We start from the raw sequence: 71,747 nt of genomic DNA on the forward strand, positions 1-71,747 counted from the left end.
TGAGAAAAACGGAACTGCTCATCACCGTCTCCCCACCCCTTCCCTCATGCCTGGCTCTTTTAACACAGTGGATAAGAATGGGGTCTCTCATGTCAGGATGTAAGTTTGAGGCTTAACTGCCACTGACTAGCCGGGCTAGTTGTCTCCTCCTTGAACTCTGACTCTACAAGATCTATGCAAGGATTCAGGGAGACCATGGATATAAAGCGCACGGCACGGGGCAGCTCATAATCTAGAATCATCACCGTCATTATTCTCTTTCCAAGGACTGTTCTCCATCAGGAAATGTGCACGGGTTCCCTGGATAATCAACGGGAGACACAATGGGGAAGCCACCCCCACTGCCCACCAACACACACACACACACCGTGCATCTTTAAAAAACATAGGATGCTCTCCAAAGCCACACGGAACCCACGATGCGCCGTGGCACTTGCTACATCCTATCGGCCAAAGGCCCGGCTTTTCTTCCCGGGAGATGCTATCCTACTTCCCATAGTAGCGGGCCTCCCTGCGACCACAGTGACGTTGTGGGTTTGAGACAGCCGCCCGGGAACAGGGGTCCTGCTTTCCAGGTTGGGGTCTGCCACTGCCTTGCCATGTGACCTTGGGCCCATCACTCACGCCCCCTGGTTTTGGTTTCCTCTTCCATCCAATGGGACTATTGATGACCGGGTGATTTCTAACAGTCCTTCCCTCTCAAGGGTCCATGCAATGGTATATGCCAGCACTCAAGATCTGCCTGCCGCACCCTCATGGTGGAGGGGAGGAACTGCATGAACACGGCTGGCCCATACGGGTGGTCCCAGCTTGGGGGAGGAGGTTGCTGGCACTTGGGGGTAAGGAAAGAGGGCTGACTCTGGAAGCAAACCTCCATAGCTTATTACTGGTGCTGCTTGCTGCTCTTTTCCAGCTGCAGGACCTTGGGCTGATCCCTCTGAGCCACCGGTAGAACAAGGAGAATGGCATTTCCCTAGGTGACTGTGAGGATTCTGTAAAATGAATGAGATGCTGCAGATAAAGCCTGGCACCAGGTACACAGCCAGTTCGATAGATCGGCTTTTCCTGCCTCTCCCCCTTGCACTGAGCTTCCTCGTCTTCCTTGCCACTCATGAAATGGAAATGGTCCCAACAGACCGGGTTTCAGGCCGGCTCCATCGCTTCTTACCTCCCTGTCACTTGACTTCAGTTTCCCTCATCTGTAAAATGGGCACAGCAATCCCTTTCCTCGAGGATTGATGTGAAGGCGTTGTATGACTGATAGCCTGTTCTCTTAATCCCATCAGCATTAACCTGTTCATCACCATCCATTATGTTTTATAGCACTTATGTCCACATCCACCAGTCGACTAAACCCTAAAGCCTCCACAGGAGTCAGGGGCTGAGTCTGCCAGTCTCTTGATTCCACCCCACCCCTGTTCTTTTCCTGGCTCATCTTTGCCGCCCCAGGGTAGAGCACAGCACCTGGCCCTGGGAAGCCTTCTCTTCATCCTACACCCAGAGCCAGAGGATGTCCGTGCCAAAGAAAAGGACAGCAGGTACCAGGGTACCACCCAGGAGATGCGGTGCATCATTCTCCCCCCAAGAAGCACCTTATTCTGTGGGAGCCGCACAGAACTAGCCCCCGCTGTGGGGTTCAAGGCTGTAGGGCTGAGAATGAACGTATGTGTATGTGCATTCACTACCACAGTCCATTGGTAAAGCCCTTCTGGAAAACACAGAACCTTGCACCTAAGCCTCAGCAATGTCAACTCTTGTTCAAGGACCCTACTTTTAAGCATTTGTACTAAAAAAATCCACAAATGTGTAACATCAGAACACTCGCTGTCGTGAGAAGTGGGAAATAACCCAAATGTTTCTCCAGCCACGTGGTTAGCATTCAGCAAGTCAGAACAGTGAACAGACTGCTACATCGCCATTGAAGACACAGGCTTTTGAACTCTTCAGAGATAAGAGAAATGACCATCATCACGGTAAGTCAAAAAGGAGTAAGTCTGTTTTATACGTTCCTGAGATCTTCCAGCACATGTCCTTTCTCCAGAGTCTGAACAAAACCGTAAAAGAGAATTCAAAATAAGGTCTCAAAATTGGCCTAACAAAATTTTTGGTGATCATTTTGGTGTTTGAGTAAGTTTTTGTATCTTTACATCTTTTTGCGTTTTTATGCTGATGATGAAACTCTCAACGAGGACAGCACACCACCCAACCCTGTTTTGGGAGCCAAGGCATCCAAAACTCAGGGATCAGGTTACCTGCCCTGGAAAGAAGCTATCTGATCAGATAACCTGTGCTAAGCTTCCCTCCCCCGCCCCATCAGCTAGCAGCTTATCTGGAATGCATCTTAGAAAGACTGAGGACCCTGTTGGACTCAAAGAAGCCACCCCCAAAAAAATTGTATAAAAAGATTTATTGAAATTTATCAATGACAAACAGACATAAAACTCAAAAGTTTGGCTCTTCTGAGGGGGAGGAGAGAAACCGGTGCAGATGTTCTTTTATACAGATGAAACACGGGCTAGGAAATCACATGTCACTTCTAAAGCAATCCAGAAGAGGGACATGAAAGCAAACCTGTACATTCACCAGGAATTTGCAGTCATTTCAGATTTCCACTAGGTAAGAAAATACAATTTTGCGTTAGTTTTTCCGTGCTCGGGTGTATGAAAAAAAAAACCCAGCCGACATGCAGCAGCGCCTCCTGTGCTCAGGTCTGTAAAAATGGTCTAAGCACAGAAGTACACGTGGAGGAATTCTCTTGTCATTTTCATAAAACAAAGCGTTCTAATATTTTACAGAACAAGATAGGACAGGTTTTTTTTTTGTTGTTTTGTTTTTTTAAATCTTTTAAAGAGGTTGACGTTTGAGGGTTTGCTTCTTCTCTTTTAATTAGAATTAACCAACTCCATTTTACTCCTAACTCCTAAGCCTGCTGATTTCAGCTCTCTGCCTCCTAACTCTGAAGAGTGACCTCAGAGTCTTCTTCCGAGAGCAAAGCCCACCACCATCTGTGAAGGAGGAAAGAAATGAGAGACGGGGAATGTCCCCCAGCCAGTGCCAAAATACGCCTTTCGGTTGCTATTTACAAACCAGGGCGTTGGATGCCTCTAGAAGGCCCAAGAAATGCAGGAAATCATGGGAACCCGAACAAGAGGTAAGATGCCGGCTGGTGCTCAGCCCCTCCCGGGCTTTTGAGAAACCAAAAACGGAGGCCAGCCATGACCTTCCAACCCATTCCAGAGACTTGGGAAATACCAGGAAGTGTGAGAGCCCTCCAAACCGTCCTCTTTGAGAGTAAGGAACAAATGCTCACTCGGTGTGTACTCAGCTATTGCATTTATAGGGACAAAACCAGACACAAAGAAAAAGTAGGGGAAAAAAATAAAGAGTGGCAGTAAAAATAGTATTTTATTCCACCCCCTCCCGCCCTCCCTCCCCCCCAACAACCCCCAGTACACTTTTCCCCTCTCGTTCCCACAGCAACGTTACAATCAGAAAAAAATAAGTTTCGGGGGGCAGGATTTCGGGGGGGTGGTAATGGGTAAAAACAGTCAAATCACAATAGGAATTTTTCAAAATAGGTTATTCCACTTAGTCGTCATCTTCTCCCTCATCTTCAGGTTCTCGTTTTCGCTTCTGACCCCTTTCTTCTTCTGGAAGAGGAAGGAAAAGGCATTTAGGTTAAAACATTGATCCTGCCTCTTACTCAACCCACCTGCCGGGAAACCAGGGGACCACGCATCTGGGAAGCTTTGCCGCCCCTGGCAAATCTGAGACGGGGAATCTGCCAAGATAGGGAGGCCCCAGGAGCCTCAGGCGGGCGGGTTCTACCCTTGGTTTGGTCCCCTGTGCCTTTGCAGTCTACTCTGCCAAATGAGGGGGCCAGGCCGCTACCCGCCGAGAGTAAAAAGGCTGCCATACCACCAACTTCTTCTTCGTCTTCTTCATCATCTACTTCCCCGTCGTTATAACCCTCTTCATCCTCCTAGGAGAGAAGATGGACAGCGGACATTAGGGGTGCCTCCGGCCCAGGGACATGCTGAGGAAGGCACTTCCCTAGACCGTGGGAGCAAAAAAGTGGAGGCTGCCCTGCCTCTCAGAGCCCCACAAGAACCTGTCACCTCAGGATGGATCCAGAGCAGAGGTCCCTTTGCCTCAAGGAGCCCATCAAGAATCTGACAAAGCCCGGAACCCCTTCTCCAGAAAATACCCGCACCACACACAGGAGCTGCAAACCCAGGCTCAGAATTTCTGACCCCGAGTCCCTGTAACTCAGGCACGCCTTCCTGCGTGTGTGCTCTCCGGAGAAAAAGCTCCCCACGCCAACTCGGTCCTGCAAAGCCAGCCAGCTTTTCGTTTGGCTTCAGAACAGTTCTGCCTTCGAGGGAAGACCCCAGTTTTAGCAAATCCAGATTCCGTGGGCAAGCTCAACCTCGCCCTACCCAGCCCGTCTACCACTCTGCACACGTGGATCCATTGGAGGGGAGGGCAAAGGCCCCCTAAGGATAGCATTCCCAGATCCTTCAGAGTCAGCAAGGTGTGCAGACTCATTCTCAACACAGGACCACCGCCTTATGCTGTTCCACAGTCCCCCGCTAGTCGAATGTCTGCAGGTCAAACACCATTCCTAAAGCATCAGGCAACCCGTTGTTTAAAAAGAACTTGGTGGGGGCGCCTGGGTGGCTCAGTGGGTTAAAGCCTCTGCCTTCAGCTCAGGTCATGATCGCAGGGTCCTGTGATCGAGCCCCACATCGGGCTCTCTGCTCGGTGGGGAGCCTGCTTCCCCCCCCACCACCTCTCTGCCTACTTGTGATCTCTGTCAAATAAATAAATAAAATAAAATCTTTTTTTTTTTTTAAGATTTTCTTTATTTATTTGACAGAGAGAGATCACAAGTAGGCAGAGAGGCAGGCAGAGAGAGAAGGGGAAGCAGGCTCCCCCCCAAGCAGAGAGCCCGATGTGAGGCTTGATCCCAGGACCCTGAGATCATGACCTGAGCCGAAGGCAGAGGCTTTAACCCACTGAGTCACCCAGGTGCCCAATAAAATAAAATCTTTAAAAAAAAAAAAGAACTTGGTGATAGACTTTTTGTCAAGGGAATTATCCTTTTATAATGTCACCAAATAGTTCTTTCATCAGTCTGTTTGCTAAGACTTTTTTTTTTTTTTTTTGGTCTGTGTATAAGCTCTCCTTCGCTAGAAACTGGGACTCTGCAGATGGTCAATGAGATTACCAAAAAACAAAACAAAACAAAAAAACACACCAAAAACAACAAAAACAAAACACAACAAAAAAAACCCCAACACCCCACCCCTCAAAGAAACCCCTGCACACTGTGTCTCCTGTGACAGGAAGTGCAAGATGAGAAATCCATTAGCCAACCAGACCTACTGCCCTGTCCTGGGGGGACCTGTTTCTCTAAGTCTTTATTTTTTTAAAAAAAAGTGCAATATTCTTTAGAACTGAGCCTAGTGGCCCACACTTAGGGAGAAGGGAAACTCAGCAGCTGAACAAGACAGGAACCAGGCTGATCACAGTGGCTTTTTTCTGTTTGCCTTGACTGGACTCTCCCAAGCGTGGGGGTGGGTGGAGATCCAGCCCAAGCGGGTCTGTGTGTGGCAGGCAGGTGTCTGCACTCTTAATAGATAGAGACAGCAAATCAGGGTGGGGGGGGGGTGGAGGGCTGGGAGAGAGGCATGTAACTTGTTTGTGCTCTTGTCACTTTAAGCCTCTCGAGGTCTAACCTTTGTAATTAGCAGAGCTGACTTAGAATTCCAAACAAGTCATGAACATGATCTGCTAGAGGGAGACTCCAAGCATCCAAACACAAGATCTAGCACACAGAACCGAGAATCCTGAAGGGTGTAAAGGCCTAAAGCAGTAAGTGGTCAAACACTGTTCTCGAGTTATTACTTACAAATTATTATATCCTCTTAAGAATTCACTGAGTCGATCCCTATTAACAACCCAGATGCAAAACAATACCTATCTGACAGATGAGGAAAGAGTCTCAGAAAGGTTAAGGAACGTATCCAGGGACACACAGCCAGCAAGTGGCAGAGCTGGGCTCACCCCCCCGACCCCCCAGACTGGGCTGTATTAACTCTCACAGACATGCATAGGTCTTGTTAAGAAACTGGGGGCGAGTCAGGGTGTCAGCATAACAGCATTATTTCCACATGCGCCAGGGACCCTGGTCACTGTCATTTGGCACCCAGCAGTGTCTTACCCTACTTCTGGCTCAAGGTAGTCTTTGGTTTTCCCTAGCAGACTCTAAGCACTGAGTAAATACCTGAATTAATATACAACTGCGAAGAGGCAGTAAGTCAGCTGGACCCTCGGAGATGGCGCCCCTGCCCAGCCCCTTACCTCCTCTTCTCCACTCACGTCCTCCTCTTCTCCTTCCTCCTCCTCCTCTTCATCCTCCTCATCCTCCACTACCTGAGCATCTTCATCATACTCTTCCTCTGTGTGGCAGAAACGGGGACAGGGGAACTGGGGGTGAGCTGGTTTCCCTCACAGCACAAACCCAGGCTCGTGGGCCCTGCACAGGCGGGACGGTCCTCGGTGGGGCCCAGGACCCTCTCACACCCACCGGCGCCCACAGCAGGGATGCTCCAATATGACTCAACACATCCGGAAGTAATCCAAAAGACAAGCTCTCCTCCCAGGTTTTACAAAAGCAGAGATCCCTTGTGGAGACTGAGACCACAGAGAACTTGCTGGATCAAAGGACCAAGTCACAGGGCTTATAGAAGCCAAGATGCTGATTCACTTGGAAAGACCATCTACCAAACTCCTGGCTTTAAAGGTGAAAATCTGAGTCCTTGAGGGGAGAAGTGACTTGTTCAAGGTCACTCATCAAGTTAGCCATGGAGGTGGGCCTAGAAACCTGGGCCCTTCCCACTCACTGTGTGAGTATCTTGCAAAACACTCCAACCTAACAAGGAAAAACAAAAAATCTTGTGTGTGAATTATGGGCCAAATGTCTCCTTTCTCATGGTTACTGTGGCCATGAAGCCCTCCAGGGAGGCTGCACTGTGTTAGCACATGCGAAGGGGACAGCGGGAGGTGGCCCTCTCTTTTCTTCCTTCCTTCCTCCCTGTAGGCCCTGCTGGCTCACACTCACCCTCACCTCACTACCAGGGTGCTCAGCACGCCCCTGGCAAGCCTCCTCCACCTCCCAGCCCCCCCCTTACCCCCATGCACCGGCACCCTGCAGGTCCTGTGTCCTACAGCCACCAGGGGGCTCCACACCCTCTCCAGCTCCTGCTCTCCTCTCCACTAGGGAGACCTAGATGAATGGGACCCTCAGGACACACCCCATCTTCCCCACTACTGGGGGGTGGGAACTGAGCCCAGGGGCATACTATAGGATCTCATTCCAGGGGCCTCTGGAAAAAGAAGAAAAACCTGAGGGGAGGGTTCAGTGTTAGATGCTTCTCAAGTCGTTACGATGCCATCAGGTAGCCTCAGGATGCTTCTCTGCGGTTCTGTACCCGGTGAGCAAGATCAGGGACCGTGGTTAACAAAGCACCCCCCCTTCCCTCCACAGCTGTGGAAAGGAGACCACCAGCCTGCCCCTGTCCACCCCCCCAGCACCCACCGTCCTCATCCTCCTCATCGTCATCCAGGCCCTCCACATAGCCCTCGGCGTCCGAGTCGGGGGCCTCCTTGTCGTCCCGGTCGTAGCCATCGAGATACGTGAGCTGCGGGAGGAGCTTGAACACGTTTTCTCGGTAGTCGTTCAGGTTGGTTACCTCACAATTGAAAAGGTCTAAGCTCTTGAGGTTTTCTAACTTTTTCTACAAGCAGAAAGATGAAGTTCAACAGTGAGTGATCTGTGGCAGGACGGGAGGGGAGGGGGCAAACAACCCAGGGAAACAGCTGGAGAAAATGGCTTTGCTCTGCCCAGCCTAGTCACTGGTGGTTGGACCTCGGTTCCCGCCACTGGAAGGCCCCGCCTAGGGCCTGTGAAGCCTCATCCAATGGCAACAAAGTCTGCAAGTACGGCTTTGGCCCCATCAGTGACTGGCTTCAAATTAAGCTGGGGCTCCCCCTGGGGCTCCAGCCAAGAGCTTTGCTGCTGTCCCCGTGACTGGGGAGCCAGAGGGAAACGGGAAAGGTGGCACAAACTAACGAGGTCTATTAGTAATGATGGTGAGGACGATGGCCATCAACACAGCATACCAGGTAGCAGTGATTCAGTTTATCCTCACAGCCCTGATAAGGCAGAAGTGATTACTAGTCCAGCAGCTCTCAAGATATGAGGAGTGAGAAGTCATTCTCAGCAGGTCAAGGGCAGGGAGGGCGTGGTCTGGGCCGGGGGTGGGGGGGGGTTGGGGACGACACACGACCCCAGCATCCTCTCATCCCACAGAGGGGAGCACAGCGCATCACTCCCACTGGTCACCAAGGAGAAGCTACAGAAACGCACGTGGTCTGTGCAGGGAGAATAGGGTGTGTTTTTGTGTGTGCGCGTCTGTGTGTGCCTAGGTCTGACCTTTAATGGTAACCGAATCACAATGATTTATATACACACACACTTGGTCTCCATACCTGTCTCCCCAAACACACATATACAGAACTTCAAAGATTTTCCTATGAAATCATTAAATCAGGGCTTCCAAGTAGATCAAAATAGTTTTGCTTTGCTCTAGGAGGTCGGCGGAAGACCTGAAAAGAAGGGCTATGGGAAGCGTATCTCTTAGCGGCCTCCATGCCACTGACGGGAATAGTCTGAGCTTAACGAAGAAGGACCAGCTTCTGCCATGCTGGCCCATCAAGCTGCCCCTCGAGCGTCCAGAGTGTGAGGGGTGCTCTGTGCACAAGAACCTACAAACCCAAACTGAGCGATGCCCCAACTTCTCCTAATACGGCAAAGCTGGCAAAACAGCCTCACGACCTCGCCCTATTCTGAGGTGTGTGGCTTGCGGGACGGTTCCTATGTGTATGTTTACAGCAAATGTGCTCATCTGATGCAACATTATTTCTGTTTCAAGAACGCTGTTAATCAATGACACAGCTGAAATCAGGGGAACACAATCCTTCAGACGCAGTAACGCAGACACTGTTGTTCTGACCCAGCCTTGCCCCTTCCTGGCAAGTAAATCCATGAAGAGTGAGGCGGGTTCAGCTGTATGAAGATGAGGCCCCGGTCACCATCACACCGAGGACTGGAGACCCAGGGTCAGTCACCCTCCTCTGTGCCCCTCAAGAGAGTAAGGCCGGCATTGAGGCTTTCATCCTATACCATCCGTGCCATCCAGGGCGCCGTCCCACCATTCGAAGGTACCAGCCTCAGGCCAGCCATTGGAGGAGAAAACAAGTGGCCAACTCCAGGGGCAGCAGAATTCCCGATGGTTCCTCCCTCCCCAACGAGGGACGAGGACTCATGCTCTAAGAAATGACAGCTTGGGTTTCCAAAGCTGAGCAGAAGCTGTACGAAGGAAAGCACCGAGGCGAGAGTCAGAACCCACCCTTGCCCCCCGACCGCCACTCAGGCTGTGTGACCTGGCTCAAGCCACTGAGTGTCTCCAGGCTTCCGTTTCTCTACGGACCAAGCAGAAATGAGCTCCAACTCTACCTTGTGGCCCGTGACAAGAGTCAAATGAAGTAAGATACATGGGGCGAGGCGGGGGAACGACAGAAAAACAACACTCTACAAAGGTAAAAGTAGTAGTCCCTGATACCAATCCCTCCCACCTCCCACCCTGTGGAGGGGAAGGACCCAAATGACTCACCAGTGGCTCTATTGTGCTGAGGTCTTTAATTTTGTTGCCACTTAAATTTAGATGCGTGAGGTTCGGACACTTTTCTGCCAATACTTCCAGGCCCCCTGAGATTCTGTTATCGCTTAGTTCAAGCTAAACAGGGCAGGGAGGGGAAAGGAGGAAAGAGCTGGTAAAATGAAGGCCAAGGGCCCAGAGCGCTCCGCCCCCCGCAGACAGGTGAGGGGCAAGTCAGCACACTCGCCCGGCTCCCCGCTCCGTTCCGCTCCGCTCCCCAAGCACAGAGTAACGACCCCCTCCTCCCTGCCCACACACACTCCTACACCCTATTTACCTTCTTAAGTTTGTTTAACTTTGGTAAGTTTGCGACTGAGGTGAGGCCTACGTTGATTGTACTTAAGAACTCCAGTTCCTCGAATTCATCTGTGAGGCCTTCAATTTTGCCTTCGATCGACCGGCAGTTGTCCAGGACAAGCTCTTTCACCTGCAAAGGGAAGGCCAGAGGGAATGGAGGGGCGGACTCGGGGCTGGGGTCAGGCCTCCTCAGGAGGACGGGGAGACAGGTGCTTCAGTGTGATGTGTTGGTGGCACCCACCTGCCTCTCCAGGAGCAGGCCACCGCCAACACCCACCCCGGGCTCCCCACCCCTACCTGAACCGAGGGCAGGGAGGGCTGTGGGGGGGGACATACTCCGGAAAGGAGCTTGGTCTGGACCACAGTGACACACTCAGTAATCCCTGGTGGTCTCGTTCCAACCCCACTGCCACACTCCTCCCAAACTCCCGTTAAAAATCAGCCACCACAGTCTCCAGCTTCCCGTCAGCACCAGCCACTCGCATGGCCCCATGGCCTCAGCCTGTCCACCTCCCCAGGCCAGCTACCTTCCTTCCCATCCTCAGGCCCCACCTTCCTCCACCTCTGTGCGCCTGTGACCCTCTGCGTGCGGATGGGTCCCCAGACACACGCGGCCGCTCACTCCCACCAGCTTGCCCGCCAGAGCCCGCCCACGAGGTCTGGTGCTTGTCACCATGGTCACCGGCACGGCCTGGCCCAGGGTAGGGGCAGCAGACTCTATTCCGCAGACCAGCCACAGGACTTCCTGTAATGATGGACGCCTCCTGCTCTGCCCATGAAAGGAGTCACTGGCCACTGCAACATGGCTGGGGAGAACGAAGGACCGAGTTTTCCATTTTCCTTAATTTAAGTGTAAAAAGATACTATTTACAGTTACCACATTAGGTAGAGCCTCGCTAGGCCCTGCTCTTCACAGGGCCCGGAGAGTAGACGTGAAACCCCCCAAAGTGACAGGCTGAGGTCATCAAAGAACAGAAGTCGGTCTTTGGGAAGCACCTCTGTGACCCTATGCCTTCTTTAGAACTCCCTGGAGGCGATGTTGCCAGGGTAGTTATGTTTTCCTCGTTTCTATTCTTACCCAAATTTGGGTCCAAATCCTTTCTAGGCATGTAAAAGTCCGATAAAAAGCCATGTCTCGGGGCGCCTGGGTGGCTCAGTGGGTTAAAGCCTCTGCCTTCGGCTCAGGTCATGATCTCAGGGTCCTGGGATGGAGCCCCGCATCAGGTTCTCTGCTCAGCAGGGAGCCTGCTTCCCCCTCTCTCTGCCTGCCTCTCTGCCTGTCAAATAAATAAATAAAAATCTTACAAAAAAAAAAAAAAAAAAAAGCCATGTCTCACTGGGTTGCTAAAAGGCAGATGTGGCTGAAGGTGATTCTAGGCTCCAGGACAGATGGGAGGGAGACAAGCTGAAAAGAGTGATCCAGTCCGGGGCCTGAATGACCCCGGGGAGTCAGCAAGGGAGGCCAGGGTGTCCTGCCCTCCAGGCAGAGGTCTGTGGTTACCCACTCCTGTCCTGCAGTCCAGCTGCTCCCTGGCCACGCAGGGCCGGCAGGCCCCGTAACGGTGACTCCTCCTGGCTGCACCCAGTGTTCGACACCTGCCTGCTCGCTAGAGCCTCAGGGAAACCTGCATCCAGGTGGCTGGTATGCTGCCGGCCTGGGACGTCCACCCACATGTTACTTGTCTCGGATGGGTCACATGGCATCAGACAGTACAGTCTAGTTCTTCTCAATAGCAGTTCCATATGGCCCAAAGGGTCATGCCAGCCCCTCAGAGCCTTTTTTTCTCCTGGATAAGCGGACCAATTTGCTTAGACCTTCCTGCTGGGCCCGGGACGACCCGCTTGCCACAGTCCCCAGAGGGAAGCTTGGGGGAATAGAGTCCGCAGTGGGCTTGCCATGCTTCTTCTCAGCCCACCTCTGCCCCGCCTTCCGCCTCCTTGGTGCAGAGAGGTGGTAGGCTCAGCCCAGGACAGCAGCACAGTTTGCCAGGAGGGGCTGAAGCCAGGCGCAGAAGCTCCTTCCCAGAGCTGACCCATTCTGGGCCCAGGAACTGGCCGCCAAGGCCCGCCTTTCCCTTGGATTTGGGATGGGAGAAATTAAGTCCTTTTCCACTCCCTCAGTCCCCAGGAGAGGCCAGATGTCCAGGTCAAGCCACCTTCTCAAGGTCACTGGCGAGAGCGGCTGGGAATAAATCCTATGAGGCCTTCTACCCCAGGGCAGGAAATCAGTGTAGAGCCAGGAAGCCTGCCCTTAGGGGAGCAGGGCCAACGGAGGGAGAGCCACCGTGCTGGGGGAGGGAAGGCCCCCCACCTCTGCGGTACTGGAGCCACAGGGCCCACAGTCTTCAGAAGGCGCTGCGGATTCTTGAAGCTCCACCAGAGAAAGACAAATATGAGAAGGGATTCCAGCCCAGCCTCAAAGATTTCAGACGTGTGGTTTTTTCCAGACGGGTCAAGGGCTTCTCCTCTTAACAGCCATAAGCCAAGGAAAAGAAGGTCTTAGAGATTGGGGGAGGTGGTGCTGGGAATCGGGGGAATTCTTCCCTGGAAGCTGCCTGGGAATTCTACAGACAGACCCAGGGTCCCAGTCCCAACTTCCACCACCACGACCAACGGTGGAGACATTCCTCTCGAGGACAATACATAAGCTGCTACCACCAATGTTTTTATTCCTAGTAACAATCAGATCTTTCCTGAGCCCTCAACAGGTACCCTCAATGCGCTTCGCCTGCACCAGCTCACCTATTCCTCACCACCGCTCTCTGGGGGGAGTCTCCCGTCTCACCCCAGAACCACTGACCCTTAAGTCCCAGGAATGGACAGCACCACGCTGGTCAGTGCTGGCTCCTGATGGTTTCTCAGACCTTCCCAATTGTGAGGTGCAAGTTCTCTCAGAACCACCTCAACTCTCCAAGCTCCCCTGACACCCTTCTTCTAAGGGTTCCACCAGCAGGATGGGGGCCAGTCCCAGCAGTCCCCGCCGCCGCTAAACTTCCTCCATAACCAAAACAAACCCCAAGCCAGCCCTCATTCAGATGAGGCTGCAACCAGGGAGCAAGGATGTGGAGAGGCGTTGGGGGAGTAGGAAGAGCCCCCCTCCCCAGCCATTTGGGCAGGCCCCCTGCTGTCTGGTCCCAGGAGGCCCTTCCAGGTCAGGTCCATGGGGCCTCTGGGACCCCCACCAGTTTTTGCATTTCCTTCCTGGCAGGGGGTTTCAGCAGTGTTTGGGGCAAGATCAAAGAGGTGAGAGAGGGGCAAGGCTTAGACCTGGAGGCTTCTGAGATCACCAAAAAGCCCAAACTGCGAGGGGGAAACCCACTGCTGCTTTGGGGAGTGACTGTCACTTTGGAGATGGCAGGTAAGCTCCCTGTGAAGTATCTGAAATGGACTGAACAGGAAAGAACAAAAACACCAGCCCAACAGCCTGGAGTCATCCCATGCACCCCCTCCTGTCCCTCGGACTCCGTGGAAGGCTGCCCTTTCCTAGAGCTCTGGGACAGGCTCACATGTTTCCAAACCCGCAACCAGCCCCAACACGCCTCAGACCCACTCCGAGCTCCTGCTCCAGTCCCAACCCACTTCCTCCCTGGCTGTGCGGCGAATGGCTGTGCGGCGAACGCCGCTGCAGACCCTTCCAAGCAAAGAGCGTGTCCCTTTTACATCCAGGGTGTGTTCTGCTTAAAAAAGGAAAAAAAAAATTAAGGTCCACGTCCCCCTGCCAAATCCTGGGTGTGAGCTAAGTGCAAAGTTAAAATTAAACTGAAAATTTGTACTTTGGGTTTAGATTCTCTCCCAACTCCACTGGCCCTTTAAAAATATCTGAATGTGGTTACTCTCTCTCCAGCCCAACCACTGACTTCCTCCGCTGGTGTCAGAAGCTTTTCAAACACCCATGGAAAGAAGTACTCGGGACTCTATGCTTCACCCCTCAGGTGTCAGCACCCCCCAGGGGTCTGTATATTCATCCTCGGCCCCAACTGAGAGGTCGGGGCGGGATGGGGGCAATGAGGCTTCCCAAGGAATCAGACTGTCCGGGCTCCGGTATTTCCTGAAAAACTTGTCCCCAAAGCAAGGACACAGCAATCGCTTCTCACCAATGGGAGCGGAACCCTCGGTGATAAACACAAACACATTATTACTCTAAGGAACAGCCCGCTGCTTGTTTCCAAACTGTGAAATCTTGTCTTCACAGTTCTCTCAAATTCGATCATTTCCTCTCTATTCTCTACACCGCAGTCCTGGTCACGGTCATCTAAGTCACTCCAAGTGTGTTTCTGCCTCCAAATGGGGTTTCTGTGACAGCGGGGACAACTGGACTACTGGAACATTCAAGTAGCCCAACTCCACCCCGAGCTCTGAGGCTCTGGCTCCGCAGAAAGGGGAGAATGGTATCTGTTTAACCCACGAAGTGCAAACTCCAGCCTAGAAAACATGCCTCCTGGCTTCCTGCCGCTTGGGGGTAAGGGTGGGGGAGAGTCCAAGTTCTTAAACGGACCTAAGGAGGCCCTTCACTAGCCACCTCCCTACCTCCCCCAACTGCAGGGCTCCCCACGTCTCACCCTTGCACCACAAATGCCGTTCAGGCCCCCCTCCCCAGGAAGCCTTCCCCCGCCCAGCTCCGAGCATCCCAGGGCACTGAGGGCAGCTGCCACATGAATCATTTAATCGTGTATTAAGCATCCGATCCTCCCAGAGGTCAGGGACTGTCCTTCCCCCGTAATCAGCCTAGCAGGGGGCGGACACCAGAGCAACTGCTTAACAAACATCCCGGCTACAGTGCCAGACACAGCACTAGGTGTTGCACAGTGAGTCAAACCGCTGTGAAACATACAGTGTAATCAGTCCCACACAGATGGGAATGAACCTGACCTCTTCTAGACAATGTGTCCCCCAGGAGGCAGGCCAACTGCGCACACTCCTCTTGACCTGACCCAGTGCTCTGTACACCGACCTCTTGCCTAGAAGCAGCCCCTCCCTCCGTAAAGTGTGTACCTGTGACATTGTTTTAGAGTAACATGCTGGGGACTCAGAGGCTGCCGTGAGCCACAGTTGGGGTCCTTGCCAGCAGGGGTGTGGTGGCGGCTGGGAGGAGACCGCCATCTGGTAAACAGCTACTGGAGCAGGGTGCCAGGTAGCGGGCCGAAGCAGGGGGACCGAGTGCATTCTTTAAATGCCCAGAGAGGCCAGGCATGCTCAAAGAAGACAGGAGGGACCCACAAAAACCGAGAAAGGGGATGCACTGTATCAAATTCTGGACCGGCTATATAGTTGGCAAGACTTCGTTCAAAATGAAAATTTGAGGCCCACTGCTCAAAAACTGTTAGGAATTCCAGAGACAGCGACAGCACCGCATTAAACCCAAGGGAGGGCCCTTTGAAGCCCAGGGCCCTGTGTGACTGCACAGGTCACACAGGCCCATGATCAGGGGGCCCTGATTTAAACGGACAGCTCAGGCCTAAAACAGAGACCGATGAAGGCCAGAACTAGAGAGAAGGAAGCTCGAGCGAGAACAGCTCTTTGTTTCCAGGACCTCCGCAGGCAATGTGGAGAGGTGGACAGAAGGCAGGCTCTGGAGTCAGACAGACTGGGCTCCAGTCCACATTCTCCACTTGCTGGCTCATCTCACCTCTCCTGAGCTTCCGTTTCCTCCGATGGCAGCAGTGCCCATCACCTAGAGCTGGATTAAGTGAAATAACACACTTAGAGCATCCCTCGCTTGGAAAAAGCCACTTGCCTTCTCCTGGATCCACAGCCACCTCTCCCCACTGTGTCCACAGTCACGGCACGAGAATGGGAACAAAGGGCGGTCGGCACATCTGAGCCACCAAAGCTGTCTCTCATGAAAGGCATGAAGCTTCATGACATTTTGGGGAGTGAAGATGTTACACCCAAAATACACCCCTCTTGACTTTGTATCTACACCTTGTTTTGTTTCTTTTTCTCCCACGTACCTCCAGCCTTGATTGTTTTTCTTTCACTGAGCAAGAATTCAATAAATATGGTGTAGCTTTGGTTTCAACCCTGTCAGTCCCTGACCAATTTAGTTTTCAGGTTCCAGTCTTTCACAGAAGAGGAGACTCAAATCAAATTGACCCCGTGTTTTTTTGGTGCTCATGGGTTTTAAATAGGTCAGCTTTTAAATGGGCCATCCCCTGTTGCAGATTCCATTTCTAGCTAGAAGGCCAAACTGTTTGAGTCACCAAGGCTGAGGGGAAATGAGCTTCTTCCCAAAGGTGTTCAATAGGAGCGACAGATGCTTGTGATTCTGCTTTTCGACCCCCAAATCTCTACTTTTGCTTAACAGTCTGTGGGGCAAAACCTGCAAAAACCAGTCAGGTTCCATGAGGGGAAAGCCAGGCTCTGGGAGAAGAGTCAGACATTTCGAAAGCTGGAAAGGCCTTCGGGATCATCTAGGTCAGTGGCTTTCTGACCACAGCCCACAGTAAAAAATACATTCCTGCCTTGGCTCAGTATACCCATGTGGTGTGTACAGGCACACACATGGAAAAAAAACATACCCAATCACAATGACTATTTTCTATTACATTAAAAAAAATTTTTTTTTTAAAATGTGACCCACAGCTTTTAAAACACTGGTCCAGTTTAGCCCTCTTTTTGCAGAGGAAAAAGCAAGGCCCAGAGTTGGCCCTGGGCCCAGGAAACCCCGAGTGGGGTGGTCCTTCTGCCACGCCATCCCACACCATTTACTCTGATCAGAAACCACTGTTCCCAGTGGAAGACTGTGGCATCCTCCACATCGCTCACGAATTTCTGCTAACAGGAGGATATTCTGCAGATGCTGGGTCGCTATGACTCTGGTCTCTGCATCTTAAAGATCTTTTAAAATCTTAACTAAGGGGCAGGGTCCCCACATTACCTTAAAACAAAACAAAACAAATCTCTCCAAGAAGAAAAGCATCTGAGTGTCTGGATTTTGTTTGTTTCCTACAATAGAGCTCGGAAGGCACGGGTGGGAGCACATGGCCGCGGGAAGTCGGTGACGCCATCCTTATTATTTTAGGGAACCGTGGAACGCAAGCCGAGGCGCGCTGCGGGGCGTAATTAAGCTGTCGGCCAGGCCTGGGGAATAGGCTGAGCGCCGGCGCGGGGAGGGCCAGCATTAACATAAAGCCTGTGACTGGCTCCAGCGCTGCCTGGAACCGGCTTCCTCCCTCCTCCAGCGGGCGTGGGGAGGTCTGTTTCTGCCTGGCCCAGACAGAGGAGCTGGTTCCCTTGCAGATGCTTCCTCCAGCCAGGACAGACTCAGCTGAACTGCAGGCCCCAGCAGCTGTAGGACCCGGGCTTTGGGCTGCTCCAGTGTGCCCATTCAGCGAGTGAACTCCCGGCAGAGCTGGGGCCGCTCCCCAATGTCCCGCCCTTGCTTGCCTGCCTGGACACCTCAGTCCTCCCTTCTGGACCCGTCTAGAGTCTACTCCACTTCCAGACCCTATCCGTTCCACCTCCTGGAAGGCCTCCCTGATCACCCAGACCCTTCCCTAGCCCTGCCTGCTTTAAGTGCATGTGAAGGGCGGTATTCTCAGGGCAGCAGAAAATAGGTCCAGAAGGCTGTCTGGGCCCGGGAGGTGGGGAGTTGTCTTGGTCTGACTTGGCTAGGGGAAGGGGGCGGAGGGGGAACCGGGAGAGGTGAGGTCTGGGAACTGGTGGAAGACACCATCCACTGAGAATCCAGCAGGCTGCCTCTTCTCCTTGGCTGTCCCTCCGCACCTGTAGTCCCGGAGGGTGGGATGAGGCAGGAGTCTGAAGTGCAGTCCAGTGAAGGCCCTGGTCCCAGCAGGTGGGATCTAAATGGGGACCAGGAGAAGGAAAGGGGGACAAGAAGCGTGGAGGTACAGTGCCAAGGACGGTCACTGTCCAGTCTGATGACCGGGATGGCCCCTGGTTACTTTGCCAGTAACTTGTCCTGTGCCTTGGGGCAGTCCCCTCCTGTGCACACTGGATAATGGAGCCTGAGTGCAGAGAGGAGGCCCCCTTCTGTGGGTCCACATACTTTCAGTCCCATCTCACATCCAAACTCAGCCTCTATTCCCCAAAAGGAAGTGAGAGATTTCATGGACAAAAAGAGCCCAGAATTCATTCCTGAGGGATGCCAGGAAGGAAATTTGGGGCCCCAGGCAATTAATGAAACACAAAAATCAATCATGTAATCTCTTAAAACACATCAGGATCACAAAAACAGCCCCCAGAGGCCGAGGATGTTGGGTTCCAAATGCAGAAGTCTGGCATCGTCCCCTCTGATGTCTACCATCTCCCAGGGCAGCAGGGAGTAGGCAGCTCAGCTCATGGGGTCCTAGTCCCTGTTTGACAACACTGTGGTTCACAGAAAACCACACTGGCCATGATGATCATATTAAAGAGCCACAGCACTGGCCCCATGCAACAGAAAAGCCATGGGGAGACAGGAAAAAAAGGCCTGGAAAGCAGAGAGGCAAATCCTAGCCCATCTTCCTAAAACACTGCTTTGACCATGTCCTGTCAGGTCCTGTCACTCCTGGTCCACAGCATTTACCAGCCACGGGGACTGCAAAGCCAGGGGATTCCCAGCCTCCCAGCCACCCGGTGTGCCAGGACCAAACACCCAAGGCGGTTTGTCCCCACCTCACCTCTCTGCCAGCCTCCCTGTCCTGCAGCCAACATGGTGACACCACCTGGCATTTCTTCCCATGTGACAGGTGACGAAGTGCTTCCCCAGACATCACTTCATTGACTCCGCAGATAACTGGAAGTATACCCATCAGATCCCTCTCCCAGGAAAATGGCCCCTGCCCACCAGGGCCCTCTGAGAGAGCCACTGCTTGGCCACAGGGCACCTGGCGTCCTTCTTTCTGCAGTCTCTCCTCCAAACACTGCCTTACCAAGGTCTGAGGTCTCTGTGTTCCCTGCTGGTGCCCTGCCCAGAGGGGCTGGCCTTCAGTAAACACTTGCTAAGTGGTCAAACTGGACTGGGTCACTCAAGCCAGAGCAAAGAATGGAGCAGGGGTGGGCAATGGCTCCGAACAATCTAGATTCTAAAAGGCTAATGAACCCCTTACTCACTTTCCGGAGCAAAGCATCGCACTAATTCCACTCATAGGCAAATCCACAAACATGGCTTCCTGGACCCCCTGTCTCAGCTGCCTGGGGTGGTTGACTGAGGCTCCTGAAATCAGACTCAGGGATCGGTAGCCCAGCTGGGATCACCTGTGGACAGCAGGGGCAGTGTGCTGTGGAAATGCCACAGGAGTCCTCAAGTTAGCAGGGTCTGAAAAGACAGCACAGGGTATCTGCCGTGGGTCCCACATGGACCTTCACAGCTACCCAGTCCCCATGGTTCCCGACGTGGAAGAACAGTCCGCAGAACAAAAGTTAATTTATTGGCTTCCTCAGTTTCACTCCTCGGGGATCCATGAGCTGGCAGGTCAAGTCTCTGCCCAGCCCGGCCCAGCAGCACAGCCCCGAATGTGCCTCTGATGGAATTTCTAGCTGGCTCTTCCAAAGAGCTTCAGAGAAGCCAAGGACCCCATCAGCACCACTGGACCCAAATCAGCTCCTCGGGTATCTGATGAAGCTCGGTGGAAACCAACCCTGTGACTCACCCAAGGTCACACACCTAGCCCATCACGAAATCCAAAGTCCTTGGGCTATTCTCCATCCTCTCAATTTAGGGCCCACACCCCAAAGTCTCGGGCCTCTCCAGAGGGGCCTCTTCAGAGTGAACTCGTTAAGGCAAAAGGAAACAAAGGAGGACAAGGAAACTGGCTGTGAGGAAGGGGGCCCCAGGCCCGATCCCTGCCCTCCTCCCTCCCTCCCGCCTCCGCACACTGCCCAGCAGGGCTGGAGATACAGAAGAGTTAGAGAAAAAGGCTCCGCTGCCTCCTTCCCTGCCACCTGAACCCAAGAGGACAGCGGCAGCCGCAACGACAGAAGCAAGCAAACGGCACAGCACTCAGGTCCCCCCATCCAACCACCCATCGGAAGCCACAATGGGGGACAAACACAGGACCCAATCTCACACAAGCACCTAAAGTTGGGGGTGCAAGTTTCTTCTATCCAAGGCAAACCAGCCAAGGGTCTCACATACGAAGCAATTTAATTCAGTTCTTTCTCCTTGAGAGAGATGTGACATGTGCAACTTGCCTACGTCTGTGAACGAGAGGCTTATGGTCAAAGTATTAGAGAAGGACACAGGCCCAACATCCCTATCTGTTCCATGTCTGCAGACTGGCAGGGCGGGGAGGGGAATGGTGGCAGGAGGGTGAGGAAGGAACGGGGAAGCGAGAGGCTGCCAGGAGAAAGGAACATGGAGGGCAGAGGGACAGACAGATAAACCCTGAAAAACGCCACAGACACTGATAACGAGAGGAGATGATACACATAAAGGTTCAGCACATTCTGCTGGACTTCAGAGACAGAACTTGACCAGTATTTACTGTCTTTTATTTTTTTATTATTTTTTAAATATTTTATTTATTTGACAGAGAGAAATCACAACTAGGCAGAGAGGCAGGCAGAGAGAGAGGAGGAAGCAGGCTCCCTGCGGAGCAGAGAGCCCGATGCCGGGCTCGATCCCAGGATCATGACCTGAGCCGAAGGCAGAGGCTTTAACCCACTGAGCCACCCAGGCGCCCCTATTTACTGTCTTTTAAAACAGGGCCCGGGTCGGGGTCCTGGTCCTTTGCAGCTCTATTACAGCTGCTATAATCTCGAAATGCTAGAAGCCAAACCAAAGACCTTACAACCTTTATGATTCTGGAGGAGTCAGGGAGCCCCACCACTGAAGAGACCTACTGAGTTCTGTGTTCATCAGCAGAGCCCATTCCAGGCTGTGTGGACACGGACAAGTCAACAAGGACCAAGGTTCCTCAGTCAGGGTCCCCAAACACTCTGCTCCAACAGGACTAAACCTTAAATTCTGAACCTTGAAGCCGACTGTTAAGGAAGGCACTGAGGGTGGGAAGGGCCCTTACAGCTGTGGGCACTGGGAGGACAGTCAAAGGAACTGGCAATGATGGGGGGCGGGGGGTGCACGCACGGGAGGAGAAGTCTTGTGATAAACCATCTTTCTCCAACTATTTGAAGGAGTGTTACATGCATGCAGAAGTCCATTTCTTCCAGGTTTTCCGGCACTTCAAGAACTGAGATCAGTGTGCAGGAATTGAAAGAGGCAGTTTTCGGCCCCCGTGTAAACTATAAGAGTGTTTAATGGGCGTCTGGGTGGCCCAATCAGTTGTACTCAGGTCATGATGCCCGGGTCCTGGGATCCAGCCCCGCTTCCGGCTCGAGCAGGGAGCCCGCTTCTCCCTCTCCCTCTGCCTCTGCCTGCAGCTCCCCGCTTGTGCTCTCTCTTTGTCAAATAAATAAATAAAATCTTAAAAAAAAAAGAAAAAAAAAAGAGTTGCTGAGACACAAAAATGAAAAAAAAAAAAAAAATAGAGTGTTTAAATCATTACGACCGTCCCCCAAAGGAATGGGCTGCTCTGAAAAATCCGTGCGTGGTCTCCCTGAGTGTACAAATCAGAGGCTACTAAGTGACTGTCCGCAGAGGCCTCCACACACACCCAGTGCCGAATGATTATTAAATGAATTAATATTATATGATGAAGCTCTGTAAAGAGAGAAGCCTTGGGTCTTTTTCGCCTCTTAAAAAAAGTCTGTGATTTGCTTCTTCCCTCTTCAAAGAAGTGTTACTCGTTTAGGCCATAGGGCGATTTTACTCATTCCACAATATTTACAGAGTATCTATTACATGCCAGAGGCTGGCATTAGCGATCCAGTTGGAGATCCAGCACTAAGCACAACTAGCCAGGCTTCATGGGCTTACATCCTAGCGGGGAGCGAGACGTTAACCCAACACGTGTAAGCTGTATGTAATCCACACATATACTAGACGGGAAAAAACCGGGGAGGAACTGGCAACAGTGGGAAGGGAAAGGGTGGCCAGGGAAGACATACCCAAGGTGAGTTTCCAGTAGGGACCTGAGGCCAAGTGAAGTCTGAGGGAAGAACCTTCCAGATAGAAGGAACAGCCAGGGAGGGCAGAGACCCTGAGTGGGGAGCATGTGGGGTTCTTCTGGGAAAGAGCTAGGATGACACGCGGCAGCAACAGAATTTGTGGAAGAAGGGAAGGGAAGGAAGGGAAGTGGTGGCAAGAGGATGGGGTGGGAAGAAAGCTGCCGCCACACCCACCCTTACACACGTATGGGACATCCTGCCTGGAACTAATGGTAAGGGGGTGAGCTTCCCAGGCAGTGGAGGGCAGAACTGTTGGGACCACAGCAAAGAGGGGAGAAGACTCAACATGTGACCACAAGCCTGAGATTTCCACTGCCCTTCCATAAAGGAAACCGGTGCAGGAGGTTTACTTAGGGCTATGCTCACCTGATATTTCCAGGTAGAAATAGGCCTAAGCCACACATACCTCCAGGAAGTACCGTGTGGCAGAGTGTTTGGATTAGAAGGGTTTGGCCTCACAAAAAGCAGTCAGAGAAATCCTGGTTTGGTTCCAGACTTGGGAACTGTGTGGCTTTGGACAAGACTTCCTGAGACTCCATTTCCCCATCCGTGAAATGGGGAGAATTCCTACCAATCCCACATGTCTCTGCAGGACCAGGTGAGGTAAACTGTGCAGTCCTGGAGGGTATGAGGAGGGATTTTAGACTCAAGTTTCTCCACCCAAGACTTCGCACCCTGGAGAGCAGAGATGAGGTGCTATGTCGCTCTGACTCCCCCACACTGCCTTGCACTTAAGCTCTCAATTAATGTTTGCTGAACTGAAAAGCATTAAAAATAACCTGGGAAAACATTCTGCCATTTTTCTTCCTATTAAACTGCAGCACTTTGCCAGAACGCTCCAGAACAGTCTCTCTTCACTGTAATCCTCCTGTCTGGGGGAAGAACCAACTGAGTCACATCAGGGCAGCGTGTTCAGAGGACAAACTGCCAGGAATGGGGACAGGAACAAGGCCCACACCGCTGCAGAAGGCCGCTTGCTCTCGGCATCACCCTGGCCTTTCTCAAACAGCCTGGGCCCATCCAGGTCCAGGCCACCAACAGAAGGGACTGCAGACCACCCTAGGACAGGGCCAGCATCTCCTGGACAAGCCCACAAAAGCCAGAGATACACCCAACATAGACAACATCGCCCTTCCACGTGAAGCCTTGTTCTAATCCAATCATCTCATTGTTCAGATGAGGAGACTGAAGCCCTGACAGATAGAACAGCAGGTCCAAAGTCACTTCCACTATTTTTTTTCTTTTTAATATTTTGAATAAGTAAAAACATTCATTCTCATGACTTCAAAGCCAAAAGGCATAAGATACACTTAATTCTCCCCCCCATCCTGCCCAGCTAACCATCCCACCCATTAAGTATCCTTCCAGAGTTTGCTGACACATATACAGGCAAATTCAAAAATCTTATTTTTTTTCCCTTTTACCCAAAACGTGCATATTATATGCTGATCTTTGCTTTTTTCTTGTGAAGCTTGTGTAATACAGTATACGAAAACCTTCCTCGTTTCTTACTTCCATTGTGTCCCATTGTGCAGATGTACCATCATTTTTCTTCACCTGTTCCTTATTGACGAGTATTTGGGTTGTTTCCAATCTTGTGCTATAATAATGTTGCAATTTATGCAAGTGGGCACATACATCATTTTGTGTTCACCAAACTTATCAACCATTAAGAGCTGGAATCAGATCCTACTTCTGACCCACAGAGCAGCTGTCCCAGAGCCTCAGGGTCCTACAATTTAACAGGTTCACCACTGTACCTACGTGGACAAGTCACTTTACCTCCATTCCTTCAGTAAAGGCTTAGAACCTACCAAAGGCCAGGCACGGCACCAGGCCCTGGGGACCCAGGGATAAAGGCATCCTTGCCTTCTGCCCCCAGATTGTCCAGTCTGGAGGAACAAGAAGAAGGGACTCACAGGGGCAGCTCCGTGTGCCCCGAGGGCCAGTCTCCCCATCTGGAAATAGATGGCCATAGATATACCTTAAGAGTATTGCCAAACACCTAACATGATCCAAAGCTTGCAGTAGGTGCTTAGGAAGGGGGAGGCCTAACTCCTGTCCCAGAAGGGGTCCAGCTAAAGGCAAAGCAGCCAAAACACCCTGCCACGCCCCTCCCACAGTCTCCACTTTGGTCTTCTAACGCTGGAACACACTGCTACTTAAGTTTTTGGGGCAGCACCTAAGCCCCTAATTGCCTTAGCCTACTTTTACTGGAAAAGGATTCGGTCTTCTCCCACTTTTCAGACCCTCTGGAGTCCTCTGAGAACCCCCAAGTATGCCTCTCCTCTGTGTGCTTAAGCCCTCATGTTTGAAGTTATGTCAGAGCCACAAGGGGAAGGACACAGACAGGCACAGGGAAGGTATGGAGGGTTGACTGTGCTGGGATTTCCTTGACAATGTAAAATGATCATTTAGTGGGGAAAATAAAGGAGAAAAATCATCGAACCTCACACTTACTTCCTTTAGTGTGTTCCATGTCACAATAAAATATTTTTTAAAATCCGAATTGCTGGTATCCCATGTTCACCCTCCTAGGGAAAGACAAATGCAGCGGATTTTGCAGAGGGAAGAAAGAAATAGTATCAGGAATTTAGAACATTTTCATATTATCAGCAGCCCCAAAGTGGCTGGGAAGATGCAGGAAGTCACAGTTAAGATCCAAGGTAGCTTGAGGTCACTGACCTGGCTTTGCACCCAAGCATAGCTCCCCAGGAGGGTATGACCTTGAGCTAGTTCCCTAACTAGATATCTGAACCTCCCTTTCCTCATCTGTTAAAGTGGGAATAATCTCACTTGTTTTACAGTATTTCTGCACAGATTAAATAAGAATAAATATGGTATCTGGCATATAGATACTCAACACCTAGAAACAAAATACTTGCAAAAAATATTACATATTTCTCAGTATTTAGGAAAAGGATGAAAATCCAGTGCCTTCCCTTTAGAAGCCCAAATTTATCCAGCCCCCATAATAATGGAAAGCCGTTTCCCTAACAGGCTAATTAATGAAGTCTTACTTCACCAGAGCTCCTTTCAACTTCGTGTGGGACACCTTCTTCTAGACGAAAACTATCAGCCAGTTAAGGCTGGTCCTTGGGAGAAGAGGTGGATCAGGGCTGGGTCTGTGACCTCATTTTACTGTGTTTCTCCCTGAAAATAAGCCCTAGGGGCCCTCTGGTGAGTCCTACCTCACCAGCTTTGGTCAGAGGCATCAGCACGGTCTCCCTGGTCCCCACAGAGATGCCTAAACCCTCAAACCAGATTGGGAGGGCCAGAGAGAATTCCAAAAGTCACAATCGCAATGGGCTCCTCAGAGAACCTGGCTCTTTTAGAAAGAACGGTGGAGATCCCATGGAGATGGGCAGCAGGGGCCTGCGGTCACCCAAACCGGGCCACATCTCTGCCTAGGCAGGGAAAGACCAACACCAGGTGGTTAGCCCCTGCCTGGAGGGCTGACTGGTGGACATAAGATGTGTTTCAACTTTCTGCTCCCCACCCTCCAACTCACACAGCCATAAATGAGGAAATAAGTCTGCTATTGTTAATAAATGCAAATTTACAAGTACTGATCTTTCAAAGCTTGAGTCTTGACAGGATAATAAGACATTCTGGGATGAAAAGGCAGAGGTCAGCTGGCCGGGGGAAATGCCCAACATTGGTGTGAGCAGAGTACTGGCCAGTTATGTTTTGTCCCCCTCTTCTACCACACCATCCTTCCTATTTATCATCTCATGAATCTGCATCTTAACCGCCCTGGGCCTCAGGTTGCTCCTCAGCAAGATGACTCGTAGGTATTCTGAGATCAGATATTCTAAGGTTCTGGTTTACCGGGACCAGATGTCCATTGTCGGTTATTCGAGTGACTGCTCAAATGCCACCTCCTCGGAGAGGCCTTCCGGGCTCACACATCCCCTCGAACACAGCTTGGTCTTCTTGGGACCCAGCACAGCAGCAGTCTTGCCTTTTGTTTGCTGACCATCCCCCTCAGGGGACCAGGAGCCCCGCGTGCACAGCACAGAGGACAAGCCTGTCTAGCGCACTGCTGTGTTCAGATGCCCAGAGAAGACCCAGTGCACAACGGTCATTCAATCCACATGTGAAGGTGAATGACCCCTCTGCAGCCTTTTCCATCTGCAAAAACCACCCTCCTAACTCTGGTTACCATCAGGCACTAGCTGGCCAAGTGCTGCTTAGCGTCAGAGACATCTGTGGACCTCATAAGCTTCCCGGGGCCAGCAAAGCATCTGCCCGACACAAGTCTGTTTTGCAGGACAGCAGGCACCTTGCAGACCAGGACCCAGACCTTGTCGGAGTCCGTGGCTACTGGTCATACACAGAGGTGTACTTCCACTTCCATGTCAGAGCCTCCCCTGTGGCCACTCCTGGCAGTGACCACACTGGCCACTGGAACTGAGGGAAGGCTCCCAAGTGCCTACGGAGGCCAAAAGTCTGCCCTGAACCACGTACTCCTTCACTTCGAGGACAGCATTCCGTTCCTGCTCCCATGACCACAGCGCCTCTGCATTCCCCCAAAACAGCAGCTCCGGAAAGCCCTACTCTAGAAGCCTCCCCAGACTCATGGACCACACCTAAACGTGCAGACACACCAGCCCTCTTGACCACGACACACAGAGGCCTATCTGCAACAGAGCCGCAAACCGGGGCTAGAAGGAGCAGAACCAGTCATTATGGCGGCAGGCCAACCGCTGCAGATGGGAGGCTTGGATTCTTCGAGCCTCCCAGACACAGCTGGGGAGCTGTACCAGAGTGCACGCCTCCCTACCTCCCCCAGGCCACGCCTGGGGTGCACCCAAATCTCCCTGGGGAAAAGGAGACATGCAGAAGTGGCAGGAACACCCTGGGTGACCGGGATGGCCAATTCCCAGCCGTTCATATGGAACAGGCTCTGGTGCCAGAACAGACAGATCCTTCCCACAGGCAGCTAGGCGGGAGGCTGGAGATGCATGACGTCATCACACAGCCTTCCCGAGGCACTCAGCTGCCACGGAGCTGTGGAAACGCTGACCTGACCCCATGGAGAGCTGAACCACCATGCACCCTGCAGTGAGGTGCTCCAGGCCGCGAGTCCTGAGGACCTCCATCTCTTGAGGTCACCCGGGAGGGAAGCAAATCGCACCCTTCTGGCAAGTGGAGGAAGACTTCCTGGAGGAGACGTCCAGGAGCTATCTGAATCCAAGAGGCCCGAGTGGGGCAGACCCAGAGTTCTGAGAGGCAGGAGGGTCTGCGGGCAGACCTTGTCCAGAAAAGACAAGCCGGGCAGACTTCATAGGGAGAGGGGCAAGAGAAGCCCTGGGGCAGGGAATGTCTGTAGCTCCAACAGCCCCTCCAGCCCAACCTCCACAAAAACAGGCCCGACCTCCACAAAAACATGCAGATGTTTTCCTGCCTGGGGCCCCTCCAGCCCCTTCCCACCTGCAAGAGCAGCTCCAAGGGAGGCCTCCTTCGGGAAAGGCAAAGACAGCTCTCCTCAAAACTGCTCCCACCACACACAGGCTCAGACACCGAGCAAGGGCCTTCTTCAGACGGGCCGCCCCTTCCCCAGCCCTGTTCCAACAGCTCCTCCAAGCCCAGGCTAGTTAGCATCTAGCCTCCAGGGGCTATCCACTACACACACCTGGCGTAAACATTTTTTTCAGTCCCGACCACAACCCGGGGGAAAGCAGGTATTATCGTTAGTCACCCTTCTCCGGACCAGGCAGCTGAGGCTCACGGGAAACCTGCTGGGTGTCCTCCCACGGCGGAGCACAGCGCTCAGGCCCTGCCTGCTATGCCTGCCTGCTTGGCTCTGGGTCCCCTCCTTCCTACAAAATGACCCCTGGCCTCTCAGTCCCCTGGGGACGGAGGGTCACCTCTGGGCTTGCTCAAGAGATGCCACCGGGCACTCCAGTAGCAGCCCCATGGGGAGACCAGTACGGGTACAAGTGTGAGGAGCTGGAATGAGGGTGCATGGGGGGGCCAGGCCAAGGAGCAGAGCAGCACCCCCCCCTCCCCGCGGCTGGAATGCCACACCCCTCTTCCCTCTTTTCCTTCTTCCATTTTCCTCTTCTTTGACATGCGCTCGGCTTACGTCTTCCTACCTGCTGTGAAGTTCTGCACCCTGCCTCAATGTGGCAGTCCCCGACTGTTTCAGAGCCCCCTTCGGAGCAGGCTAAAAATACACGGACTGGGCGCCACCCTTGGAAGCAGATTCTGAAGCTGGGTAGAGCCTGGGAATTTCTTAAAATGCTCCCCGGAGGCTCTGATACACAGCTGGGGTTCGAGCTGCACACCTTCCTCTTCTGGTCGGTGCTCTACCTCCCCAGCCCCACCAGAGACCTCACTCCATCAGTCTGTAACCCGCCCCCCACCCAGGACATAAGAGCTGGGTTCAGCACATTCCAGCTGCTACCCAGATTCTTAACCAGAACTCCCTGCATCATTCTGGATGCTGGGCACACAGGCTGTGGCAGTGAAAGTGGGCTCCCTGCAACCTCCCTGCCTTCGCAGCCACACCATTTGGGCCTGCTGGGGAGGCCAGCAGCTAGGGACAGAAGAAGCTAGTTACATAATGGGCAATGAGTGCCTCCCTGGGATACATGCCCCTGAAGAAATCTGTAAGGAATCCCTTTAAATGTACTATTACAGGTTCTTGCCTCAACCTCACCACCGGGTACACACACACACATACACACACACACACACACACACACACACTCACTCACTTTCCCTCTCTCATGACTTCTGAGGGAGGCAGCAGGATGCAGGTATCAAGGCCTTCTGGACACTTCTGACTTCAGAGTCCCGACACGATGCTGCACACACGGAACACCACAGGCCCTTCTCCAGACTTCACTCTGGCCCTCCATGCCTGCTCTTCCAGCCTGCAGCAGACCCTGCCTTATCCCTTACTCCCAGCCTGAGGACAAGGAGGAGAAAGCCTCCTCTCCCCACCGGGATCGGCCTCCGTCTGCTGCTCACGGAATTCTCTCACCTCAGGCACTTGGGAACCTTGCAAGACATCTGCAGACCCGCACAGGGGTTTACCTTCACCGGAACCTAAGGGACGGCCTGAAAGGGGTTGGGGGGGTGGGGTGTCTGTGCAGAGCAGCCAGCAGCCAGAGGCTCAGTGGACACTCCCCTCACTGGGGATCTCCAGCAGACCACTGCATTTCCCCTGCTTGTCAAAGAAGGGTTAAGGGGTGCCTGAGTGGCTCAGTGGATTAAAGCCTCTGCTTTCGGCTCAGGTCATGATACCAGGGTCCTGGGATCAAGCCCCGCATCGGGCTCTCTGCTCCACAGGGAGCCTGCTTCCTCCTCTCTCTCTGTCTGCCTCTCTGCCTACTTGTGATCTCTCTCTGTCAAACAAATAAATAAAATCTTTAAAAAAAAAACCTCCACCGCGACCCATCACACACCAGAGCTGGGAGGTTCTGAGCAAGGACAGAGTGCTGGGTAAAGTATGGACATGCCTTACACAGCCCGGACCTTCATGACCAAATTAAAAATAAAACAAACCACAGATCAGAGCAGCAGTCTCCTACGTGGATCGGCCAACACAATCTACTGACCTGGAAGAAAATATTAGGACATTTCAATATTTTTGGATGTCTACTTCTGAGGTTTACTTTCTTCTTTTTGGTGTTATGTTTTATACCATACATATGCTCACATGGGGTACGTGAACAATCCATGAACTAACAGGTAGATAAACTAGGGCTGAGGTCCAAATTCTTCCCACTAGGGCTGTAAAAACCAGAAACATCTGAGGACCACAGGGCACGAAGAAAGTGTGAACCAACCCAGAGGCAGGAGCTCACTCACCCAAGGGGAGAGCAGGGGGGTGGGAGTGGGGGGATAATGAAGCCTACATCGTTCCCGATGCTTTGTTTCAGGGGCTTGCGCTTGGCTTTCCAGACAGAGGGCAACGACAGTGACAAGAACACATAAGCTTCCTGGTCTCTTACTTCAACCAGAATTTCTAGAATGCCCACCATGTGCCAAGGGCAGTGCTGTGCTGAGGGTACACAGTGACGTGTACCAAAAACAGGGCCTTCAAATCATGCGGCTACACGGGGGGGGGGGGGGGCGACGACAGAAATGCTCATGAAAACACTCACATTCAAGAATGCATAATTACCAACTGAAGCACTGTGAAGGAAATTTCTGTAAGAGTTTCATAACAAAAGAACCAGAGCCGAGGAGGGAGGGTGAGGGAGCTGGTAGAGACAATTAGATGCTAAGTTGGTGACAGTGGTGGCAGTTATGGCCTGGAGTAGTTTTGTGGGAATAAAGGCCAGCGCCGTGGGAAGGTGGTGAGGGAAAAGATGAGAACACGCCACGGCCAGTCCACACGGGACCTCAGTAAGGTCTCAGTAAGGCTCCTGGACCATCTCCCAAGAGCGCTGTGTGTCTGAAGCACAGCGACACGAGGACATCTGTGTTTGGTTCTCACCATGCTGGCTGAACATGGCTCAAGGGGGCTGCTGATGTAGGGACATCAGCTGGCAGGCAGGAGAGGATGGTATTTCGAATAGACAGGACTTGGGACAAACAGAAGATCACGGGTGCATCTGCGGGAGCACAGAGGTGACCGAAGACAAGGGATCTTTCCGGACACTCAGGTGGAGACATTAGGTAGGTCCTAAGCTGAGCCAGGAGTTCGGGGCCGGGAGGCCCATATCGGATTGCAGGGAGGGCACGGTCCCTTCTGCTGTCAGTGTGAGAGAATGCAGACTGAGAGCACCCATGGCCCAGGCTTCATGGTCACACAGAGGGACGCACAAAGGACCCCAGAAACAAGGAGTGGCCAGAGCTGTAGAGATGTACTGGAGAAAGGGTAGAGCGAGAGGAAACGGCCCTCAGGAAGGTCGAGGATGCAGACACTGCTGAGCAACCATGTAAGGGAAGACTGTCTAGAGTTGTTTAGGAAGCCGACCGGAGGGGGAGGGCTGAGGTGTTGGAGAAGCGAGGGCATGGAGAAGGTGGTTCTAGACAATTCAGGAAGTCTGACTATAAAAGGGAAGAGAGAACTAGGCAGCAGCTACCGTGACACGATAGAATCGAGCCAGGTTTTCTGTTTGCTTTGAGATGGGAGAAACATCTTAAGCCTCAGAGGGACCAAAGCAGCGGAGTGACTCAGGGGCCCAGGAGGCAGAAGGGAACTGAGCAGCACGAGTGGACCAGACCCCAAGGGCGGCGAAGATGGGCAGATGGGCACGGATACCAGACTCTGCTTGGGCATTTCTTCAGAAGCCAGGTGTGGATCATTTGTGAGAGGGGAGGGGGTGGCCAGGAAGGCAAGGGGACGGGGTCGGAGGGCAACCTGGGGAGGGGGTATGATGCGGCTGCCCTGGACAGTGAGCAAAGGCACAGTCTGGGAGAGGGTGGGCAGTGCGTGACCTTACCGTCTTTAGCAACTGCATGGCATCCCGTGCTGGGGCTGCTCAGCGGGATGGAGATGCTACAGCCATACCCGCATCTAGAAACAACACATTTACTACTGAACCGCTTGTGAGGAAAAAGACTTCTGCCAAGTTAGAACTTCTAGCTTCTAGCCTCCTTTCTTACTGAAACAAATGCGACTTTTTTATATAATGTGTCTGTTGTTAACGTGTGTGTGTAAGTGAATGCCGACGATGGTGCTCCAGCGGAAGCAACCATAATACCAATAATGGGTACGGTTCACTGAGCGCTTACTGGGTGGTGGGTACTATTCTACCATCCCTTTACAGAGAGATGAGAAGTGCCGTGACTCAAAGTGGGAGAGAGACAGGAAGCACCACCCAGGTAGTCTGGGTGGAAGCAGGAGCCAAAGGCACTCTCCTCTCTGTCCCTAACAGCCTCTCTTCCGTGCTGGGACATGTCGGAGCCGGTGGGCAACCTGCACAGGGCGTGGCACACGGAGGACGGAGAGTGACTGGCGGTGAGTGTGCAGAGAAGGAGGGGGGCATGTTTGGCTGGGGGCCCTTGGGCATAACCAGGAACCTTGGAAAGCGTCCACCTGGGGGTATGAATTTAGGGTAAGGATTCCTAAATGCCATGTGAAGGTTTGGAGTGGGAAAGAGCTAGAGTGAAACCAAAGGGCCACGTTTGAGAACATGGGGACCCAGGGACGAGTTGGCTTAAAAGCAGGAGAAATCACTATTGACCTTAGGTGGAGGGATTTCACAAAGCTACAAATGGCCTTCTCTTGTTCTCCCAAATCAAATCACAAGATGTCTGGGTGTAAAGGAAGCTTAATATTCATCTTTTAATGCTTCTCAAATAATCACAAGCAATAAGATCAATTGGTGGGTCAAAGCCAGAACAGTTTTTTTTGTTTGTTTTTTTAATGAACAGAAGTGTTTTCCATGGAGTAAGGAAGCATCTTGTCATTTTTTTGTGTAACCTATAAGTATATACATACTGGGTAGTGGTGTGAAACATATTTTTATGTTAGGATCAGAGAGTTGGAAAGCCACCCATCTAATTCAATACTCCCATTTCAGAGCAGAGGAAACAGAGGCCCCAAGAAGCCAGCAGCTTGTCCAAGTCAGTTAAGAGCAAAATTGAGAACAGCACACAAGTCTCTAATAGTCCTCTGCTAATTTCCTCCCCAAACCAGAATCTCCAAACACAAACATCTCTGGGAAAGACAGCCATGACTTTAATCCACATTAGGGTAACTGATAGTGGAGTAAGTAAGCTGATCTTGTAGATCCGCTGCCTAGAGCGAGTTCTGGTAAAGAAGATAGGTGAGCGCACCAGGGCAGCTGAGGGGCTGACACGAAATAGATCAGAGTGGAAACACAGGGGTTGCAGGGTGCGGCTCAGTGGGCACAAGCCAGGGCCTGGTGTGGCAGAACAAAGATATTTTATCTTGTTTACATACTTTGTATGGACAAATATCATCAGGACAACTGGTTCTATGGAAGGAGGCTGTTTTCCTGTCCAGGCAGGTGGCCCAGGGCCATGGGTGCTTTGCTCATCTTGTTTCAACCAATTTTATTAAATGACAAGTTCTGAATAACAGATGCCTTCGCAATTCTCCATCCCTGCCAGACTCCATCTCTCTAATGAAAACATCATTGTTGGGTATTTATCATTTGTACAATTGTATTTCAAGGTAACATAAGATTACAGATTCCAAGTCAGGTCCCTGTTTCTCTGTATTTGTGAGAAGGCAGCAGTGGTGATGGGGGAACTGATGGTGTGTACTTCCTGAGAGACCAGACAACTAGCAAGTGCAGGGGGTAGGCAGGTCAAAATGGGGTGGGGAGGCACAGTAGCACCCATCTAGAAGGGAGTGGCCCCCTCTGGACACCAGAATAATAAGCCTCCTCCTCTTCCTGTCATAATTCAGGCCAAACAACTGGGGCAAGTTCATGCGACCAGGGCTCATCACCACTCAGCAATAAGCTCTGCGTCCTCTCCCAAGCGACTACACCAAGGTAGAGAGGGCAAGTACAGTGCTGAGATGTCTGGGGAGTATCCTATGTACACAATACCCACAAAGGGCCACCCACAGCCCCAAGTTTCTTATTTCAATGGGGTATCATTAATTTGGACTGAAGCTCCAGGATGACCAGTCCCATAGTTCAAGTAGGTGCCTGTATTACAAATACAAAAAGACTGTGAATTCTAGAGGAAGTCACCTTGAAAGGCTGGCGGGTGCACGCCCGGCCAAGACAGGGAACTGGGTTGGCGGCCTGCTGCTCTTAAGTACAGGTCGAATTTATGGGAGCTGGGACTCTTCCCCTTAGATTTATCTCCTCCTCCCCCTGGTCTGGCCAGTCTTACTTCTATTCCCTCTGCTCATTAGCTCAAGTACCAGAGGCCAGAGGTAGAAAGGGCTCTGAAACTCAAAGCCACTTTGTTGCTGGTTTGTTCCCCAGGAAACATGCATGGTGGGAGAGCAGCAGGGCAGAACCAGAGACTGCAGGATTATCTGTGGCTTTCAATGATCTGTGTTCCGAGGGTCTGATGTCAGCCATGGAGGACACAGCTGCTGCACCTTCTGCAGGCCCCAAAGCCCTAAGAAGCCGAGTGAAATTTAAGAGTAACCATTTAACTACAAGATATGCAAAAACCTTCTGAAATACTCAGGAGTATGCAAGCTGAGGAATTTTAGTTGGTTACACAAAATTACTTCTAGGTAGAAGGGGTGCTCAATTCTAAATTGGTAACAAGGCCAATTTCCACTAGGCATCAACAAGTTAAAGGGTATACAAAAAAGAAATTGGAAAGACTGGGGCGCCTGGGTGGCTCAGTGGGTTAAGCATCTGCCTTCAGCTCAGGTCATGATCTCAGGGTCCTGGGATCAAGCCCCGCATCGGGCTCTCTGCTCAGCAGGGAACCTCCTTCACCCTCTCTCTCTGCCTACTTGTGATCTCTGTCTGTCAAATAAATAAATAAAATCTTTAAGAAATTGGAAAGACTCCTAATGCACCACCCAAATGAATGGCTTGTCATATTTTAATAAAAAATTTAAGAATTAAAACACACACACACACACACACAAAACAAGAAAAAAAACCTAGATCCCGAACCCATCACCCCACAAACAAGGATCACCAAGCTTTCTCTATAAAAGGCGAGACAATAAACTTTATCTAGAGACAAAACTAACAATACTACACAGGCACTTTTATAATGACAAAAAACAAAATTTCCACAATTCTTTTATTGACAAAATTCAAAATCTATAATGAATACAATTTGGGGAGTACCTGGGTGGCTCAGTCGTTAAGTGTCTGCCTTCATTAAGCATCTCTGCCTTCGGCTCAGGTCATGAAACCCGGGCCCTGGGATCCAGCCCAGCACTGGTCTCCCTGCTCAGTGGGAAGTCTGCTTTTCCCTCTCCCCACTCCCCCTGCTTGTGTTCCCTCTCTCGCTGTCTTTATTTCAAATAAATAAAATCTTAAAAAAAAAAAAAAAAGAATACAATTTGGGGTGGAGTAAGGGTTATAACTACCTAACAAGACAAGTGGAATTCTTTTGGGGGGATAACATTTCACTTAACTGAGATTCAAAGTTCAGTGTTCTACATCATCAAATTGATTGCAATGTTTCTATGTACAGATTATTCTTAGTTCATGATACAGAAACAGGCAGCTGACCCTGAATTTGATGACCCTTGCAGGATCTGCATTTTACACACTCCCCTGGTGATTCTGATGAGGACCCATGTTTGGGACCTAATGGACTATACAACTCTCCAAGTCCCTACTGTCCAACTAAAGGGACCCCTAGCTTAATGATGGGATGAGAACTCAACTCTGTAGCCTACTGTGACCACCCTCGCAGCATGGAGGATGTCAGCCGGCTCTGCCGACCCCTAATGAGTTGTTAAGGAGGATTAAAGGAGATGATCCGTGAGCTGTTATTAGTATACTACATCTTGGTACAGAGGCCATGCCAATTCTCTTCAGTTTTCTGGCTGTAGACGATGACAAACAAAAATGGAGAATGCATTACACGCAAAATCCCACATAAACTACTGCCGAAGAGTCTTCTCCTTACCCAAAATGTATCCCCCAACACCTAAAAAGACAGACTTATTTCAGAGTAAACAGATGTGATGTTCTAAACCAAACTCAGAAAGTGTACGGCTTCCTCTGTATCAGAGCCCCTGGTCCTGACCATCCATCTCAATATCTTCAACCGGGAGGCCATCCCAGGTTCATGTTTGCACCTTCAATGACAGGAAACTCAATCTCTCTTAGGGGGACACTGTTTTAAAGGCAGAGAAGAAAAAGCTCTTCCTCTCTATGTCTGACCAAAAACGGTGCTTCACAGGAGAGAGAACAGAGACTAAGAGTTCTGATAAGTTCTCTATGCCTCAGTTTCCCTACGTATAATGTGAGAATAATAATAGTACCTACCTCACAGTGCTGGTGTGAGCACAAGATTAATTGATCTGTCTAATCCACTTAGAACTCTGCCAGGCACAGCGTGGGGCTGTGTGAGCATTCACTATTATTACTGTTCTTGTTGTCCAGAGCCAGAGAGAAGCTCAAAGTTGTGCCTTATGGCACCCGAGTTCTCTCTCCAGTAACCATCACATACTCAGTACCAGAGGGCCAGATCGTTACTCATTAAACCGGATCACCATTCCCCTTTTACAGGTGAGGAAACTAAAGTTCAAAGAGGAGGTTAACTTATCCTACCTCTTTGTAGTAGTCAGAATTCCAACTTGGGTCCATGGGAGTTCCAAAACCCAGCTTCGCCATGGAGCCCCCAGACTCAAAATTACCACCAGCAGCAATCCCCATTAACAAAACAACCAACCATGACCATACTGAGCTGGAGCTCAGTTTTCTGCCTGGGGATCCTTGGTTGGCTTGCATAAACTGGAGTTAATATCAGGCTACATGAACCCAATTAGGCAGTAAGTCAGTCTGGAAAACATCATGCGACGTATTCCAAAGGTCAAAGTTAAAACCTGGCTTCCTGGCCAGCATTTGCCCGGCACTGCCATCAAAGCCAGTCTCGTGCAGACACCACTTTAACCAGTGAGGTGCTTAACCAGCACTGACATCGGCTCTTTAAAAAGTCCCGGAGAGAAGCCAGAGACGTGACGCAGAAAGGCGGTCGGCAGAAAGACATCACTTACTTTTTTAAAAAGCAAACCTTATTCCTTATTCCCTTCTCTTTTCGGTTTAGGGTTACGTTCACTACCATAAACTGCCTTCCCCAAAGCAAAAAATAAAAGGGGGAGAGGCAGAGGAAGATTCGGGGGGGCTCTCCTAGCTGCAGGGCGCTGCAACACCCACCTGAAACCCGGAGCGCGACCTACCTTCCCGGAGAGCCCAGCCCCGGAGGGCGTTTCCCCCAACACACCGACAACTCGTCCCTCCCGGGTAAGCGGCTGCTGTCCTTGGCTCCAGTTAGGGCCGCTAGAGTCGCGCGCGCGCCCCCCTCCCGAAAAAGAAACCTCATGTTTAATTTCTCCCCCAACCCTCCTATCAGTTCCTCCGAAAGAGCAAAGACCGGGGCAACCAGTACGTCCTCAGGGCCACATTTAACTACGTCTAAAACGCCAGCGGCAGGAAGGGCGAAACACTGGCGAGCAGAGGGGCGGGGGAGAAAGGGAGCGCGACGGGGGGTGGAGGGAGCACTTGCGGGGAGGATCGTCGCCCTCCCAGGGCGACCGCCGCCGCGACGCTCCAGCAGAGCCTCAGGCCGTTGTCGCAGGGAGGGAGAACCCCCTCGGGGCCCAGAGCACAACCGGGGGTCCCCGGAGCCGGCTTCCCCTGCTGCCTCCACGTCCGGGGCCGTCGGGGCGATGGCGCAAGACTCTGCACCCCCCCCACCCCCCAGCGACAACAGCCACGGTGACAAAATGGCAGCCCGGCGCCCGGCAGTCGTGCCACAGGCGAGCAGGGCCCCGGCGGCCGCCCCTGCCCCCCAATAACGCCTCGGCGCCCTTCGGGCTCGGCCTCCGGCGGGCCTAGCCTTCATGAAAATAATAACAAAACACCTCAAGCTCCGAAGCAGCTGAGGAAGCCAGGAGGTCCGCCCGCGATCCGCCGGGCGCACCCGTGCCCGGCCCGCGCGCGCGAGGCCCGGCCACCCCGGCGCCAGCCCGCCCGCCCGCCCGCCGGCCCGCGCCCCGCGCCGTATGGAGCCCGGCGCCCGCACTCGCAGCCCCGCGCTCGGCGCCGGCCGCGCCATGGGGGAGGGGCGGGGCGGGCCGCGCGAGACCCGGGAAACATGGCTGCTCGTCCTATTTCGGCGTCGCGGCGTGGCCACCAGCCCCCGGATCCGAGTTGGGAGAGGCTCCGAAGGTGGGTGTGAGGGGGCCCCGGGTGGAGGGGGGGCGAAGCGCAGCGGGGAGGGGCGCAGGGGGCGCTCTCCGAAAGCTATTTGTCTTAAGAACGGTTAAAAAAAATAGTTCCTCCTCCCCCACCCCTTTTGTCCCTCATTAGCTAGCTTTCTCTCTACCCCCTCCTCTCCAAATGTGCCGAAAGTGCCCCCTCCATCCCCTCCCGCGCCCCACCCCGCCTCGAGGCAGGGGGCAGGCGAGTGGGCTGGGAGACTCGGAGGCGAGGGGGCGAAGCGTGAGAAATCGCTCCCAGTTCGGCGCGGCGCGCTCCCCTCCCCCAGCACACACTCGGGGAAGTTTAAAGAGCCGGTTCGACCCGCTTTCGATCTCGCTCCCAGTTGGCCAGCCGGGTGGCTGGGGTTGGCGGTGCGAACCGCGCCTCCACACCCACCCGCCACGACCCCGGCCCCCTACTGTGCGCCCTTCCCCCTCCGCACGGGGGGCTTCCGGAAAGTACGCGGGAAGACCGCGGCTCCGGCCCCCTCCCCCATCACCACACCCAGCCCCCAAATCCTCTGGCTCGGGGTCTAAGCCGGGATGAAACCGGCCAGAGAAAGGCAGACCGCCGGCAAATTGTTCGCGGAAACTCCTGCCTTCTCGGCGGGCACCCCCTCCCCTCGCTCCGCCACCCCCTCCCCGCCCTGCGCGCCATAAGGCACTGCACGTCTACAGTCCACAGCTGCGTTATGATGGGGGGGGGACCACAAAAAGGATCTTGTTTTCAAAAGTCTCACTCAGGTTTGGGGGAGGAACTAGAGAAAAGAGGAAGCAAGGCCTGCCTTCGCCAGGGATTCGGTTTTTAACGGGCTGAAGGGGCGACAGGTCAGCGCACCGCGCTCCCCAAACTCCCAACTCTGGAACCCTGGCCACCGAGGCTGGAGGAGAGGTCCTCCTGCCCGCGCCGCCCTGGTCTCCGGAGGGGCCCGGAGAAGAGCCGGCCAGGGTCTCCGCCCCAGAGCCGCCAACTCGCATAAAACACTGTTTGAAAGCGAGAGGGAGACAGAAATACAAACGAGCGTTCGAGTAACCCACCCTCACCTTCCCCCTCCTTGGGGGTGGGCTTTCGCCCGAGCCTCCCAGTTCCCATCCGTGTAAGTTTCCTCCGGCCGTACTCCCGCCGCTGCCCAATCAATAACGGCGTCCAGAAGGCAAACTCCCATCCCGGAGCTGCGTGTTTCCTATGCCCGCATAAATCTGGACCCAGCCAATACCCACCACGGGCACCAGGTCTGGGCAGCTCGCGTCCTGACAAAGTTTCCCGTGCCCATGTATGAACCAGGCGCCGAATGGCTGCCGAGGAGCCCACCCTGGAGAAAGACTGGCCGGGGGGGGCGTAAGGGCTCAAAGGCTGGCATCTTAGCGAGGCCGGAAGGAGCAGGGGTGAGGGGGGACCGGGACGTAGCCTTTGGGTAACTTGGAATAGCGATCGCTCGAGGTGGGGAGGCGCGGGGATTATCTGTGCCTTTGCACGTTCGAAAATCCCTCCCCCCTTCCAATTTATCCTCCCTTCGCAAGGAAAGGAAGAAACATCAGCATCTGGCCCGAAGGTGGGGTGGAAAGAGTGAGGGAGAAAGAGGAGGAGAGGAAGGGAGGCAGAGAAAGGGAGGGAGGGAGAGAAAGGGCGCGTTCACGAACACTACAAAGTTACAAATATGGCTCCCCCGTCTCTCGCCTCATCACTGCAAAGAAATGAAGACGCACTTTAAACTCGAGCCATTCCCAACTCCACTGCAGCCCCCTCCCCACGCGCTCTCCCCGGGGGCCTCGGCCCACATTTATCAGAAACTAAACCGGACTCGCGAAGCCCAAAACTTATTGTGTGTGTGCGAGCGAGAGAGAAAGGGAGGGGGGAGGCGCCGGAGGGGGGCGGAAGGGGGGATTCATTTATAAAATATAAAACCCCCTTTTTTTGTTGTTAAATCCAGGAGGCAGCCCCCCTCCTCCTCCCTCGTTAATCTTCGCCCCAGACGGAGTCAAGGGAGCAGCGAGCTCAGATGGTTATTTTGCCTCATTCTCTCCGACCCAAACGCGTGCGCCCGCTGGCCCCCGGTGGGTGCACACTCGCACGCACACTCTCGCACCCACACTCGCACACGCGGGAGCACACGCACAGGTAGTCACACACCAAGGGCAGCGGCGGCGGCAGCCGGAACATGCTCGGATGGCATTGCAACCCCCCAACCTTGCAATTCATTTGCAGTCCGACCCCCAAACCCACACCTCCCGGGCGCCCCCCCTCAAAAAAAAGTGCCTCCCCCCAACGCACACACACACAAAGTAGGAGAATGGACCGACAGAGATATTTTTGGCAAATGCTCACATCAGAGGGCGTCCTGTTCCGCAGCTCTAAATGAATCCGTTTGTCCATGTCCATCTCTCGCGCTCTCTCTCTGCAGAGGCTCCCGCGCCGGCGGAATTCAATCAATAAACCCCGAACCCACGGCCGCGCGTTTTAGGACTTTGAAGGCTCAACCAGCTCCGCTCGGTTCTCGAGCCCCCAGCACCCGCGGCGCACACTAACCTGATCACGGAGGAGGCGGGACCTGAGGTCCGGTGGCTGAGCGGCAACAGCTGAAGCCAATCGCTGCCGAGAGTCTCCGGGCAACAGCCAATGGTGGCGGCGGCGGGGGGGGAAGGGACCAATGGGCGGGCTGCGCAGCCGGCCAGGGAGGCTCAGCCATTTGGTTGTGGTGCCGGAGACGGACCCCTTTAGATTTCGGGGCGGCTGAGGAGCGCGGCGGCTGCTTGGTGGCTGAGCTAGGGGGGTGGGCAGAATGGCGGGGGAAGGGAAGGTGACTGCGCCTGGAAGGCCGAGCCGCTCGGCCTCGCCAGCCCGCCGCCGCCTCAGCGTTTGGCCGGGGGCGGGGCCGCAGGTGCGTTACTCGAGGGGGAGGGGCGCGGCCGGAGGGGTCGGGGTCGGGGGTCCTCGCCCGACCGAGGGTTTCGTGCAGCCGCCCTGGGCCTGCCCGCGTCGCTGGACCGGGTTGGCTAAAGAGGCGGACGGCGCGAGGTCCGGGGACCGCGGGGCTGCCCGGCGGATGACCGGGCGGATGAAAGGCCTGGAAAGAGGGGGAGGGGTCAAGGGTGCAGTGGGGGGAGGGGCTGGTCATTTTCTGGGTCCGGCGGGCGGAGCTGGTAGAGCGTGGCCGCTGCCCTCCACTTCTGTGGGTACCCACCCCGAGGCTGCGGCTCACTGCCCGCGCGCCCCTTCGCCTTTTCCTCGTCCAGCCGCGGCCATCGCTGCCCCCCCTAATAAACAAGTAAATGAAAGCAAGATGGGTCCACCTTTGGATGACTTTCCTCGTGGTTCGTGACCCTCTCCACGGAGGGGCATTTCAGTTTGCTGTCATGTCAGGTCAGCCTGGAAGGAGCGATCACCAGGAGTCATCCAGGATCTTGTTCAGTCAATAAATGAATGAAGACCATGGATTAAGGATTGTTGCTGAATATATTGAATATTAAAAAGTGAAAACGGAAGGTGCTAATAACTCCTGGTTTTCTGGACCAAACATAATTTATGGGCTTTGTAGACTTAGTGAAAGAAAACGGCGCAGAGTTTATTCTAATCGTCCCCCTGAATCATTTGGTACAATTTGGGTTGCCAAAGAGGCTCTATTCGGAGCACTTAATCCAGGTTTTACGGTTTGCTTGCTTTGGGTTTTGGGTTTTTTGTTTTCATCACATTAGTTGTAAGACCTAAAAGCCTTCAGTCCCACTGGGTTACCCACTTCTTATGGCCAGGCCTTGGACCTTGTCATTCACTAAACTCGCTGCCTGGGGCTGTTAATAAATCGTGGGGTTTGTTGTCAACAAGGACAGATACATCTTTACCCTTCCACACAACTGTTTTTCGGTGCTTATAAACCTATAAGGTCTACACTCTCCCTTATACACTCCATGGTGGTTTTGGTGGGGGGATACATTGTGTTTATTTTTCAGGCACATGGGTTCAAGGGAGAGATAAACCAGTATATATGTTGCAAATCTGAAGTATTGTTACATAACACTAATACAGTTTCTTTCTTGAGCATATAAAGTTTAGGAGGAAATAGAAAGTGACAGAATGTAAACAAAACGCACATACAGAATGCTCACACTGGGGAAGAAACTGTAGTAACTTTAATATTGTAACCTGATGGATTGTAAACATAAAATCCTACAGCTAAGCATTTTACTCCGTAAATTTTTGTTTCAGATAAAATGATCAGTGGAATTTGAAATGTGATGTTTACTCTGAGTAACTGGGAAATGCAAAATAAAAATGGAAAGTCATTGCTTTATTTCATCTGGATATAGATAGTATAATGTATTCGACTTGTTGACTTAGCTGACATTTGTCTCCCTCAGTTTTGTTAATCTTACTGAACTCAATTTTTTGTAGTTGGAATTCATTTATTTTTAAATTGTATTGGCTTTGTTAAAGAACATACAGGGACCCCAAATTACCTCTATTTGCCAGAGTCAGTTATTTCTGGATATAGCATTTAAGGTTGTTCTAAAACAGAGCTCTTCATCACACACACATTAAGTCGATATGATGTGTAGAAGCTATGTAACATAGGAGTACTGAAGTTTACATTGTCTTTGATGGTAAATACTCATCCTCAATTTGAATTTTTAACCACAATTAAGTCCACAGTGCTAGCAATGTGATATAGAACAGTGGCTTTCCAAAGGAATAATCCTTTAAAAGCCAGCCAATCAAATGCAGAGATGCTCCTGATCCAGCTCTGCTAAACAGAAGCGAGTAGCTCACCTAATGCAGATTGAAGAAGATGACTTGGAAGCCCAAATCCCCATTAAAGAGAGTGTACAGAAACAAATTCAAGCTGGAACTGAAAAAATTATGGCTTGATCACTCAGACCAAAACATTAAACTTAACAGTGTTTGTAGAAGCATCTTTTACACATTTTGATGACATTTTGTATTGGTGTTAGAAAGTTGAAAGAAGGCTTCACTAGATTCCAATCTTACAGAAGCTGAAATATCCAAAAAGTATATATAACCAATTGAATACTTTTCATCTTTCCAAAGTGGTTTAAAAGAAGAGATTTCCTCCTACTTTTACAAATAGAGTTGTTTGTAGTTTATTTCTAAGAAGTGTTTATTGATTTTGACTTTCTTATCAAAAGGAAGTGGGAATTTAACTCTGCTAAAGCTTTGCCCCATGCTACTTGACCAAATGTTAAAAAAAAAAAAAAAAGCCCAACTGCTCTTATATTTCTTATTTTGCAGAGTTGTTTCTTAAATTACATTTCATTGCATATTATAGTAGAAATAAATGCTCTGAATGGTTCTGAGTATCAGAAGATAGAGTAAGAAAAGCCCATTTGACAATGGGAGTTAGCTTACAAAAGTATTTGCAGTCTGTAACTTCTAGAGCTGGATTGGATTCACACTGAGAGGAATAAATGAGATACAATTCAAAGGCTTGAGCCCATAGGGAGAAAGATGGCCTTCAAGTAAGGAAAGCTCTCTTCCTGCCTTCCAGAATATTTTCCTTCAAGAAGCATGCCAAACAAATGAGTATCCTATTTTGTTCTCCAAGAGGTATGAGCAATGGGTGTCTTAGCTTCTTGATAGGTGTTGCAAAGTACTGTTTATAAACAACCCACAGTGATGCTACCATTTAAGCTCTTTGCCCTTGTCTGGTCTCCAAAGATGGAGACCCTCTAGTTAGCACTCCCTTTCCGAGTTGAGCTAATTTATTCACAGTTCAACTTTTTGTTCTTCAGCTTAAATCACATACATTGGAACCTGGCCATAGTACTTTTTCACCTACATCATGGTTCTGCTGCCTGGACCCCAAAAGACAATGCAATGGAAAGACTCCAGCTTAATTATGTTCTCTTTTGTCTTTCTATATAAATAGCTTTAGAAATGTAGATTATTCTTTTGAAATCCATGGTAACAAATGTGAAGACTACTGCATTCTGATGTGAATAGCGAAGGAATGTTGAGGTCCAGGATCTAAAAAGTTAACTATTAATTTGTTTGCTTAATAAAGCATTGAGTGGTTTTATTTATTTTTTAATTATTGAAGTTACCTTTTCAGTGGGTTATACATGGAGAAAAAGCACTGTTAGATGAAAGCAGTCATTTTATGTGACTTTTAAAACCAATAGTAAAAATCTTAAAACCAGCTAAAGATAGTTTATTTTGAAAAGGGGGGAAAACTCCCAAAACCGACAGCTATCACCTGCACACCCGTGTGGAAATCACTGGAAATTTTTGAATCCAATTCTTAAACATACTTATTAAAGATAATTTGGGGGTAGAGAAAGTTTGATTACCATTCACCAAGAAGAAAACTAGAGCTAGAAGCTCTTATTTCTAGAATTAAAATACAACTATAAAGGAAAAAAAAAAAAACAGATGCCTTAAAGGCAAATAATGGAATGAGGAGCCATTAGAACAAGACTGGCTAAAGGCAAGCTAGGCTGAAAAAAACAAATGCAATTAATTTAGAACCTACTCATTTTTTTAAATCTACCTGTAGTTGAAGTTTGCCGCTGAAGAAAATGGTACTAAAGTCTATTAAGACATAAGAGGTAGAGAACAGACTTTCTAAGAACTTTTCATATATTTACTATTTGCAAGTAGTATTTCTAATTTAAAACATACAGCAATACTGTCCTCTTTGATTATGTACTTTGTGGCAGCAGTTATTTGTATATATAAGTAATGATTTTAAAATACAAATCCTACAACTCTTCTGAATTAGAGATCAATTTCATGCATTCTGAGAAATGAGTAATTTTTAAGTGAATTTCTAGTTGAAATTGTGGTCCTCAGGAGAGTTTACCTATATCCTAAATTTTCCCTGGAAATCCTGAATCCTAGCAACTTGAATATAAAAATGATGCCTTGGTTTGCACATGACCAAACAAAGGGGGCCATGTTAGGTTTTTGAGGACTTTTACCCAGGAGAGGAACACTGGCTTTCCTCTGCTGGATTAGTTCTGTCCCAAGGATGTACCTGAAATAATTCTGTATGCCTTCACTTCTATGTATATTTACTCAAAGGAAACTTGAGTAAGTGTGACAAATTTGAGCTGGACCAACTCATCATGTTTGTGTTTATGTTCATACGGAGATGCAATGCTACAGGTGAGGCTGAATAGCAGGCAAATGACAAGCATGTTGATTGGAGTGTCATAGCATTTCTTATAGTAGCTAAAGAAAGAATCTGTTCATATGCTCAGGAAAAAGTTGGGAAGACTGCACCACAAAAGATTTTTTTTTTCAATATTTTATTTATTTATTTGTCAGAAAGAGAGAGCACAAGCAGTGGGTAGCGGCAGGCAGAGGGAGAAGCAGGCTTCCCACTGAGCAAGGAGCCAGACAGGGACTCCATCCTAGGACCCTGGGATCATGACCTGAGTGGAAGGCAGATGCTTAACCAACTGAGCCACCCAGGCATCCTTGCACCAGAAAGTGTTTCAAAAAATTTTTACAAAGTTGCTCTGTGGGTGATAGGGTTACAGTGTTTTTTGTTTATATTTTCTAAGTTTTTCGGTTGCTAATTTTTGCAATAAGATAAAGTTATCTTTAATGGAAATACAAGTATAGCAGATTTGGGGGATGTTTGTGCTAGCTGGAATTCTTGGTTGCAGACAACAGAAATCTTCCCTGACCAGTGCAAGCAGAAAGCAATTTCATATAAGGCTATCACAGAACCTTAAAAGAATAAGGTCCTGGAAAAGAGCCGGAAACAGGGGAAGCTGGGCAGTGTTCCTTTTACAGTTCCCAGAGGACCCCATCCCCCTCCGAAGTCATTCTAAACTGTGCACTGTACCCCTCCATTGCTGCAAGTGATCTCTCAGGGGCTTCCATTTTTGTGTAACTCCTTCAAGGTTCAAAGCCCTTGGCAGGAACATTTGCAGATGTCCCAGCTGTCAGGGGAAAAGATTATCTACCCTCTTTAGTTTCTACAATGGGATGTGTGACCCTGCCTCCTATCTATTTCAGGACTCTGCCCAAAGAGTATTCTGATGCGAGGGGACCAAAAGTAAAATCCACTGAAATGTTCTGATTGAATACTGTGAAGGTTTCCTAATGATCCAAATTACCCCTGTCTTAGCCTCATTCTGGCTCCCTACTACTTACCAGGAAAAGACTCCCTGTGGTCCGAATGTTTGCAACTCTCCCCGCCCACCTCTCCACCCTCCTCCACACACTCCCCACCCCCATCCCAAATTCACATGTTGAAATCTTAACCCCCAAGGTGATGGTATTAGGAGGAGGGGCCTCCTAATAGAGATGACTAGGTCACAAGGCTGGACCTTCAGGATGGAGATTTGTGGCTTTATTAAAGAGGACCCACAGAGCTCCCTCGTTCTTCTACCATGTGAGGACAGAGCAAAACTATCCAACTCAGAAGAGGGGGGCACCTGATCTCAGACTTTTAGCTCAGAACTCCGAAAAGTAAATGTTTTGTTTTGTTTTTAAACCACCCAATCTGGTATTTTGTCCTAGCGGCCCAATCAGACAAGACCGCATCATCTATCTAGGATCAACCTAAAACAGAGCTAATATCTGAAATCCTTAATTTCCTTTCAAATGCTTCCCTCTCCAAATCCTAGGCCATAATAAACAATATATTATTGTTCATGTCAATGAAATACTTAACAAAACAGAACTGATAATAGCTTTAAGACTTCAAGAAGAAGGATCTCCAGCAGAGAGATTTGATTTTAAGTCACAAGCAATTAGTCCTGAGGAATACGCTAAAGAGAGGAACAATCTATTATCAAATAATCTTAAATTTCATGAATAAAATCCAGATCTCTGGCTATCAAGCGATAAAAGATCTTGAGTAGTGATGTATTTTATTACTGCTGATGGGTTTCCATCTGCCACTCTGAGCACACGTTCAGGCTCAAGGGCAGGACGAAGCTGAAGAGGATGAGATTTGTTGTAAAAATTTATTAGGAGTAGGCAAGTGGTCACAGGCTAAGTAAGGGATCATAAAAGGATGCAGTCACTTTAAGGACAATTTTGGAGAAAAAACGCTGATGCTGAAAGAAATGTCAAAACCACAAACACATCAAAGAGGCCCATATTCCTGGGAACAGAGAGGAAGGTCGTAAAGGATCTGCTTATAGAAAACATATTAATCCTGGGGTACTGTCCTCTTGCCTCTTGCCGACCCCCTCCCATCATCTCAGATCACTTAGCTCAGATTGCTTTTCAGCTAGAAAAAGCAACTGATAGCCTCGCAAGGACTCTGAACAATGTTACAGGGATTCACCCATTTTCACGTTTGATTTTTATAACTACTAAAGCATAGCTTAACTATTACATGAATAGAAGTTCCCTACGAATGGCAATCCCTTCTCTCCAGAGATGCAGTGCTAAATATTCTGTTCATTCACACACAACAGGCAGGCTCTCCATGACCAACTGTTTTCTTGTTGTTTTTGTTGATTTGTTATTTATTTATTTATATTTTTATTAATTTATTTTAGAGAGGGGCAGAGGGAGAAACAAACTCCCCGCTGAGGAGGGAGCTCCACATGGGTCTGGGGCTTGATCCCCAGGATCCCGGGATCATGACCTGAGCTGAAGGCAGACGCTTAACTGACAACTGACAGAGCCACCCAGGTGCCCCTGTTTTAGTTATTTAAATTAACTTTTACTCAGGTGATTTAATGCAAATCATAGCAGACTGCTAATTACTGAACAAAATCTATTTACTCGGGGCAACTGGGTGGTTCAGTGGGTTGAGCCTCTGCCTTCGGCTCAGGTCATGATCTCAGGGTCCTGGGATTGAGTCCCACATCGGGCTCTCTGCTCAGCGGGGAGCCTGCTTCCCTTCCTCTCTCTCTGCCTGCCTCTCTTGTGATTTCTCTCTGTCAAATAAATAAATAAAATCTTTAAAAAAAAAATCTATTTCCTCTTCTTCCTCGACACAAAGCTGGACTGTGCTTTCCAGAGGTCCTTGTAGTTAGATCTGGCCATGTGACTGAGTTTGAGGATCCAGAAGTGACCTTTGCCCCTCTGAGGCCTTAAATCTCCAATGCATTGGCCCATTGAGCTGAGGGCGACAGAGGCTCTTAGAAGCCACGTGCTGTTCTCAGAAGGTGAAACCTGTCTCAGCATGGGTCTCTAAGGAGAACCTCGCTACCAAGCTATTCACTTGTTAATCTAGAGATAAAACTGTGTCCAAGATGGAAACTTCCATGGTGCTGCCCCATTACCTTTTTGATCTATTTATTACCTCAGCCTATGACAACTCATACACTAATAAAGTTGGTTTTCAGTCTTAGTTTTCTATCCATTTAGGATTTTGTAGATAGATGAATTGTAAATTTCTAATATTTATTATTCTATTTGCAGTATATCCTTGAATTATAGGTTCTCAGAAGTACCATAAAACAGACATAAAGGAATAATGTTTAAGTAACAAGGACTTAATGAAGAAAAGATAATCGTCAGAGCGTCTATATAGATGACATGCAAATATTTCTCTTTCCCCTACATTTAGGGCTTGGTTCACAGTAAGTGTAAAATAAATGTCTATCGTCTCATCAATAAAGGACCCTCCCTCCCGAGCTCCAGACTGACATTTCCATTGCCCATGGGACAGTTCCAAACAGCTCTCCTCAGAAACATCCACACAATATTCCCCAAACTAATCTTCCCTGTCAGCCTCTGCCTGTTCTGCCTTCACAAAATACCGTTGTGCTCCTCACTCTCCCGTTTTTATCAGTGGCACCCTTGGAATTGTCCTCTGTTGACTCACATAGCCAAACAGTTGCCTCGGAATTGTCCTCTGTTGACTCACATAGCCAAACAGTTGCCTCGTCTTCTAAGTTTTATTTCCCAAATATTGCTGCTCCTTTCAGCCCTTTCTCTGCTCTAAGAGTGCTCCAATCTCCCTTATATCCACATTGACCCAAAATGACAGTAGTTCTTAGGCTTCTGGTTTTTTCACCAATAACATTTCAAAAAAAATTTTTTTTAAGGACAACATAGGATCACCAGTTTTTACTTTTGCCAGATAATCAATCAATCAATCTATCTATCTAGAGATATCACATTTTCTTTATCCATTCACCACTGATGGCCACTCAAGTTGTTTCCATGTTTTGGCTAATGTAAATAATGATGCAATGAACATGGGTATTTGTCATTTATTTATTTATCTATAGACTATTTTAAAAATGGTAATGTAGGGGTGCCTGAGTGGCTCAGGTCATGATCTCAGGGTAGGGCTCCCCACCCAGAGAGTCTGCTTATCCTCCTCCCTCTGGCCCTCTCCCTGCTCATGCTCGCTCACTCTCCCTCTCAAATAAATAAATAAAATCTTTTAAAAAATGGTAATGTAGGGAGGACTCATATTCAGAATATAGGGGTGTCATTTACATTACATATATTTAATTTTATGCAAATTCACTACAGTTTCCAAGACTTTCTACTCAAGTAGTTGGAAACTCTTCTATGAACCAGCACTTGCCTAGATGTCCTGATATCCTCTTGTGGACAGATGAATGTTTCTGAGCTCCAGTCATAGTGCTCCTATGACCAGTAACAGCCTCTGAGTTCCTGGTGGCCTACACCTCCCAGCCTGGCATGTAAACTCCCAGCAAGCACACACCACACTACCTTCCCATTTCTATCTCTAATTTCCAGAAATTTGGACCTTATGCTCTTCCTTTCTTTTCTGTCTTTGACAATATGTTTCTCCCAGCTTACATGTTCTTTTTTTTCCCCACCAGCCAAAATTCTACCCAAAATTTAAGACCAGATTTGATGCCACTGCTTCCATGAAACAGTTTATGATCCACCCAAACAAACAGGATCTTTTCTCTCCTTGAACTTCCATAACACTATAAAAGGCAACAGGGGGCCAATGTTTCCAGTGCTGTTTTTTTACCCCTCCCACAATAAATCCTTGAAGATAAGAATAATGTTTAATATGTTTTTGTTACCACTGCCTTATTTGAACATTGAATATTCAATATACATTTAATGACTAATTAAATGTTTGAACATAGTGGGCACCCTATTTTTAAAAAGTCCCTTTGGCACATTTAAGTTACTTTAATTTTCAGTGTCAAGTAAATAGCAATAGGGTATAGGGGAAACAGGGATTGCTAAGTATCTTCTTTGTTCTTTCCAACATGAGAGAAACAAAAATAAATCCTTGTTTCTATGACCATAACACAGAAGCTTTCCTACTATAAAAATTTTATTTTAGACTTCTACCCCAGAATTGTCTTGTCTTTTATTTTAGGTTCCTACCCAGGATTGAATTGTCTTACAGGCAATTTGTAAGAAAGATGGGAATTACAGAGCTCACTAACTCTAATTTTGTGTCTATGCCAGTTTTAGAGAGGGTACACAACTTTTGTTCCTTTGGGTTTTGCATTCATCAAAAAGGAAGAAGAAATGAGATGATAAAGCTCAAAGACCTGAAAGAATAAAAATCCTAGAAGAAAACACAGGGCATAAACTCCTTGAAGTTGGTCTTAGCGGTGATTTTTTGGATTTGACACCAAAAGCAAAGCCAACGATAGCAAAAATAAACAAGTGGGACTACATCAAACTAAAAAGCTTCTGTGTAGCAGAGGAAACCATCATCAAAATGAAAGGTGCCTACAAAATGGGAGAAAATGTTTGTAAATCATATATCTAAGAGGGGGATAATATCCAAAATATATAAAGAACATATTCAACTCAATATCAATCCAAGGAAAAAATGGGCAGAGTGGGATGCCTCGCTGGCTTAGTTGGTGGAACATGTGACTCTTGATTTCAGGGTTGGAGGTTCAAACCCCATGTTGGGTGCAGAGATTGCTTAAAAATAAAATCTTTAAAACAAAAACAAACAAAATAGGGGATCTGAATAGACATTTTCCAAAGAGGACATACAAAAGGCCAATAGGTACATGAAATGATACTCAACATCACTAATCGTTATGGAAATACAAATCAAAACAACAAGGAAATATCACCCCACACCTGTTAGAATGGCCACCTCATAAAGACAAGAGATAACAAGTGTTGGTGAGGATCTGGAGGAAAGGGAACCCTTGTGCACTGTTGGAAATGTAAATTGCTGCAGCCACTATGAAAAACAATATGGAGTTTCCTCAAAAAGTTTAAAAAGGAGCCTTTCCACTTCTGGAATATGTCTGAATGAAATGGAATCACTACCTAGAAAAGATACCTGTACCTCCATGTTCATTGCAGCATTATTTATGAGAGCCAAGGCATGGAAATAACCTAAGTATATGTCAGTGGATAAATGGATAGAGAAAAATGTGAGATCGAGCTATCTGTTCATCTATCTCTGACTCAATCATTAAAAAAGTAGGAAATTCTGCCATTTGCAACAACATGGACAGAACTTGAGGATACGCTAACTTATACTAAATGAAATAAGTCAGACAGAAAAGGAAATACAATATGATCTCGCTCATATGTGGAATCTTAAAAAATCAAACTCATAGGTACCAAGGTTGTCAGAGGTGAGGGGTAGGGACTGGACAAAATGTGAGAAGGTCATATGGTACAAACTTCCAGTTATAAGATAAATAAGTTCTGGGGATTTAATATACACCATGGTGACTATAGTTACTACTGTACTCTATATTTAGAAGTTGCTAAAAGAGTCAATCTTGAAAGTTCTCATCATACACACACACACACACACACACACACACACACACATAAATTATAACTATTTGTGGTGACAGATGCTAACTAAACTTACTGTGGTAGTCATGTGGCAATATGTACATATATCAAGTCATCATGTTACTAAAACTAATACAATGTTATATGTTAATTATATCTCAATACAACTGGAAAAATTTTTAAGTTTTTTTATTTTTATTTTTTAGATTAAAAAAGATTGATTGATTTATTTTGAGAGATAGAGAGCATGTGTGCATAAGTGTAAGCTGGAAGGGCAGGGCAGAGGGAGGGAATCTTCAAGCTGACTCCCTGCTGAAACCCCCCTTATTTGAGCACCCCTATTTTTTTTAGATTTTTAAAAGAACGAATGAGGGTTTCCTGGGTGGCTTAGTCAGCTAAGTGTGAGACTCATGATTCGGCTCAGGTCATGATCTCAGGGTCATGGGTTCAAGCCCCAACTCCCACGTTCAGCGGGGCATCTGCTTGAGATCTCTCTCTCCCTCTCCTTCCACCCCTCCCCTGGCTCATGTGCTCTCTCTCTGTCTCCAAAATAAATAAATAAATCTTTTTTAAAAATAAAAAGAAATCGGGGTGCCTGGGTGGCTCAGTGGGTTAAAGCCTCTGCTTTCCGCTCAGGTCATGATCCCAGGGTTCTGGGATCAAGCCCCGCATCTGGCTCTCTGCTCCGTGGGGAGCCTGCTTCCTCCTCTCTCTCTACCTGCCTCTCTGCCTTCTTGTGATCTCTGTCTGTCAAATAAATAAATAAAATCTTTTAAAAATTAAATTAAATTAAATTAAAAGAAATTTTAAAAAAGAAGGAATGAGATGACAATACTCATCTTTTTCACTCTCCTTTAATGACTGAAGGAAGTCTGAGCACTTGTACTTCCAAGTTTTATCTTTGGCCAAAGAAATCCAACTTTTGCCTCTAATGGTCTATAAAAATCAAAATGTAAATGTTTTAGGTTTCTCCAATTATGTGACTAGGGAATTTAGCAAAGATTGGAATGGATATATTTTATTAAGCTCTTCACTGTTTTATGGAAAGTGTGAAAATAAAAATATAGGGCTTTCCATTTGGGATTTGAATTTGAGCAAGAGTATTTGGTAAGTGTCTCTTTAAGTTTACCCTTGCTACATCTAGAGATGAGAAAAACATAATGGTTCTTTAAATTAATTCCTTTTAAAAGATGAAACTCTTTACTTCCAGCTCTAATTAAGATTGAGTGCCTGACATTGGACCTACCTTCCTGCTGTAAACAACAATAAAACTGGACAAACACAGGCATTTCAACACACAAAAATCGCAGGCATTGAACAGAAACCAAGACAGGCTTATTACCTTTCAGAAAAGGGAAGCACATGAGGTCAGCCTTGCATTCATCACAGGGCTATGGCGCCCAAGCAGAGGGCAGCAATGTCTCTGGGTAGAGGAAACAGAGCTCAGAGCAGGCACCTGCTAACACAGCTGGGTTTGGAGGGCAAGGTGCCTTAAGAGAAGGCAGCTACAGAGAAGGAACCCTGTAAAATTGCATGAAAACTTCCCTTGGGTACTTGGCCCACTGTTACGATGTGCATGAGCAGGGCAAGACTCCAGGAGCTCCCATAGGGAAGTTTCTGGGAGGCTGAGAGCTGAATAGATTCAGAGGTTGCACAGTCATGAAAGACATGAAAGGTTAGGCCCAGCCTAATGGAGAATGTATAAACATTCACAGATCCGGAGGCATGAACGGAGACCCCAGAAAGGTCACATCCTGGGATTGAGGACCATGGAATGCCAATGTTAACAGGAGTTTAGAAGAAGCAGATTCCAGTCCATGTGGATGACTTTGAAGGGTTCAAGACTGGAGTGGAGGAAGTAACTGCAGAGGTGGTACAAACAGCAGGGAACTGGAATTAGAAATGGAGCCTGAAGATGGGACCAAATTGCTACAGTCTCATGATAAAACCTGAACAGACGAGGAGTGGTTTCCTATGGATGAGCAAAGAGGGTGACTGACTCCACTTTTGAAGGACTGTGGGGAAATGTTATCAAGCAGCATTGCATGCGACAGAGAAATAGTTCATGCAAGGAAGAGTCCGTTCATGCAGCAAACTTCATTGTTGTCTTTGCTTCTAATGAAGCAAACTTCATTGTTGTCTTGATTCTATTCTTGTAAGCTTGATTCTAAGCTTGGGGTGCCACAGCCACCCCAAGCTTCAGCAATCACCACCCGGATCTGTCAGCAGCCATCAGCAGCAAACAAGACTCTCCACCAGCAAAAAGATGATGACTCGCTAAAAGCTCAGATGATGGTTAGCATTTTTCAGCAATAAAATATTTTTTACTTAATTAGGTATGTACACTGGGGGTGCCTGGGTGACTCAGCCGTTAAGCGTTTGCCTTTGGCTCAGGTCATGATCCCAGGGTCCTGGGATGGAGCCCTGCATGGGGCTCCCTACTCCGTGGGAAGCCTGCTTCTCCTTCTCCCACTCTCCCTGCTTGTGTTCCCTCTCCTGCTGTGTCTATCTTTGTCAAATAAATAAATAAAATCTTTTTTTAAAAAAAGGTATGTATACTGTTTTTTAGACGTAATGTTGTTGCACATTTCACAGACTATTGTGTAAGCGTAACTTTTCTATGCACTGGGAAACCAAAAACTTCATTTGACTATTGTTTTATTCATTTTATTGTTGTAGTCTGGAATGAAACCCATAATATCTGTGGTATGCCTGTATACTGCAAATGATAAACATTGTGAAAAAATTTAGGAAAGACCTAAATAAGTGGAAATATACAATGTTCATTTCATAAAAACCCAATATTAAGATGGTGACTTTCCCCAGTTTGACCCATAGATTTAATATCATCCTAATCAAATTCCCAAGCAACATTTTTTATAGCTAATCAAGCTGATTATAAAATTTGTATGGAAACCCAAGGATCTAGCAGAAACCATCTCGAAAAGAAGAATCAAAGTGGAAGACTTTGGGGATGCCTGGGTGGTTTGGTTGGTCATGCATTTGCCTTCAGCTCAGGTCATGATTCCAGGGTCTTGGGATCGAGCTCTATGTTGGGTTCTCTGCTCAGCCGGAACCTGCTTCTCCCTCTCCCTCTACCTGCCACTCCATCTGCTTTTGCTCTCTCTCTCTGTCAAATAAATAAATAAAATCTTAAAAAAAAAAAAAAGGAGTGGAGGACTTACACTACCTGATTACAATGGTACAATAATCAAGTATGATAGGGTATGATAGGGTGTATTAGTAGACTACAGATTGAAGTAACAGTACAGAGAATACAGAAATAAATCCACATGTATACAATAACTGATTTTGACAAGAGATCCAAGGTCATTCATCAGAAAATGAAAATCTTTTAACAAAAAGTATTGGTACAACGGGATAGCTGCATAGAAAAAAATAACCTTGGCCTTGGTCTCACAGCATAAACAGAAATTAATTGAGATGGATCAGAGACCTCACCATAAAGTCTGAACTTTAAAGCTTTTAAAAGAAAACACAGAAGATCTTCATGAATTTGGAGTAGGCAGATATTTCAGATGGAACACAAAAAACACTTGCCATAAAATTAAAACTCATAAGTTGGTCTTCATAAAAAGTAAAAAGTTCACCATTAAGATAATAAAAAGGCAAACCACAAAGTGGTTAAATACATTCTCAACATATACATTTAAAAAGGACTTGAATCCAGAATGTATGAAGAATTTTTACAAATCAGTAAGGCAGAGGGGAAAAAAAAACTCCAACTGGACACTTGAGAAAAGATGTACAAATGGCCAATAAGCACATAAAAGAAGCTCTACATCATTATTCATCGAAGATACGCACTCTAAAAACATAATGAGACACTATGTCATACCCTTTAGAATAACTAAAATTTAAAGGAATGACATTAGGTCTATACCCCTTCCTCCTTCCCTTTGCTTCCCAAATGATTCAGTCCTAAGGCCATTATGTGGAGTAGAGCCAAGTAGGTGCCACATGATGGAGACCTGGGGGAAGGGGCAGCCACAGTGGATTAGAACAGTGTATCACTCTAACAGAATGAGGGGAGCAAGCATGTTTAGGGACAGTCCAATATGGCATATTGGTAAGGTGAGCAAGGTAAGACAGGTGCTTTCACAAGGAAGCCCAGTGTTAGATGTCAGAACAGAATAGAGCAGAGTCCATATGGGAGATAGCCCAACATGGGGAGCCAGAGCCTGAGCTGAGTGAGAAGGTGTCCTTGTGAGAGTGACCCAGAGAGTCAGAGCCCAAGTGGTCTAAGGAAGTCATCTGCTTGAACAGGAGGCCCAAAGCAGGATCTCAGAACCAGAGCAAGGAGAGGAGGGTGTCCTGGTAGAGGAGTAATCTGGAGTGGAGTAGCAGAGAGTAAGTATAGTGAAGAGGGTGACCAGATTGGGGAGGAGATAGCAGTGGACATGGGAGATTGGATACATTCACTGTACTGATCAACTAAATATAATAATGATAACACACGCCAGAGAAAAGAGTTACAAATATGGAAAGTGGGAAAACTAACGTGAACCATATGAGTTGGGTTGAAATTGGAAGTATGGGTATAGACTTATGGTTTTCAATAAATGTAAAGAGGTATAGAAATAAGCATTAATTGGGATGCCTGGGTGGCTCAGTTGGTTAAGAGTCTGACTCTTGATTTTGGCTCACGTCATGATCTCAGGATTGTGAAGCCTGCTTAAAATTCTCTCTCTCTCCTTTTCCTCTGCCCCTCCCCCCACCCCTACCTCTGTGTGTGTGCACACTTTCTCTCAAAAAAAGGGAAAGAAATAAACACAGATATAACTGTGTGCATTTGGGGTGTGTGTGCATGCGCACACGTGTGCATGTGTGTGTGTGTTTGTGTATATCCATCCACATATTGCCTAGTTTTCTCCTGAGATAGGCACTAGGAGCAGTGTTATGCTAATAACAATGACCACACTAAGGGCCTAAATATTGGTTTCTTTTTTTTTTTTTTAATATTTTATTTATTTATTTGACAGACAGAGATCACAAGTAAGCAGAGAGGCAGTCAGAGAGAGAGAGGAGGAAGCAGGATCCCCGCCGAGCAGAGAGCCCGATGTGGGGCTCGATCCCAGGACCCTGGGACCATGACCCGAGCCGAAGGCAGAGGCTTTAACCCACTGAGCCACCCAGGCGCCCCTAAATATTGGTTTCTAAATACCATCCTCCACTAAGAGAAAAGAAGTCTCCTTGGAGAATGGCTCCTTCTCAGTTCAAGGCAACAGTGCATGTTCTTGTGCCAGAAAGCAGAGAATTGTTCCAAGAATTATGTCCTTTCAAAAGGACAGAGAAGCCAGCTTATAGGGCTGAATATGGTACAATTTAAGTATCAAAATAAATGATAGTAATAGATTATTGTCCACTGAAGACTATAGGAAACCACAAGTCCATGCAGATATAAATTAATAAGTGAACAAACTAAAAGTTTTGGAAGCAATTAAATAGTTACCTAATATCAGAGTACTTCCCTACAAAAATATGAATTACAAAGAGAAAAGAGTAACTTTATATTGGAGAAACCATACAGATATCACTTTATTCAAAACGATCAAAGTGAACATGATCAGCAAGGGGACAAATTAAAGTCATGTACCTGCTATGATAATCTTGCCAAAGATGTGTCACATGGATACAATGATGAAGAAACATTAATTGGCCCCCAATTTTGAGGCTATTCTACAACATAATTGACTTGGAAACTTTAAAAAAGGCAACATGTGGGGCGCCTGGGTGGCTCAGTGGGTTAAGCCTCTGCCTTTGGCTCAGGTCATGGTCTCAGGGTCCTGGGATCGAGCCCTGCATCAGGCTCTGTGCTCAGCTGGGAGCCTGCTTCCCCCTCTCTCTGCCTGCTTGTGATCTCTCGCTCTCTCTCTGTCAAACAAATAAATTTAAAAAAAAAAAGGCAACATGTTGGGGCACCTGGCTGGCTTAGCCTGTTAAGCTTCCGGCTCTTGGTTTTGACTCAGGTCATGATCTTAGGGTCATGAGATCGAGCCCCACATGGGGCTCTGCACTTAGCATGGAACCTGCTTAAGATTCTCTGTCCTTCTCCCTCTGTCCCTTCCTGCTCACACTTTCTCTCTCTCAAGAAATGATTAGTCAATTAATTAGATTTTAAAAATTAAAATAAAAAGGGCAACCTGAGGAAAGTTCCAGTTTGATGGAGACTAAAGAAACTTGACAACTAAATGCAACATAAACTCCTTGAACAGGATCCTCTTACTAGAAAGAACATTATTAGGACTAATTGTTAAACTGAATAGTGAATAGTGTCTGAGGATTAAATATTTGTCGCGTACTGAGATTAACTTCCTAATTTTGATCATTATGTAGAAGGTCCTTGATTGTATAAAATACACCCTCAAGAATTAGAGGGGGATGGAGCATCAGGTTGGCAACTTATTCTAAAATGGTGAAGGAAAATGTTTTTTGTATTTACTTGCAACTTGTGTGACTGTGCTATAATTTTAACAAAATATATTAAAAATATGATTACACACAAAAGATAATATAGTTTTGGTGAGAATGGGAAGCAGCTGTTCCACACTACCAGTGGATTGTTAAATGGTACAACCACTTTAAAAAACCGTATGTCCCTTTCTCATAAAATTAAAGTTACACTTACCCTATGCCCCAGTAATTCCACTCTGGAAATGCTGACAGAAAGTCTTATATTAGAATGTTCTTAGCAGATTTATTTGACATAGTCTCAAACTGGAAAGAACTCCTGTGTTCATCAGTAAGTTTTAATGGATAAATAAACTCTGATTCATTCGTGCATTGGAAAACTATTCAGCAATAAACAGAAGTGCTAATACATAGAATAACATTGATGACTCTCAAAAGAATTATGTTGAGTGACAGAAGCCAGACATAAATGAGTTTATACTTATGATTCCATTTATATGAAGTGTAAGAACAGTCAAAACAAGACCAGAGATTAAAATTGGAACAGTTGTTGCTTTGGGAATAGTTTGAAATGGGGATTGAATGGGAAGGGGCAAGAGAGAACTTTTTGGGAGCAGAAATGTTTTGTAGCTAGATTGGCTGATGGTTATATGGACATATATATTTGTCAAAACTCATCAAACTATACATTTAAAATCTATGCATATTACTTTTGTACACTATACCTCAATTTAAAAATCTAAATTTTAGGGGTGCCTGGGTGGCTCAGTCAGTTAAGTGGCAGACTCTTGATTCCAGCTCAAGTCATGATCTCAGGGTCCTAGGATCCAGCCCAGTGTGGGGCTCCAAGCTTAGCTCTCAGTTAGGAGTCTGCTTGAGATTCTCTGCCCCTCTCTGCCATGCTTGGACATGCAAGCACATACATGCTCGCTCTCTCTCTCTCAAATAATAAATCTTTGAAAAATAAATAACATAAAAAAGCTACATTTTAAAAATTCACTAAATAGCAGTGGTTACCTTTAAGGGGTGGGATGCTTTCATTTTCCACATTATGTATTTCTGAGGTGTTTCAACTTTCAACATACACGTCTTAATTCTTTAAAAGAGCTACATTTAGAATCTAAAAATATGATTACATAAAGGTAGGATTTGTCCCAAGGGTGCTCAAGCAACTAGTTGCTTCAGGGAAATAGTAACTTCGATTTTCTTTTCTTAATATATGCTTCCCCCCCCCAAAAAAAAAAGTTCAGGCAAGTCAAAGAGGTAATGTATAAAATCAAGCCATAATTTTAAATCAAGCCATAAAGAACAGAAAATAGAGGGTAGTATTTACCTTATTTCCAAATGGCAAATAAACTATTTAATACTGAAAGCAATGTTAGGAATTCTAAAGGAACAGATTTTTGCTACATTAAAACTATGAAGATATATAATAAAATGATGTGCAAACAATACTAAATGCAACAGGAAGTTGGGAGAATTTATAAAAACATGGTACTTGACAGATTTACTGGCAAAGCATGTGAATTCTAGAAAAGAAGGGAGAATAGAAGAAAAGAATGAGAGAGAGAAAGAGAAAAAAAGGGAAAGAAAAAAGGGAGAGGAGAGAGGAGAAGGGAGGGAGAGGGAGAAGAGAGGGGAATGGGAGACAGAGGGGGAGGGGGAGGGGAGGGACTGAAGCTAGGAAAGGAAGGAAGAGAGCAAACAGTCTTGGCTAATCAACAAGTGAATAAAAATTAAACCTGAAATTTTACCTAGCAAATTAGCAAACATTACTGTTACATTCTAGTATTTGATGGCAGCCATAGGCTGTCCGGACAGGCAAGACAAATTCTTGGTCACTACTTGTTGGAGTCTAAATTGCTACATTGCTGAAAACCAATCTAGCAGTGTGTATTCATAATCTTTAATATGTTTATATTCTTTGAACCAGAAATAATTACTTTTTGGAATCTGTTTAAAGAAAGTAATCATAAGAGTCGCTCTTTTCCGGATTATTCATAATTGCCAAAACAATTTTAAACAGTAGCCTAAATGGCAACATTATGGGACTAGTTCATTAAATCGTAGGATATCGGTTTGATGGATTATTATTCTACCATTAAATGGAGCTTACAATGAGTTTTTAACGACACTTTTTTAATGCTTTTTTTTTTTTTTTCTGTCGTTGTTTAATGCTCATGAAAATTAAGACTAACAAGTTTGGCTCCGGTTTGTCTCCGAAACAGAAATTTCCCATAGGTGCAAAAACAGTCTCTAGACACATCACATTTCCCGCCCGCCCCTCATTGTATTTTAAATACATTAAATGTTAAATGGTACCTCTGCCCCATATACACAGGTATTATTCAGGGTTTGCTCAGGAAACCACAAGCCACTCTACATCTTCGGGGTCTGGGGTCTAACACAGCAGAAGGGGCTTACACGGTTGTTGGACGAGCAGGCAGGGAGCGGAGCTGGGGCAGCCGCTGCGAAGGCACAAGTGGACGCCGGCGGTCTCAGCCTGAAGCGGGGGCTCCGGAGAACCTGTCGGGCATCCTGGGCGACTCTCAGATCCGCTCGGCATCCGGCTGTCACCACCTCTGGAGAATAACAGAGTCGCTTTCGCGTCTACCTTCCAAATTTCCCCCGAATTCCTTTCATGCGAACTCCAACCTCCATGTGGGGGCATTCTGGGAAATGTAGTTCGCTGCTGCTCTGCATTGCGGAAAAGGGGTGGACGGAAAGCTGAGGGCATTCCAGCAGGACTGGCCAAGTCCGAGACTCATCCTCCTGCTTAGCTGTCCGGGTCCCGCAAGTAGTCAGGAGGCCACAGGTGTTAGGGTGGAATGGAAAAATACTCTGGATTAGAGATAACAGAGGTGGTAGTATATATTTTATTATTAAAATAGCTCATTTTTGGGCACCTGGGTGGCTCAGTGGGTTAAAATAGCTCATTTTTCCCCTCATGTGAGGCATTTCCAGCTTATTTGATTACAAATTTGCAAAGCAAAACAAAGCACAGAGCTGTATGATTTAAGCCAATGTATAGGTCTTTTTTTTAGAAAAATTAGAGAATTACTTTAATAGAACTACTCAAAAAAATTATTGGAAACCCTCATACACTGTTACTAATGTAAAATACTGCAGCCGCTGGGGGAAACAGTCTGACAGTTCCTCAAGAAGTTAAGCATGTTACTCAAAAAAACCCCATTTTAAAAAATTTTCTTTTATTAAATAAAAGGGGACCTGGCTGCTTCAGTCAGTAGAGCACATGACTCTTGATCTCAGGGTTATAGGCTCAAGTCCCACTTTGGGTATAGCAATTACTTAAAAATAAAAATTAAAACCTTTAAAAAAAAGTTAAGCATTGAGAGACCATATAACCCAGCAAGTCTCCTCCTGGGTGTATATCCGAGAAAAATACACTCACACAAAAACTTGTACATTAGTGTTCACGGCAGCATTATTCTTACAAGCCCCAAATGGGAACGATCCAAATATCCACCAGCTAACCAATGAATAAACAAATACAACATATCTGTACAATGGAATATTATTTGGCCTTGAATAGAAATGAAATATTCATGCATATTACAACATGAATGAACTTTGAAAATATTATGCTAATTGACAGACACAAAGGCCACATTCTTTATGTCCATTCATTCATATAAAATGTCCAGAAAAGGCAAATGTATAGAGATAGAAAGTAGATTTGGGGCCCAAATCACTGGGAAGTGATTGCTGGCAATAATTGCTAGTAATTCCTAACAACAGGTTTCTCGTGGGAGTGATAAGAATGTTCCAGAATTAGGGCGCCTGGGTGGTTCAGTCATTAGGCATCTGTCTTCAGCTCGGATCGTGATCCCAGGGTCCTAGGATCTAGTCCCAGGTCGGCCTCCCAGCTCTGCTGGAAGCCTGCTTTTCTCTCTCCCACTCCCCCTGCTTGTGTTCCCTCTCTCACTGTGTCTCTCTGTGTCAAATATATAAACAAAATCTTAAAAAAAAAAAAGAATGTTCCAGAATTAGAAGTGGTGATGGCTGTATGACTCTGAACACACTAAAAAAAAATCATTGAATTTTTAAAAACTTATGGTAAAATATACATAACATAAAATTTATCATTTTAAGAATATTTGAAAAAAAAAAAAAGAATATTTGAGTGTGTGGTTCAGTGCTGTTAAGTACAATTTACATTGTTGACCAACCATCACTACCACCCGTTTCCAGAACTCTTTTCATTTTGCAAAACCAAAACTCCATGGCCCATTAAATAATAACTCTCCATTCCCTCCTCTCCCAGTTCTGAATTTGACTTCTCTAGGCTCCTCATGGAAATGGACTTATACTGTTTTTATCTTTTTGTGACTCTTTTATTTCACTGAGCATAATGTCTTCAAGTTTCATCTATGCTGGAGCATGTGCAAAAGTTCCTTCCTTTTCCAGGAAGATAACATAATATACGGAGATACTCTCTCTGTATATATTATAGTATATGTATTTATCTCACATGTTTATCCGTTCACTTACTGACAAACACTTAGGTTTCTTCTTAGGCTATTGCAAATTATGCTGCTCTGAACATGGGAGTTCAAATACCTTTTTTTGAGACCCCGCTTTCTGTGCTTTGGGGTATATACCAAAGAATGGAATTGCTGGGTCATATGGAAATTTTATTTTGAGTTTTTGAGGAACTGCCATGCTGTTTTCCATAGCGACTATACCATTTTACATTCCCACCAGCAGTGCACAAGGTTCTAGTTTTTCCACATCCTTACCTATGTTTGTTATTCTCTGTTTAAATTATTTTTCTTTTCTTTTTTTTTAAAGATTTTATTTATTTATTTGACAGAAAGAGAGAGCACAGAGGAAATGGCAGGCAGAGGGCTAGGAAGAAGCAGGCTCCTGTTGAGCACAGAGCCCGATGTGGGACTCGATCCCAGGACCCTGGAACCATGATCTGAGCCGAAGGCAGAAGCCTAACCCTCTGAGCCACCCAGGCGCCCCTAAATTATTTTTCTTATGATAGCCATCTTAATGGTTGGGAAATGGTATCTCCTTATGGATTTATTTTTTACACTTCACAAATTTGTATGTCATGCTGGTCCAGAGGTCATACTAACCTTCTCTGTATTGTTCCAATTTCAGTATATAGGCTGCTGAAGAGAGCACTCATTGTTCTTGCTTGCTTCCTTGATTTTCTTTCTTTTTTTGTAAGATTTTACTTATTTATTTGAGACAGAGTGAAAGCGATCACAGAGGCTGAGGGTGAAGCAGACTCGCCACTGAGCCGGGAGCCGGACGCGGGGATCGATCCCAGGACCCTGAAATCATCACCTGAACTGAAGGCAGAAGTTTAACCACACTGAGCCACACAGGCATCCCTTCATTGTGGTTTCGATTTGCATTTTGAATTATTTACTTTTAAAGGGTGAATTTTATGGTATGTGAATTACACCCCAATTTAAAAAACTGTTCACTGAGAGACCCTTGTGCACTGAGCATACCTAAGGTCCAGATCTTGGTTTCTAAATAGCCTTCTTCACTAGAAGAAACCCAGTTTGGGGTGGAGAAAGTACAAGGCGAGCCTGGAACATTTCATTGTACCAGAAAGCAAGGAAGTGCTCAACTAATGATGGGGTATGTCTAAAGGACATTGGCCAAATTTGCGACAACTTGAGCATCAAAATGATGCTATACTTGATTGTAAATTATTGTATAAATAACAATCCATGAACTCATGGTAGTCAAAAGGAGAGAAAGAGAGAAAACAATGATTCTTTACAGCAGAGTGCCAGCTAATAGATGTACTGGAGGAACTGGAGAATTTAGAAATCACCATTTTGCAACTTCTAATGAAATAATTGGTTCAAGCAAGGATTTGGTAATAGATGCTACGACCATTAAGTGAACAGTTATTACGAAACTGGTATCATCTACAAGATTACTTTTAATTGCAAATGGAAACATACACTTTTGCCATGGAAAAATCTGCCAATGACTGCTTTTTAAAAATCAATTGGTTCATTAATTTGAGTAATCTCTGTACCCAACACAGGGCTCAAACTCACAGCTCTGAGATCAAGAGTCGCTCCACCAACTGAGCCAGCCAGGTGCCCCTGGCAATTGCCACCTTAAACACGTGATCAGTTTAACATCATGAATTGTAGAAAAACTTGACATACGTGCTTCCTAATATGATGCAACACTAAGTACACAATATCAACCATTATTCTTACTAAACGGTATGGCCTGAATGTAATCAGGCTTCTCTAGACCCAATCTTTGTTTTCCAGGAATTCAGGGGAGTGTGGAGCAAGTAAAAGGACACCATGCAGAATATTCTACAAGGCACTCGACTGCAAATCTTCAAAAAGTCAAAGCCACAGAAAACGAGAAACAAGCGACAGCAGCAAGGGACTGCTGAAGATTAAAAGACACTTAAGAGACCTAATTAAACAACAGCAATGAGAACAAAACATCTCACCTGTTCAGTAAGGGTCTACTGCTGGCTGCATGTAGATTTTGTAAATTGGTGCTAAAATTATGCAGGCACATTATTTATTATGCTTTAGTGATAACCTAAAGTATTTATTATTAAAACTTGTTAACGAATGGAAATTTTTATTGCAAACTTCTTTTGTATCCCCTCCCCTGTGGGAAAAGAAATCATCATCACAGAAACGGCTGTCCTTCAAAGCATGCAATATACCATGTGCTTCAAGATAGTTGTAGGATTTATCACTAAATCACAGATTCAGCCTGGAAGAAAATAGAAATGTATGGAACAATTTTTCATTTCACAGGGCATGCAAACCCCTCCCACCTGTTAATGTTATTAACTGTGATATGGGCCACTCCATAACATAATATTTCTAGACAAATGAAACTTTTAAAATAGCACTTCCCGGTAGAAATATAATGTGAACCACAAATGTGAACACATATATAATTTTACATTTTTAATAGTCATGTTAGAAAACAAAAAGAAATAGGTAAAATTAATTTTAACAATATATTTTATTTAACACTATCAAATCATCATTTCAATAAGTCATCAATATAAATATTATTAAAAAGGCATTTTACTTTCTTTTATTGTACTGTTTTTGAAATCTGGTATATTTTTATACTTGACTGACTACATTTCATATACTTACTAGCGGCTTACATGCTTGACAGTGCAGGTTCAAGGTAATAAATACTGAAATACTGAATCTAAATAGAATTAGTTTTAAGTGCTACAAATGAATGGTATCTAATACAGCATTTTCAAAAATGAACTTTCCTCATATCTACATTTCATTTGCTTTTGCACTAGAATTTTTCCCAGGGCTAAAAAAAAATAAGCTGAAAAAAATTTGGCTTCCTTATCATGTGACCAATATTATTGCATTTAGGGTAAAAGTGGAAATAACCGTTGGGGTAAAAAGAACCTCCAATTTTACACATGTTTATTCAAAATCATTAAACACTAAATTAGCTTTTAGTGCAGTTTGCCATGAGTGTCTGAATGAAAGGGACATAAATGTTCCAAATTTGCCCTTCAGCCCAGCCTTAGCTTTTTTCCTTTTAGGTTCCGGCTACCCAGGCCTTAACGCACAAGCGTGTGGGCTGAGAGAGGTTTCTCCCAATTTCCTCTGCTCTGGAAATTGTTCCAGCCCCACCTCACAGGCTTGTAGGTCCATTTCCTCCCCTTCAGTGGGTTCCAGCCATCCTGGATGGAAGCTTCCTATTATCTGGCATAACCCTGTCTTCCACCTTGAATGCCATCCACCTTCCCTCAGTGACGCAGGCTCGCCCTGGGTATTACACTTTCTATCCTGTCATTTCCCTCCGGGCAGACCTTGTCCCCACCCTTTATGTGGCTAGTTAAGTGCTAGGTGCCTTTCCCTGCCTCGTATAAGCTTCACGTCTTTCAAGAAAGCTTTGGTGTCCTGACCATCAGCAAGCTACTCCCACCCCCTGGGCCCACACTGAGTCTCTGTCCACTGCCATTTGCTGTCTTGTGATTGTCCCCACGTGTACCTTACCTTGCTTGTGAGCCTACAGGCCCAGATCACTGACTCCTGCAGACCGCTGCCTCGTTCTCCCCTCAGCACCGTGCATGGTACGGGCACTCAGGTATAGAACTGCCTTCCCAAGGCTTCTCCACAGTGTACAGACGCCTACAGAGTCCAAAGATATGCCTATTTCTTATACTTGAGAAAAGTTTGTGTGACACTCTTGGCTACTTTTGGACAGAGCAAAGATCAGGCTGTGGAAGACACTTGACTTTTGTGTTTTTCTTAGTTCTTCTCCCTGTTCTGTATCCAGGCCTGATGCAATGCGACATCGCAGCTTCTCCTACCAGGAGGTAGACCCCGTTTTCCCAGCTGTGAACCTGGGCTGCCCGGGTGACTTGCCTTGGCTGTTAGGATGAGGCAGAAGAGACAAAGGGCCAGTGAGGACCCTAGGCCTCCAAAGCAACCATGATCAGTGTGGACCCAGTGGGAGGAGAGGGGAGTTGGGTGTCTGGGCCCCCATTTGCCAGTCTGGCTCTGCCAGTCATCAAGGAGGATACCTAGGGCAAGGCCCTTCAACCTCCTGGGCTTCGGTTTCCTCCACTAGAAAATGAAGAGATCAAGCCAAGATAATGCTAAAGAGTCTTCTAGATCTTTATCATTTCACCCTCATGAAAACTAATTACACATATGTATTACGTACAGCCGTTCTCGCCCAATGGGACTGCTGAGTTAAACTTTTGCTCTCCATTGTGAAAGCAAAGAATATCCCATACGTGGAGCAGAGAATGGAGAGGTGTTCACACAGGCTTAGCAATCCCTGAAGTCCTAAAAATTTTAAACTATCTTTGAAAATTGTCTCTAAATTAGTCACACTACTCTTTGCCAAGTACTTTCATGTACCATTGTCTCATCTCATCCTTGCAAACCTGAGAGAGGGACATCAGTTTCTCCTGACTTTGGGGGAAACAACCCCATATAGGTTAAACCCACTACCCAGGGATCATGACCTGAGCCAAAATCAAGAGTCAGATACTAAACGGGCCATCCAGGTGTGCCCTGGATCTAGTAATTTTTTTTTCAGAATATACTTTCATCTTCTTCTTTCAGTGTTTCTGCCTAGGGGCAAATCCACAGTTAGGCCTTTCTGCTTAACATCCACCGTTCTCCCAGTCAGAGCCGGTCATGGTCAGGGACTCCCGTTTCCCAGAACAGCATTCACATTTAGAACGTGGACATTATGTCATGCTGAGATCAAATTACTTACAAGGTGCATAGATGGGAATGGAGGAAAAGTTGATTTGTTTTTTTTTTTTTAAGATTTTATTTATTTATTTGACAGACAGAGATCACATGTAGGCAGAGAGGCAGGCAGAGAGAGAGGAGGACGCAGGCTTCCCGCTGAGCAGAGAGCCCGATGCAGGGCTCGATCCTAGGACCCTGGGATCATGACCTGAGCCAAAGGCAGAGGCTTTAACCCACTGAGCTACCCAGGCACCCAGAAAAGTTGTTTTTTTTTACGGTTTTAAATACGCGGCCCTTTACTGGACCCCCATGCTGATAGAGCCTTATTAATTAATAGCCTTACAATTCTTCTAGGTGTCTAATAAATAATAAAATGTAAATAATGGCATGTTTTGTATTTTTAAAAGGTCGTATTTGTTGCATATGAACATTTAAAATGTGTTCTAATTTTTGTAATTCTGGTTTGAAATTCTATATTTTATGATACAGACTTGTTAAAAGGAAGAAATGGGCTATCTACTGAGAGCAACAGTTTTCCCTCACATGTGAGCCCTGCAGGGCACAGAGAACCCTAATCTGATAGGATGGCTGGTTTCATGTTCTTTCTAGAGAGGAACAGAATACACCTAATTCCCTCTAACACCTAAACAGGCAATTACTCTAGGATGGTAGTCTACACACACCCCAATCCTCTCCCCGCCAAAATCACACAGGGAACCTATTGACTTCCCAACTCAAAGCAACATTTAACAAAAAGGAAAAACAGAAAACTAAAGGTAGATGTCTGCTTCTAGCTAGGACAGAGTAGGTGGTATCAGATGTATTCTCCTGCTAAGAACTGCTATGAAAACTAGATTTTATTTTATTTTTTTAAAGATTGTATTTATTTATTTGAGGGAGAGAGAAATAGAGCACAAGTGGAAGGAGAGGGAGGAGAGGGGAGAGGAGAAGGGAGAGAGGGAGATGAGGGAAGAGGCAGAGAGAGAGGGAGAAGCAGATTCCCTGCTGAGCAGGGAGCCTGATGCGCGGGGCTCCATCCCAGGACCCTGAGATCATGACCTGAGCTGAAGGGAGATGCTTAAACAACTGAGCCACCTGGGTGCTCCCAAAACTAGATTTTAGAAAGCTGCTTTTCGACTGCATTGGAGAGTAAGCAAGACAGCTGGCACTTGAAGGACCAACATCCTAAAGCCAAGGGAAGCTTGCTGATTATGATCTAAATTTTCAGTAACTTGTCCCCTCGCGGCGGTTACCAGTTCATGGTCCTGACAATAGAATGGGAAGCAGGAGAGGGAAAGCTGCAGCAAGCTAACAGGGCCACAGAGGCAGAAATTGAAGTTCAGGGCTACCTTACACAGGCAGGATTTGAGGACTAGAGATCCCAGAAAAAAAAAAAAAAAAGGAAATACAAAGAGGTGAGCCTGAAATTCTACTTACAATCCCTTCTCAAGACATTTGTCTACACCCAAGTTGAACTCATGAGTTTCCAAGAAAAATGAATGGAAAGTTGCTAAGGGGCTAAAAAGCTAAGCAGAGGGTTTGGCAATCTCACATGTATGTGGAGACAAATATTTAAAGATTCACCAAGGTAACACCTAGGTCCTCCTACCGAGACTCATGATGGGCATTGCTCTAGGGGCAAAGGTGAACTGGACATAGACCAGCTTCACCTCGGTCAAGATGATCTGTCTTTATCTCTCTGTCTGCCGGCGTGTGGAGGGACTCTGTGGTGGGCGGGGTGGGCAAGACACAGTGCAGGAGCCGGAAGACCATAAGAAGGGTATTATATAGTGAGATGCCCAGTGCAGGGTGCGAAGGATATCCATGTGGCAAAGGAGGGACAGGCTGGCGTAGGAAGCATATTCAGAAGTTGGGATGGTCCTTACTGGGGATTCAAAGCCCAAGCAAGTTGAGGAGGCTATCCATGTAGAGAAGGAGTGCAGATGCCAGCAAGGGCTGTTGTGGGGTGTCAGATCCTGAGCAGGATGGGGAAGGCATTCACATGGAGGTGCTGGGGAGTCCCCGAGGGGGGTTTCAGAGCCCATGCAGGGGATCTAGAGGGATCTAGAAGGCATCCACCTAGAAGGCCAACCTGGCACTGGATGTTGGATCCCAAGCAGGGTGAGGAGGGGTGTTGTGCAGTGGGCTGGTCCAATGTGAGAAGCCAAAACCCAAATGGGAATTTGGCATGAGTGAGGGGTTGGTGACGGTGATGCAAATTTGGGTATGTACTAAATAACTAAACACATTAAGGATGATTGGAGCCATGTTTCTCACCGTGGGAGAAGAGAGTTACAAATAGGAACAGGATAAAACTTGATTGAACCTTATGATATTAGACTGGAATTCAAGGTATTGGTGTGAGCGTATAGCGCACGTGCTCTCTCTCTCTCTCTCTCTCTCTATATATATATATATATATAGACATAAATCGAGATAAATATGGGGAGAGTGCTTGGGTGGCTCAGCTAGTTAAGTTTTTGACTTTGGCTCAGGTCATGATCTCAGGGTCTTGGGATTGAGCCCCACATTGAGCTCCCTGCTCAGCAAGGAGTCTGCTTGTCCTTCTGCTCCTCCCCCAGCTTGTGATTTTTCTCTCTCAAATAACTAAATAAATAAGATCTTTTAAAAAATATGGGCGGAAATATATATGTATTTACCATATACATACATATGTACATGCACACATACGTACATATTCTCTTGCTCAGTCTACTGAAAGGACCTGCAAAAACTCACATCGCCAGAGTGATGAGCCCCTGTAAGCCTGGGATATCTTGTGCTGGAAATCCAGAAAGCACTCAAAAATGATGGGGCTATGTCAGAGGGAGATAGATGCCGACTCGAAAGAACTCCCATGAGTCAAATCAGGAACAATTTGAGCATCAAAATACATAATGATAGTAATAGATGTAATAGATTTAATCAGTCAGGAAACCGCGAGTTCATCCTGATATAAATAGGTAAATAAATAAATAGAAAGCATGAAGAGCAGGATATTATATAGTTTAAAATGACTTCCCCATAAATATTAACTGCAAGGACGCTACAGTAACTTTAGCTACATACTGTATGATTCCATTTATATGACGTTACGGAAAGGCTGAAACTACAGAAGAGATCAGTGGTTGCCAAGTGCTTGGAGAAGAAGGAGGGCTTGACCAAAAAGGGACAGCAGAGTCTGGAGTTTTCTGGAGTGGTAGAATTGTTCTGTCTCTGGTCTATGGTGGTGGTTACATGATTCTATGTGCTGTCAAAACTCACGGAACTGGGCACCAAAAAGAGGTGAACTTTACTGTATGCAATTTAAAAAACCATTTTCTTTAAATTTAAAAAATTTCAAAAGGAGTAACTTTACAGTGGAAAAGCCTGAGAGACGACACCTGAATCAAACAATCGAGGTGAAAATCATCAATAATGGGACCAGCCGAAGCCCTACAACACGCACAAAGATTCAATAAGAACATAACATCACTTGTGACATTCCTGCAGAACCAGATACAGATCCGTATGTATTTTATTAGATTCATATCTAGGTATTTGATTTCTTTTGGAGTGATTGTAAATGGTATTGTGTTGTAAATTTTGTTTGGCCCATGTTTGTTGCTAGCATAGCAACATATGATTGATTTTCTTGTGTTGATTTTCTATCTTGGAATCTTGCCAAGGGGCTATTCCTCAGGCTTCTCCTTGAATGTTAGAATTTCTCATCTATAGTGGGTTTCTTCCCCAGAGCACTAGATTCTTTTATTGTTAGTAGTCCATGCTCCTTGGTACTTCTTACTGTAGCTTTGCTGTTGGTGGTGATGGTAGTGACTTTTGTTTGTTTTATTGGGGCGAGAACATTTAACATAAGATCTACTCTCTTAACACATTTTTAAGAGTATAATTCAGTACTGTTATAAGCATGATACTATACCCCAGAGCTCTAGAATTTATTCATCTTGCTTAACTGAAACTTTATGTTGGTTGAATAAGTGCTCCCCATTCCCCTCCTCCCAGTCCCTGGCAACCACCATTCAGCTTTCTCTTCTTATGAGTTTTTTTTTTAGATTCTTCAGATGAGTGGAATCAGGCAATATTTGTCTTTCCATGACTGGCTTATTTCGCTTAGCGTAGCGTTATCCAAATTTTTTTATAGTGTCACGTACAGCAGGATTTCTTCTTTTTTTAAGGCTGAATAATGTTCCATGATATGTATATACCACATTTTCTTTATTCGTTCATCTGTTAATGAACATTTAAGTTGTGTTCATATCTTGGCTATTGTAAGTGATGCCTTCAGATTGGTATCTCTGCAATTATCTCTTCAAGATCCTGATTTCAGTTCTTTTTGATAAATACCCAGAAGGGGATTACTGGATCTTCTGGTAGTTCTATTTTTTATTTTTTGAGGAACCACCATATTGTTTTCCACAGTAGCTGCACCATTTTACATCCCCACCAACAGTGTATAAGGATTCCAATTTCTTCACATCCTCACCAATATTTGTTATCTTTTGTTTTAAGGCTATGTGTGTGGGCGGGGGGGGGGGGGA

At 47.4% G+C, this 71,747-nt stretch overlaps 1 protein-coding gene and 1 non-coding gene across 2 annotated transcripts; both read right to left on the bottom strand.

The window, feature by feature from the left end:
- Positions 1–2,390: 2,390 nt before the first annotated feature.
- Positions 2,391–40,547, bottom strand: ANP32A (acidic nuclear phosphoprotein 32 family member A). Its single transcript, XM_046007536.1, has 7 exons — positions 40,220–40,547; positions 10,063–10,212; positions 9,741–9,863; positions 7,604–7,802; positions 6,367–6,464; positions 3,919–3,982; positions 2,391–3,650 (listed from the first exon to the last, which is right to left on the bottom strand). The coding sequence occupies exons 1-7, from the start codon at positions 40,271–40,273 to the stop codon at positions 3,589–3,591; spliced, it is 750 nt and encodes a 249-aa protein (XP_045863492.1). The 5' UTR covers positions 40,274–40,547; the 3' UTR covers positions 2,391–3,588.
- Positions 40,548–63,026: 22,479 nt separating this feature from the next.
- On the bottom strand, positions 63,027–63,133 carry LOC123945349. The gene has a single exon (XR_006819190.1). It is a non-coding gene; the product is annotated as a U6 spliceosomal RNA (small nuclear RNA).
- Between the last annotated feature and the right edge of the window lie 8,614 nt (positions 63,134–71,747).

The sequence above is a fragment of the Meles meles genome, chromosome 6, assembly GCF_922984935.1.
Source record: "Meles meles chromosome 6, mMelMel3.1 paternal haplotype, whole genome shotgun sequence".
Lineage (NCBI taxonomy): Eukaryota > Metazoa > Chordata > Mammalia > Carnivora > Mustelidae > Meles > Meles meles.

Coding starts and splice junctions, on each gene's coding strand:
- ANP32A (XM_046007536.1), bottom strand. CDS start 40,273: ATGGACATGGACAAACGGATTCATTTAGAGCTGCGGAACAGGACGCCC. Junction 7,803..9,740: donor TCAGCACAATAGAGCCACTG/GTGAGTCATTTG, acceptor TTCTGCTTGTAG/AAAAAGTTAGAAAACCTCAA. Junction 3,983..6,366: donor ACGTGAGTGGAGAAGAGGAG/GTAAGGGGCTGG, acceptor CTTCTCTCCTAG/GAGGATGAAGAGGGTTATAA.